General features: G+C 35.1%; 6 protein-coding genes and 2 pseudogenes across 7 annotated transcripts in view; 3 read left to right on the plus strand and 5 right to left on the minus strand.

The window, feature by feature from the left end:
• The window catches only part of LOC143558850 (protein mago nashi homolog), a 3,269-nt gene extending 2,188 nt beyond the window's left edge, over positions 1 to 1,081 (minus strand). The window contains exon 1 of the mRNA XM_077047607.1: positions 812 to 1,081. Coding sequence (XP_076903722.1) covers positions 812 to 1,048 — 237 coding nt within the window. The 5' untranslated portion in view covers positions 1,049 to 1,081. The remainder of the gene's footprint in view (positions 1 to 811) is intronic.
• Positions 1,082 to 2,044: 963 nt separating this feature from the next.
• On the minus strand, positions 2,045 to 2,721 carry LOC143558851 (mavicyanin-like). Its single transcript, XM_077047608.1, has 2 exons — positions 2,553 to 2,721; positions 2,045 to 2,475 (listed from the first exon to the last, which is right to left on the minus strand). The coding sequence occupies exons 1-2, from the start codon at positions 2,713 to 2,715 to the stop codon at positions 2,090 to 2,092; spliced, it is 549 nt and encodes a 182-aa protein (XP_076903723.1). The 5' UTR covers positions 2,716 to 2,721; the 3' UTR covers positions 2,045 to 2,089.
• An 8,430-nt stretch (positions 2,722 to 11,151) lies between these two features.
• On the plus strand, positions 11,152 to 13,569 carry LOC143558852 (flavanone 3-dioxygenase 3-like). The gene is made up of 3 exons (XM_077047609.1): positions 11,152 to 11,558; positions 11,670 to 11,917; positions 12,785 to 13,569. The coding sequence occupies exons 1-3, from the start codon at positions 11,319 to 11,321 to the stop codon at positions 13,356 to 13,358; spliced, it is 1,062 nt and encodes a 353-aa protein (XP_076903724.1). The 5' UTR covers positions 11,152 to 11,318; the 3' UTR covers positions 13,359 to 13,569.
• Positions 13,570 to 16,131: 2,562 nt separating this feature from the next.
• LOC143558853 (GDSL esterase/lipase At4g10955-like) lies at positions 16,132 to 17,461 on the minus strand (annotated as a pseudogene).
• Positions 17,462 to 22,294: 4,833 nt separating this feature from the next.
• Positions 22,295 to 24,785, plus strand: LOC143558855 (protein BOBBER 1-like). The gene is made up of 6 exons (XM_077047610.1): positions 22,295 to 22,751; positions 23,671 to 23,843; positions 23,924 to 23,972; positions 24,064 to 24,230; positions 24,320 to 24,403; positions 24,533 to 24,785. The coding sequence occupies exons 1-6, from the start codon at positions 22,346 to 22,348 to the stop codon at positions 24,569 to 24,571; spliced, it is 918 nt and encodes a 305-aa protein (XP_076903725.1). The 5' UTR covers positions 22,295 to 22,345; the 3' UTR covers positions 24,572 to 24,785.
• Positions 24,786 to 30,076: 5,291 nt separating this feature from the next.
• On the minus strand, positions 30,077 to 38,226 carry LOC143558877 (histone-lysine N-methyltransferase ATX4-like; annotated as a pseudogene). Its single transcript, XR_013139823.1, has 22 exons — positions 37,037 to 38,226; positions 36,868 to 36,923; positions 36,358 to 36,777; positions 36,202 to 36,270; positions 36,044 to 36,112; positions 35,869 to 35,960; positions 35,271 to 35,363; positions 35,021 to 35,156; positions 34,830 to 34,935; positions 34,439 to 34,538; positions 34,226 to 34,350; positions 34,001 to 34,146; positions 32,904 to 33,008; positions 32,719 to 32,783; positions 32,413 to 32,626; positions 32,235 to 32,321; positions 32,067 to 32,123; positions 31,662 to 31,751; positions 31,451 to 31,537; positions 31,289 to 31,363; positions 30,508 to 30,608; positions 30,077 to 30,422 (listed from the first exon to the last, which is right to left on the minus strand). The product of XR_013139823.1 is annotated as a histone-lysine N-methyltransferase ATX4-like (transcript).
• A 3,946-nt stretch (positions 38,227 to 42,172) lies between these two features.
• Positions 42,173 to 47,619, minus strand: LOC143558878 (splicing factor SF3a60 homolog). Its single transcript, XM_077047631.1, has 13 exons — positions 47,394 to 47,619; positions 45,726 to 45,839; positions 45,544 to 45,648; positions 45,192 to 45,370; positions 44,859 to 44,955; positions 43,875 to 44,042; positions 43,696 to 43,767; positions 43,467 to 43,616; positions 43,306 to 43,383; positions 43,097 to 43,222; positions 42,870 to 43,016; positions 42,597 to 42,765; positions 42,173 to 42,337 (listed from the first exon to the last, which is right to left on the minus strand). Exons 1-12 carry the CDS (start codon positions 47,565 to 47,567, stop codon positions 42,619 to 42,621), a joined length of 1,557 nt encoding a protein of 518 aa, XP_076903746.1. The 5' UTR covers positions 47,568 to 47,619; the 3' UTR covers positions 42,173 to 42,337; positions 42,597 to 42,618.
• Positions 47,620 to 61,964: 14,345 nt separating this feature from the next.
• Positions 61,965 to 70,976, plus strand: LOC143558867 (putative serine/threonine-protein kinase PBL28). Its single transcript, XM_077047621.1, has 5 exons — positions 61,965 to 62,079; positions 62,139 to 62,866; positions 62,947 to 63,011; positions 70,290 to 70,549; positions 70,756 to 70,976. Exons 1-5 carry the CDS (start codon positions 61,965 to 61,967, stop codon positions 70,974 to 70,976), a joined length of 1,389 nt encoding a protein of 462 aa, XP_076903736.1.
• Positions 70,977 to 72,089: the final 1,113 nt, after the last annotated feature.

Genomic DNA, 72,089 nt, shown 5'->3' on the forward strand with positions numbered 1-72,089 from the left:
CATAATCCAAAGTTTTTGAAGAATCAAATCATCTGAACTGCATAAAGTCTTCATCTAAACATGATAACCTAAATTGCATATAAGGGTACATCCATAAAATACCTAATTCCTGTATATCTGAAACACTGAAGTGCAAAAGCTGTTGAATCCCTAACAATTGCAAACTAAACAAAAATCCAAAACCAAACCTAATCAAAAGTTTATACAGAATCATTTCATCTCAATTACATAAACTCTGCATCAAAAACAGAACAACCTAAACTACAGAAACAGATACATCCATAAAATACCTCATTTCTGTAAATCTAAAACAGTAAACTTCAAAAAGAGCTTTAGAAACCCTAACAATTACAAACTAGGGCTGGCAATTAGGTACCAGTTTAAGATACAATAAGACCTATTGATAAAAAAAAGTGCGGCATGTGATTGTTTTATTTTCATAAATAGTTGAAACTAGTAGGTTGGTACATGAAACTTAAAACTTTCTTATAGTTATGACATATAAAGTAGTTAGACAAGTCCTATTCATATTTGATATTTGTGTTAATTGCGTCGTTTCTAAGCTGTTAAACCCGTTAAGACACAAATTTCCAGCCCTATTACAAACTAAACAAAAATACCAAAATTAAACCTAACCTAGGGTTTCTAGAAAATCAATTCACCTCAACTACATATAAGTATTCATCAAATCACAATAACCTAAACTACATATAGCAGCACATCCATAAAATACCTAATTCCTGTAAATCTAAACCACAAAACAATATAAAACCCTAACAATTAAAATTAAAACAATAATAATAATAATAACCTCAGAATCGGAGACAATGCGGCGGCACTCCTTGAGAACCGAAGGAGTGAGAAAGAGCTCTTTACGGATCATGGTATCGTTCTTGTAATTGGAGTTATTGGCGTAACGGAGTTTACCGTCTGGCCGGAATTCGAACTCCAGAAACTCGTGGCCGAACTTGCCCTTGTGTCCGACGTAATACCGCAGGTAAAACTCGCCGGCCGCCGCCGCAGCTGCTCCGTTCTCTTCTTCCGCCATCGTAACTTCTGGAACCGTGAGATACAAAGTGAAGTGAATAATTAAACCACTGGGTTAATTGTGTATGGAGTAATATAGTTGAAAGCCCAAGGCCCATGGGTTCTTAGTATCGGCCCATTCATGCTGGATCATCTGACTAGAAACCGGTTCCGGTATGGTTAACAAAAGCCAAAACCGAGTTTTTTGGGGCAGGGTCGGGTTGAATTTTGACCCGGTATTTTCGGTTCCAGCGGGTCTGGGAAGAAATTCTATATCAGGACAGGTGCGGGTACGAACTGGTTCTAGGTTGGGTTCGGAACCAGACATTTTGTGTACCTCTACAATCAATACCATCCGGTTTTCCTAGAGGACAGAGGTGTACAAATCGGGTATTTTCAGAAGCCAGAACTGGGTAAGAACGTGTTCCGGGTATGATCAATGAAGTTTATGAATCGGGTCAAGAAGGAACTGTTTCCGGGCATGATCGGGTTAAGGTGGAACCAGTTTCGGCGGGTTAAGTGTGGGTATGTTTTTTTGAGGAACTGAAGCCTGGTTCGTAGTTTTGAGTCGGGTCGGAACTGGGTTTTTTGCCCACCTCTAAGCATACCACAACAAGACACAAATCAATTAAAATTTAGGAGTGAGTTATGACTTAACCAAACCAAAAATCGACTAAGTGAAACGAAATTTACTGAAAACCGAATAACCAAAAATTGGTTATTGGTTATTTTTTGTAAACTCGATTAACCTAGCTGAACCATTCATATTTTCATATGTTACTAGCCTTTATACCTCAACTACATGTATTTTATGTTTTATACCACAATTTCATGTATTTACACCTTCATTTAATGTATTTCTAAGTAAAAGTTTTGCCCCAGTTTGATTTTGGTTATTAATCGAAATTAACTTAACCACACCAAAACCAATTGACAGATTTGGTTGATGCTAATAACGAAGCTAAACTGTACACACCCTTGGAACAAAAAATTTCTCACAATAATTCAATAACCATGTCAAACGAATAAAACATATTACAATGTGTATTAATTAATTATAAAATTAGACGATAGAGATCAAAACACCCCAAAACCCTAAAAGTCCCATCAAAACTAGATTTGATCCAACATGAGCCGACACAACACCACTAGGTACAATAGTTGAAGGGTTGTTGTTCTTGGAGCCACCGCTCTCTACATCGGGTACACCACTAAGTGGTGCCTCCGATGGAGCTAGAGCTGATTGGTTTCTCTCCACTGTTACATCAAGTTTCATTCCAGAATAGCAGTACAACTTATTACCACAAAGGAAATACCTTTCTCCCGGACTCGTAAGAGGAATTGATGTGTTACCGTTACTATAACATTTTATAACATTTGTCGTGTTGCATGTTCGAAAACTCTCTTGGCCTACCTCGCAAAGACTGTCTGTAGATGCGTACTGGAATACTGAATACAAAAGGAAGAAATATTTATTAATAGCATTATAACAATTAGACATTATGAATGTAGAAAGAAATAGTTACCCAAAACATCACCGACGATGAACTTCTTTCCTTGCTCCCACGTATCAAGATTCGTGCTAATGTCCCAACCAGAGTTGTCCCCAACTATGTATGTGTTAGGGTCCGATGTTATCGCAAACCCAAAGGCTAGACCAAGAACCACAAACACAAGTTGCTTTCTCATGTTAATGTTTCAATATGACCTTTTAAGATTCCTGTGTTGTATATATAGTTAAGGTAGGTTGCTTCGTATTTATAAAAAATCTAGATGACCAAACCAACCACCATGTAACTAATGATTAAAAAGTTATTATTATTATTATTATTATTATTATTATTAGTAGTAGTAGTAGTAGTAGTAGTAGGTTTATTGGATTTTAGTAATCCCTGTTGAATGGTATTTGCTGATAATAATCCCTATTTATTTTATAGCCATTGATGGTCTCAAATTCTAAAAGTTGGCTTCCAATGGTCCCTCGTTAAAAATGACTTAACGGCGGCGTTATACTTTTTTCTGAATTTCAAACTAATGTTTTAGGGTTTTTGATCGGAAAGAGGATACGAGTCGATTGGCGTAAGACTTAGCTCAAAATGTTGATCCAAACGGCTTGATTTTTGTTAACTATTAAGTTCAAATACCCGAATTGAAGCATTGTTTCGTCTTTTTGGAGCACCGTTTCGAACTAAGTTTTGCATTAGTCGAATCATATTCTCGTCCCGATCAAAAGCTCTAAAACATTAGCTTGAAATTCGGAAAAAAGTATAACGACGTTAAGTCATTTTTAACGAGGGGCCATTGAGGGGCAACTTTTTTAAATTTGGGACTGCCGGTGGTGATAAAATGAATAGAGATTATTATCCGCCAATACCATTAAATATGGATTATTAAAATTCAATAAACCATATTATTATTATTATTACCATTAAATATGGATTATTAAAATCCAATAAACCTTATTATTATTATTATTAATTTATGATCCAACGGTGGAGGGGCATACGATTCTGATCATAATGTTCGTTCTTTCATTATGATGTTGTACGGTGCAACTGGCTGAAGCGTCAGTCAACTTATACGTGGGTTGATGAAGTAGAAAGTGAAGTTGAGGTTTGGTGGCTGGAAGCAAGACAATGTTGTGCATGGCAGTTGAACATCTTTTTTTTTGAAGTATTATTATAAGGTTCATAACTATGTCAAATATCAATGTTTTTATAATTGTATTTGAGGTAAAATTGTTTGTAAAAAAACTAAAAAGGTAATTTTGACATGAACAGATTTATTTTATACTAAGGTCTAGTGGTATGGTATTTATCACTCTAAATAAGAGTGATTGGGTTAAATCCTTAATAGGTCGCCACTTAATGTAATTATTAAGAGGCTACCAAACAGAAAAGTTTTAAAACATTGTTTATTTGATGTTGATATTGACTTACAAAAACCGACAAGCTTCATAAGAGATCATTGTGAAATCGAGACGATTCTACACTTATGTTTTCTTCACTTTCACATTTAATCAATAAAATCTAGTTGGAACCTTCATATGTAAGTAGTTGAAGTGTCAGTTGCCGGGGTTGGACTATGAGTTGTGCAACATAAAATAAATCCGTTAGAAGGGGGTGGGAGACCTCGCCCGAGGTATATGGACCACCCTCCGACGGTCAAGTCAGTAACAGTGTAAACGAATGCATAAGAATCATGCATATATGTATACATAGTATAAAGATAGAGATATAAAGTATTAAGAGTGGAATGGTGTGTATAAAATGGGGAAGTGGAAGGGTACCCCGATCGTCGAAGGGTAGCCCTCTTTATATAGCAGGGGTGTAGGCTAGGCTGGTCTTAATGGGTCGAGTTGCGTCCAAACCGAAATCTATTAAAAAGGTCTAGGCTGGATACCCGTCATCAGCCCCCATTATAATATGATGTAGTGCTAGTTATATCATGCAAGACTAAAACATGCCAGCCACCCTCATTGCTTCAAACCATACTTCATTTGGATAGGCCGGATGGCTCATGTTAATAGATTTTTGGTGAGATGGGTATTTATTGTACATGATCTTTATTCTGGTTAAGTTCTTGCCAAGTTATACATCGCCTGTTCGATTATCATGTGATCTGGTTGTTGAGTTATGTGATCCCGATACATTATGGTCTGAAGGAATCAAGGGTCCTACATCTTTGAGGTACATAAAATTGTAGCATAAACATAAGTACAAAATTTTGATGTAAAAGTCATAATAGACTAATCATGAGGTGTGATGGTCGTGATCGATCAATTATAGGAATATATTCCGAGAATGATTGTCAACCTAAAATAAAAATGATGAATTAAAATCTAAAAGGAATTGTTAATATGGTCTAGCGACTTTAACTTGTATAGGGTTGTGATATGATATGAAAAGACTTGTAATATGAATGTTAGGGGTGTTTTTCGGGTTTATTTTTCGGGTTTTGGGTTCTTTGGGTTTCAAAGTTTTAAATCTTGACCTGAAACCCAACCCAAATCTCTCACGGGTTTTTCGGGTTCGGGTAATTCGGATTCGGGTTTTTTCGGGTTGGGTTAATCGAGTTTTGAGTATCCTATAAAAACATAAAACAAAAAAATTTTTAAAACTACAGTGCTAAAATTAAAACAATATATTCTTCGTTGCTCCTAACGCGATAATCAAATAATAAACCAACATAACTTGATAAAACAATTCAAAAGAAGAGTAAAACTAACTCGAACCATAATCGTCTTAAATCGGGCGTGGTTCGGTTGTTTAATTGCGGTTACTATTAGTAATAAATGAAAAACATAAAACATAAATTAACAATAAACGATAAATCCATAATAGTTGAAATGACAACGGTCAAATTAGGGCTAGATTATGATAACTTTAGTTGCTAAAACTTACCCTATTATCCCTAAAAATATATTAAATTTCAAAACTAAAAATTTATTCGGGTTTTTCAGGTTGACCCGAAACTTATAAATCAAACCCGAGAACCAACCCGAATTACTTCGGTTCGGGTTCGGGTTAGTCCTTTCTTGGGTTTGAGTTTTTCGGGTCGGGTTAGTTCGGGTTCGGATACGAGTTTTCTCGGGTTAGGTTTCGGGTGAAAGTGACAGCCCTAATGAATGTTACACAGATTTACTACAAAAATTATAAAACACTACAAAAAAGTTAAAAGTATGTGAAACTCGTTTTAAAGTGATGTCCATCCTTACAACATCGTTAAGTCAAGGAGTTGGACAAAGAGTAAGAAGACAAAATAATATCAATAATATAAGTCTGAAACTGAAACAGTCTAACAAACAATGTTAATGTATACTTTATGCAAATGCAAATGATTCAAATGAAACTTTTAATATATTTATTGGTATCAAACTTGCATATTCGATAAGAACGAAGTACTGGAATCAAGTTGTGAAAGAAAACATGTGAAGTAATCATCCATCGTGCGAATGACACGTTTAAAAGTCAAAGAAAAACCGTAACAAGTTGAGGGGTGTCGTTTGCAATTTACGGAATTTGAGGCAACGTACGTATAACATTTATAGGCCCACGTGCACCCAACCTCATTCCCCCAAACAGAAACATATGCATCGGTTTTTCACTTCAGATCTAACAACATTTTTGTCCAAAGGACAGATCTAACACCATAGTTTGAACATTTTTATTATTTACAATATAATAAAATGAAAAGAATTGTAATTATACATTTATAACAACACAAGATTACAACTACAAGTTGGAAATTACAAGATTGCAACAAGATTACATGTAATTATGTCATGGGCGGACCTGGTGTATAACTGTGGGTGGCATTCGTTACCCTCAACTTTTCATCAGCAGTGCATTTTTTTTTCTTGTATTTCGCTGTTTAAAATTCAACAAAATTAAAAGGTCAAACGAATTAAAGTCCAACCAAAATTTAAAGCCCAAACCAATTAAAACCTGTTACCCTGTTTGTAATATTGTTTGATGTTTGGTTTAGGCCAGACATCAACGTAGGGGTGTTCAGATTTCGATTCGCATTCAAAACATTCGAAATTCGATTCGATTCGAATTCGATTATTAAGATTCGAATTCGGTTTTAAAAAATTCGAATTTGATCCGATTCGTATTCGAGTATATTAATCGAATACAAATCGAATACGAATTTATGATTTATTATTTGATTCGATTCAAAATTCGAATTCAAATTATATACACATATATGTATATATATATAATTATTTTTTTTATTTGTATTAAATCTTTAAATAATAAATGTTCATTATAAATTATTGAACCCAATATGCCATATTATTGTTTCCTAGCCTATACTAATATGGGTGTTATTTACTTCCCATTTTGAATATTTTAAATTTTATACTGTTTGTAGTTTTGTTTTGAATTTTTTATCATGTGGTATTGTTTCTTTTGCAATTACGATTATGGTTTTAGAATTTTTGGCATAGGTAAACTTGAATTAGATTGTATTTATTAGAATTGAAATCAAATTTATTCGAATTCGATTCGAATTCGAGTTTCAAATACGAATTCGAATCAAATTTTGAATTGAGCATATGATATGAATACGAATACGAATCGAATAGTTCAACTTTTAATCGAATATGAATACTGGCAAGAAAAACAATTATCCGGATTATTCGATTCGATTTAACTTGAAAATTCGTTATTCGATTCGAGGAACACCCCTACATCAACGCAACAGCCGCTACTAGCTTCTACGTTGCAGTGTTGCACCAGACACCAGTCACCAGACTCACCCCCTGTTGTCCTACTCCGGTCACTGGCGATCTCCACGCTAGCTGCTTCCGACGATGCTCCCTCTTACACGATTTCAACTTCTACTTGTTCAACTTAGTTGTTCTTCTACTACTATTTAGGGGTGTTCATCGAATCGAATAATAAATTTCAAGTTAAATCAAATCGAATCGAATAATCCTAATAATTATTTTTTTGCTAATATTCGTATTCGTATTATATGCCCGATTCAAAATTCAATTTGAATTCATATTTGATTTCAAATAAATTTGATCTGATTCAAGTTTACCTATGCCAAAAACTTTGAAAACCATAATCATAATTGCAAAACAAACATATAAATTTAAAGTAACTATAATACCACATGATAATAAATTCAAAACTAAAGTACAAAGAGTCTAACACTCAAAATATTCAAAATAAGTAATCAATAAGACTCATAATAGTATGGGCTAGAAACAATAATATGGCCTACTGGGTTTAATTAATATGTAATGGACATTTATTATTTATGAATTTGACACAAATTAAAAAATAATTATATATATATATGTGTGTGTGTGTGTACACATAAATTGAATTCGAATTTTGAATCGAATCGAATAATAAAAAATAAATTCGTATTTGATTTATATACTTGAATATGAATCGGATTAGAGTTTTTTAAAAGCGAATCCAAATCTTAATAATCGAAATCGAATCGAATTTCGCATGTTTCGAATGCGAATCGAAATCTGAACACCCCTACTACTATTTAAATTTGTAACTGTTTATTTGTTTATATGAATTGTTAATTTGGAGCTGTTTATGAACAATTTAATGATTGATTGGTATATTAGATATTTGGATAATGTAAATTTGAAATTGGAAATTGGAGTTGATTATGGACTTAGGGTTTATGCTTAAATTGGAATTGAATAGAGATTTAAAGTTTATGTGTAAATTGGAATTGATGAAGGATTATGGTTTAAATTTTGTTTGTCCTAAAATTAGGAAACTTCAAAGATGAAGCGGCAAAGCCTTATTAGCAATACTTATAAACTAAAATTACGAGAAAATGATGATATCGGTCCAACACCAAGTTAAAAAAATATATATATAATATGAAATACGGTAAAAAACAAAAAAAATACAGTTGTTGTATGAAATACGCTAAAAGAATTTCGTGTACATGGTATGAAATACGATACAAAAATATTTTCTGAACATTACCTGTAACATTCATTAATTTTTAAACCCGAAAACCCAAGCCATTTTAAATTAACAAAAATTAATTATACTTTTCATCTAAAAACTAGCTTTTGTTTTCGTTACTTGAAACCCGATTAATATTATATTATTTTTTTCATTTAGTTAACTTTATAATACGCTAACGTAGTTGGTTTCGAGATAAAATCTTACCATTAAAAAATCCGTGTTCCATAAATATTTTAATTCTCATATTAGTGATAAAGTATTAAATTATATAATATTACAATAATATCAAATCATTAAAATTTCCGTTAAAACCTAAAACTAATATTATAATATAAAATGCCCATAAGATAATAAAATATATCTATTAAAAATTATTTAACTTTTATAATCTCGCTAGTTAGGTTCGATCATTTCGTTTTCTTTAACGTGCTTTCGACTTTTGTTTCTATTACATCTTCAATTTCAAGGTGAGTTACACATTTTGGGGGTAGCATATATATCCTATCAAATCAATTGTTTACTTATTCATTTACAAAACTACATTCATATCATGGACTTGTGTGTTTGTTTGATTACTTGCACAAAACTTACTTGCACATGGAATCCTCAATAAGCATGATCATACATCTCCCTTTGCACTCAGGAGCTTTTATTATGAGTTTAGGGTCTCATTATCCAAGTACGTAACTGGAAAGGACCTTACTTGCGTGATTATCGGAGTACGTTGGTTGTTACCAACTGGAAAGAACCTTAGTTGCTCGATTATCCGAGTACATTGGTTGTTACCAACTAGAAAGGAACTTATTTGCACGCTTACACATGTCTCATGGAATTGTATGGTTTTACTATTACACACACACACACACACACACACACACATATATATATCAAAACTTGTGTGAACTCACCAACTATTCATTTACTTGACCTTTAGTTTATGTATATGCTACAGGGACAATCAGTGGTGGATGATGCTTGGAGAAGACACTAGAACTTAGGTTATAATAATAAATGGATAAGTTATTTAATTGTTCTTATGATAAATGTATTTCTTTGTTTTCAAACTTGTGTGTTTGATGCTTAAATTAATTAATGATAATATTGTCACATAATATTGTCACATGTGTTTTGAGCAATCTGTACGTCACACTCAGGCATTTCTGCTTAAGCCGACGTATTACATTATCCCTGAGATTTTCGTCTAGATCCGCCATTAAATTATGTGTAAGAGTTAATTATTTGGTTGGTCCATGGTTCCAGTGATTTGCAAATATTATACCAGGGGACTTCAACGCTTAATAATTATATGCTGATCCTAATAGTTGTCAATTTATTACTAAGGCGGTTCATAGTTTTGAATTTTGTGACTATGGTGGATCTTACTGGTCAACGGCGATAAATTTTCCAGTCAAGTCTGTGTAAAATGATCAAACCAGCAGCAGCAGCAGCAACAACAACAACAACAACAATAAAAACAACACCACCGTTGAGTTAACAACCACCACCATTACCCACCCCTACACCACTGCATAAGACCATAGACTAAACCCTCCATTTTCATATGAAGAACCACCAGCCACTACCCTCCAACTGGCGCTACCTTCCAATCAAAACTACCAGCCCCTATCGTTCAGCCACAACCACTAGCCAACTGCTACAACATTACTAGCCGCCACCTGACATTCCTAATCCGCAAATTGATTCTACAAATTATCACTTTGACTTTATCAATTGCAATTTAAAGCTCAATCATTGATTAATAATTTAAGTTTTCTCAAATTAAAACATCAATCCTCGATTTTCTAGGGTCTTTACCTATGAAATTCACTCCTAAAAGTGGCCTTAAACTCTGCAATGCCAATTTAGGGTTAGCCAAACGCTGAAACCACTTTTATTACCGTTGTTACAACCAATCCTTCGGCGAATCAACTATCTGTGTTTAGTTGCATTACTTTGAACAAACTTCGTATCAATTACATGTTTTCAGTTATTATTTATTATTATTGAGGTTAGTTTGGTCGTTTAAGATGGACTTAACTAAAATTTTTAACGTCTTTAGCCTATAAGGGCCACCATAGTTACAAAATTAATACACCTGGTCCACTTTAGTAATAAGTTCGCAACTATTATGATCAAGTGTGTAATTATTAATCGTTGGGGACCAGCGATGCAATATCTTTAAAGCCATGGACCAACCAAACAATTAACTCTATGTACAAAGGATGCAAATGACATTTAGCGGTAAAATTACCATGTAATTGTTGATTTTTTTCAAGTTTTCATAGTTGTAAGTTGCGTGATTTTAAATATAAGTTGCATAACTATCATACAAGTTGCGTAGTTATTGCTATATATTGCATGATTATTTAACTTTATGCGTAATTATGACATGACGTCATCTCCACACGCCATGTGTTGCGTTATGTCTTCCGCCTACATGGCGTTTATTTCAACACAATTAGTCAGTTGTATTAAGAGTTCTGATTTCCTAGACACGTGGCACAACAACTTTGCAATAGCTACATAAAAAAAGTTGATGCAAATGTAGAAAAGAGAATAAATTCCTATAGTTGTGGAACAGATTTTGGCAATATATGCTAAACAAACTTAAAATTAAGGTTGTGTCTGAACGCCCTCAACACAACTTGCTTGTGCTTGGCGCCAGAAAAACTCCACTTTTAGCATCTTACCAAAACGAACTTTCCACGTCTGTCACCATCTTTTTTTATGCTTCTATTTATAGTAAGACGATTGTAGAAGAAGTTCATAATGTAACATTAAAATCCCTATAAATAGAAGTTGCAAACTCACTCTATTCATTCACATTTTAACATGGAGGCCGACGACGATCATGATGAGACCAAGCCGTTTCCAATGGGTGAAACGCCACAAGAAACTGGGTCATCGCATGTTCCTAAATGCTATGAAATCCCATCATCGGCTAAACCTAGTTTGACCCCTGACACTGCGGATGTTGTGCTCGTTGACTTTGCTGGATTCAACGACCCTGCTCAACACCCCATGATTATCAAGAGTATTGGAATTGCGTGTCGTGAGAAAGGGTTCTTTCAAGTGAGTTTTTAATTTTTGTAACGTTGTCAATATTAATGTTAGCTCTTAACACGTCTATAAGCTATTACTTTCTTAAATTTAATCGGTTTTTCCATTTAATGTGAGAAATAGATAATCAACCATGGGATACCACAAAAGGTGCTCGATGAAGCACTCGAAGCCGCATTTCGGTTTTTCGACCTGCCAATGTCGGAGAAGGCAAAATTCATGTCGAAAGATGTTCACAAGCCGGTTCGTTACGGGACAAGTATAAAAGATGGAGTGGACAAAATTCAGTTTTGGAGGGTTTTTCTTAAGCAATATGCTCATCCTCTTAATGAATGGATTCAACAATGGCCTGATAATCCACCAGATTACAGGTAATAAGTATCACAGTATTTCATGTACATGTCATTTACTTGTACATGTCATTTAATGAAACATTTTATAAATATCCTACAAAGGTCCTATTTTATAAATCTTTTTATTGTTTGGAAACAGACCCCACTTGAATCCATACATCAACATATCTATTTTTGTCATTGTTTTATAATAATTTTAAATTATTGAGTTTCACTTTTCAAAACAAACCCCACTTGATCATCACACCTGAAACTATGTTTCATTGGTGTCTAGTGTCATCTTTTCACAGGAAGTACGGAACTAGTTGGAGACTAAAAAAAGAAAAAAAAGTACTAATTATATAAGACAAAGGACTCGAAACCATCAACTCGAGTTATTTTTATGCAAGACCAGTTTTGTTGTCAATTCTATTTTGGTGGGGTAGTCATGAGTTTTATCTTAAGTTCATCTAAGGGTTTTTTCTGTTTGACATCATTGGTTTGAATCCCATAAATGTGCCACATTTTTTTGGATTTAAGCCTAGGTGAAACTATGCTAAACTCGAGGTAAGTATTGTGATACTTTGTTTTCAAGGTATATGTATGCAAAAATGTATTTTGTTGTCCATCAAATGAATAACAATAACACATAACTTTTCGCCTAACTATTCCATCTGAACAGGATTTAAAACTACATATATTTTCGCATACATCGGAACTTGTAGCGCACGTGATGAATTATCATAACTAGTTATACATATGGTTTATATGACGCACTTTCTAAGTTATATTTATACGTCATAAAAAAAATTGGACGTTATACGTCATGTCATGACGTTACCAAGTTAATCCTTTTATCATTCTTATTATTTTTTATGCATTGATATTTGCTACATTGTGATGTAGAGAAAAGATGGGGGATTATGCTTTAAAAGCAAGGCTTTTGGCTATTCAAATTATGGGAGCGATAACTGAAAGTCTAGGAATCGGCCCAAAATATATTGAAAAAAAGATGGAAGACGGGATGCAAGTGATGGCGATTAACTGCTATCCACCGTGCCCAGACCCAGCTATGACTCTAGGGCTACCACCTCACTCGGACTATAGTTGCATAACCATAGTTCTTTATAGCTCAAGTGGCCTCGAGATCATGAATCCTTCTACCGGCGCTTGGCAATTGGTTCCCGAGCAACATGGGGCGCTCCAAGTCCTTGTTGGTGACCATGTGGAGGTGCTAAGCAATGGACTATATAAAAGCATGCTACATAGAGTTACAGTCAACAATGAGATAACTAGGATTTCTATTGCAAGCCTCCATAGCTTGGGGATGCATGAGAAGATGGCAACTGCTGAAGAGCTTGTTACCGATGAAAATCCGAAAAACTATAAAGAAAGTACTTTTAAGGATTTCCTTGATTTTCTCACTAAAAACGACATCGCCGAAGGAAAGAGCTTCATTGGATCACTCAAGATCAATTAGAAGTTCAATAGGAATATAATTTAATGAATAAACAAGTTTGCAATAAATCATTAAGATACTGATATGTTTGCTTCAGTTTTTTTTTCTTTTGCTTCAGTTGTACTTGTACTTTGTTTTGAATTTTAGTAAAAGTGTTTGATTATAACCAAATATGTTTCAATAAGCATAAATATTAATACATCTGAACAAATGGATAATAAAAAAAATGAAATTGGCCAAGTTTGTCATTTTTTAGGACAGCAAAGAGCATGCCATGAACTTAAGGGTATTTTATGATACTTTTGTAAAATTAAATGGTCAAAAAGAAATGTCAGGATGATGGAGCTAGGATTCTTATGAGAGTATGAGAATTTATATATAAATATATAAAAAATAAAAATTCAAACACCGCTCCAGATTGTTAATGGGTCCAACCCATGATTCCCCTGACCCATTGACACTATTACTTTGTTAATTGGTCCAGCCCATCAATAGACTGTTATCTAGGTACTCTTTAGACTGCATTATTTTGTTACTAGGATATAGTCCGTATAATACACGGGTGGTTAAAAAAATAAAATAAAATGGAATGTTAAGAATCTATAACAATTAAGAAAAAGAAAAGGCTAACACCAATTCATTCTATTTGAGTTGGTAAGCTATAAGCATTTTAAAAGTAAGGTAATGAGTTCGATTCCCACCAACAACAAATTTTTCCTTTTATCATTCATGAAGAAGAAATTGTAAAAATAGAAACTTGTACACTTGGCAGTCTATGTGGAAGGTCTAATTGAATGACATGTGGGTTCATTGTGTTGCTTTAATAATATAAGGTAGATAGCTAGATTAGCCGGACATGTGGGTTCATTGTGTTGCTTTAATAATATAAGGTAGATAGCTAGATTAGCCGGCAAAGCCGTATCTAAGGACAACGAAATAAAGATGGAGCTTTAGGTCTCATTTTCAAAGGCGTCTAATTTCAAAAACAAAGTTAATAATTATACATTTGTAATTTGGGATTTGGATTAAGGCGTGTGATTTAAGCAGTGCTTAAACTAAATTAGGTCTAAAAATATAAAAGAAACTACATCATTTATGTATCCACAAAACATGATGAAAACATTTGGACTTAGGGATGGCAATGGGTCGGGTTTAGTTATTTCCAAACCCGTACCCGGTTATAAAAGTCTATCCCAAACCCGTCGGGTTTTAATCGGGTAATTACCCGTGGGTTTTCGGGTTTCTTATCGGGTTTTGACAAAATACTCATCGGGTATACCCGGCTCAAAACCCGTCGGGTTTCTACCGGGATTTTGACAAAATATAACTAATCGATTACAAAGATGGTTACCATAAAGGTAAAATATCTCAAATAATTGACATAAACAAGTTTCGACAAATAATATATTTGGAATATAGTATATGTATAATATAATAAGCTATATCGGGTACATCGGGTATATAATCGGGTAAATAGGTCTATGTTATCGGGTAATCGGGTATATTCGAAATCCAACACCCGTCCAAACCCGCGAAAAAATTCAAAACTATTCCCAAACCCGACCCAAACTCTAACGGATCGGGTATTACCCTTCCCATTTATGTCGGGTTTTGGGTTTTCCCATCGAGTTCGGGTTTCATTGCCATCCCTATTTGACTTATTTAGAATAAAATGAAAATAATTTTTTTACAACAATACATTGTTTTTTAAACTAAACAAGGCAGCTCGACTCAGCTCGAGCTCAAGGTTGAAGTTAAACGAGCCTAAGATCGAGCCAACAAACTACCCAAGCTTGCCTCAAGTCGTTTCATATCAAATTTTTTTAATTAGTTTTATTTGAGCTTTTATCGAGCAAGCTACAAGCCGCAGCATACCATTAATTAAACTGATATATTTGCAAATTACAACTTTAACCTTCATGCAAAACAGAAGGGATGTGATCCTCCTACATCACCCCCATATGTCTATACGGCTCGTATAGGCCTATACGCCCGTATAGGTTACGCATTACTGATATGGGGACAAAAAAAACAGCTTTTTTCAACTTATACGACCGTATAGACCTATACGAGCCGTATAGGTATTAAATGGCTCGTGTTGTTATCTGACACACCATAAAACCTATACGGTCGTATAGGGCTATACGACCATATAGAAAACTTTTGCAAAAAAAGTCAGCTTGCCTTTTACCACTGTTAACTGCTGCCGGAAAATGATTATGCGAATATTTAGCCAAGTATATTATGTAACATATTGTAATTTTAAACGAATGTTCTCAGGGTACAACTACAAATTATTTATCCGAGTATATTATGTAAATGCTAATAGACAATTTATTCTATTTTAAAACATCCTATTTAGCCAAGTATGTTATGTACTTGTAATACATTAAAATGTAAGATATTAACGTATTAATATTTAAAATTGTGTCCAAAAAATTTTCTAGACAGCCGTATAACCCTATACGGCCCGTATAGGTCTATACGGCCATTTAACGTATTAATATTTAAAATTTTTAAAAAAATTGTCTATACGCCCCGTATAGGTCTATACGACCCATATAAGGCTATATGAGGCACTACAAACAATGAACGACAAGCTCTGACACAAACTGGCATGATTCGGATGCTATTCGACCGTATAGTCCAACACAAATCGTATAAAAAAAACTGGTGTGTAAAGATCCTAGGTGGTGTGGAAGGATCCTATGCCAAAGAGGATCCACCACTTATTCTTAACTTCCACAAACCAAAATGCATAAAAACGCGGGAAAAACTTCAAACAAACACACACCTATTTAAACTTATACAGCTTCGACTGCCACTGAAAATGCTGTTGCCACCACTGGTGTATCCCGTGCGCTTGCTTAAAACCTTCCGACGGACTCAAATTCACCGTCAAATACGCCGTCGGCTGTATATGCAGCCGCTCCGAATCTCCGCCAAACGCTCCCGCAACCGCACTCGCAATCGTATACCTCGTCGCAATCCGCTCGATCTTCCCGACGCCAATCCGCTCCATCTTATCCCTGTGCTGAAAGTATCCGATAAACTCCGCACATATCGGATCCGAAGGATTCACAAACACGTACGGCGTCCACTCGGACAACACCTCAAACGGATCCGGATCCTTTCGCCGCGGCGGTTATGAAGCTACCGGCGATCCGCACGCCGTGCTTCACCGTTTGGTTTGGTATTAGTTTTTCTATCGGATTCGAAATGTACGGCGGATTGAACAAATACGTTTCGATGCGATACCGAGATTTCGCCATGATCCGTCCTGCGAGCATTGCGATAGACGCGCCTAGCGAGTGTCCAGCTAGCCACACGCTTTCGGATCCTGTAACCGTTACGATATTTGATACGGCTTTGAATGCGGTGCGGAACCTAGGGCTTTGTTCGAGTTTGTCAAAAATGCATTTGAAGTTGAGGTTCATGTCTTCGGATTTGGTGAGAGATCGCGTGATTGTGCCGCGAAATGTGATTACGAATCGCGGAGGGAGCGGTGTGGATTGGTGGAAGAATGGATGCGCGTATTTGAGCTCGTAAATCGCTCCGAAGTAGGATTGATCGGTTTCATCGACGAGGACGTGGTTTAGTTGGAAGTGGAAACGTTCGTACCATGGCGCCGCGTGAGTCTCGTGTTCGTTGCCGATGGTTCGGCGTTGACGGTCTCTTTCTAGTATGTATACGACTTGCACGAGGCTAGCAGCAACTGATCTGCGGTGGAATGTGTTCCTCCTATAAAAAAATATAATTCATAAGCCGTGTACTTTTTATAATAAATTAAATTTAAATTACATGTTAAATGATAGCATGAAACATTACTGAATGATTTACAAATCTGAAAATATTTCTTTGTATAGAAAAATACGTACCAATCTAATGAATTTAGAAGGTGTAGAGGTCCCGAAACGTCAAATACTTCTCGATGGGACACCATTATCGGTCGACTCGAGCTTCTATTTCGGTTTAGTTTATTTTGGGAATTTGTTTACATACATTTATGATGAAGATGAAAGTAAACTAAACATGAAATTGAGTTCAGAGATTGAGATTTCTAGGGATTTAGATTGATGCTTCTTGTATAAACTAAAGAGAGTAAATAATTTGGAGTTGACTTTGACTTTGCATATGCATACTTTCTTACTTTGTTTCTAAAGTGGGCTGTCATTAAGCAAGTAGCAATAGACAAATATATGCACAGATTTGACTTTTGTTAATGTAGCAAAAGAATCATGAACCATGATTTGATTTTGTTATATACTAATAATAATATATATAGTTATTCTATAACTAAGTTATATATACAATAATTATATATTTATATTGCAATTCTCACTCATTTTTAAGGTTTATCAATATATATTAAGTATTAACTAGAGTATATCTATAATATATATAAACGAAGACCCTAAAATCCTATGTGTCGCGATGTGGTCGCTCCTCCCTTTTATGGAAGCCACCAAATTACTTAATTTTTAAATGGAGGCCTCTCATTGATTTAACCCAAATTCATGGGTATGGGTCTTACCAAAACCAGATAGTTCTTAAACGGGTTATAACATCTCATTAAATTAAAAATTAATCTTACAAATTATTTGATGTGAAAATCCTATAAAATAGGAATATACTAAAATTTAATATCCAATTTAAAAAGAAAAATATATTATTTATAATTAATAAACGATTTTATAGTAAAAAACATAAGCGGGTCATGGGTCACCAAATCCAGATAGCTTTTAAACGTGTTATAACATATCATTTATTTATGAAACTCTTTCATCATCAAACCCTAAGTATATTATTAACTTTCTTACAATAAAGAAAATTAAAATCTCAAAAATAAATATTAAAAAATAAAAAATGTAAAACAACCATTTTCTCAAGCCATCAGATTGCTTTATTTGTAAATTAAGGCTTCTCAGGCATTTGACACGAATTCACGGGTAAAGGTCTCACCAAACCCAGATAGCTCTTAAACGGGTTATAACATCTCATTATATTAAAAATTAATCTCATAAAATATTTGATATGAAAATCCTATAAAACAGGGATATACTAAAAATTAATATCCTAATTTATTTAAAAAAAGATATTATTTATAATTAATAAATAATTTTATAATAAAGAAAATAAACGGGTAATGAGTATCACCAAACCCAAATAGCTTTTAAACCAGATTATAACATATCATCTATATGTGAAACCATTTTATCATCAAACCTCAAGTATAATTATTAACTTTCTTACAATAAATAAAATTAAAATCCAAATAGACATATATAAATATTGAAAACGAAAATGTAAAATAACCCCCGTAATACGAGGGATAAAATCTAGTTATATATATATATATATATATATATATATATATATATATATACAATATTCTTCTCAATGTCAAATGTTCTGTTGAGATGTACGGCACCACCTACCAATATCTAATACAATTTCCTATAGCCTTAGGTTGATTGGTGTATTTAAATTCATGTGTTTGCTGTTGGGCCTTCAAATTCATGGATCAATTGTGTTTATGCAGATTAATTAGGGTTATATATTTTGAAATAATAATAAAAAACTGAATAACTCATATTGTTGTGAATTTCAATGAATCATGTCTATAATGCATAAATTTAGCGGCTGACCGGGAATTTTTTTTTTCATGGGAGGCAATCAGAGGGTTTAACTATAATTTTAAGGGGCGCAATCAATATGGTTATCTTTTATAAGCTCTCTTACACTTTAACATAATAATTGAACGAGGAGTCGTATGAGATGAAAATCTCATGTACAGTTCTGTAGAGTCGGCTTGAATGGTTACCATGAGTATTTCATAATTCTTTTTTGAAAAAAACAATCAATAAAAAAAAATCAAAAATAATGCCTAAACCAGCCCTTGACATATGAACAAGAAAACATGTCCTTAACGGGATGGTACTTACTTTCATAAAGGTGCTGCATGTACTACTAGAACTAGGAATTGAGTCAGATAACTCGGAAGACCAACCCAATCGACACGAAAAAAAAAAAAAAAGAATAGCAACTGCATCAACAACCTTGATTCTTAACGTGAGCGGCCGAGCTGGCTTTGAACCAGCGTAGACATATTGTCAACGAATTTACAGTCCGTCCCCATTAACCACTCGGGCATCGACCAACGCCTAATTCATTTTAGACGTTCCATAACCAACTTCCTTTCATCTCCCAAAAATGCTTGAAACTACTCACTTAGCTGCCAATCTTGTGTTTCTTCAACACCTAACACATCTTGAGATAGATTTTTTCATTTGAGATATGGTCATGTTAGTATCACCATTTAGCTTGGGGGAATGTTAAAATATATCGTCACATGTTGATATATTAAGTCAAAGTTAGCCGGTTAGTAAAAGTCAACTTATTTTTCTGCTTTAACTTTATAGGTTATAGATAGGCATTTCATTTTCACATTTGAGAAAATCGGTTCATACATTATTGCTTGTATATAAAAGTATCCAATAAAATAAATACATGTATGCATATAAATAAAAAAACACTCCGTAACATGTTGCCACAAAACCCACGGGTCAGGCTAAAGGCTGTACATAAAACACAAAAAACTATTCAAAGGTCTGCATGGTGGGTGCCCCGCCAACACTCATACACTACTCGTATGCGGAAGTACTAGAGACTTCTCGTGCATCCTAAATCTATATAAACGAACCTTTAAAAACTTTCTGATTGCTTCTTACATTTTCTCAAGCTATCAGATTGTTTTATTTGTAAATAGAGACTTCTCGTGCATTTGACCCGATATCACGGGTATGATATGAGTCTCACAAAACTCAGATAGCCTTTAAACGGGTTATAAATATCATAAATTAAAAATCAATATCACCAAATATTTGATATGAAAATCTTATAAAATAGGTATATATTAAAATTAATATATGATTTTTTTAAAAAACGATATATTTATAATTAAGAAACAAATTTATAGTAAAAAAAAATAAGCGGGTCATTGGATCTCACCAAACCTATATAGCTTTTAAACCAGGTTATAACATCTCATTTATTTGTAAACCCTTTCATTATCAAATCTAAGTATATTATTAACTTCCTTACAAAAAATAAAATTAAAATCCAAAAAAATATATAAATATTATAAACGAATAACGTAAAACAACTCCGTACAACCCCGCAATACGGGGGATAAAAGCTGGTGATTGTATATATGTGAACAATGTGTATGCATGTGTATAGAGACAAAGTTCGAGTTAGAGGTGCACAAATCGGGTTTTTTCAACTACCCGAGTTTGGGTATGACCGGGTATTGGAAATACCCGGTTCGGGTTTGGGTCCTGGTATTGTATCTAAAAGCCATACACTATGCATCGTGTTTGGGTCGGGTATAGAACTGGGTATTCTAAAATCGGGTATTTGAATACCCTATTTCCGGGGATTGAATAACCATATTTTTGGGTTTTTTCCGAGGGTTTTTCGGGTACAGATTGGATTGTTTAAGGGGTTACAATTTTTATGGGTATTTTCGGTATTTGAAAAACCCAGTTTCAGGTATTGGAAAAACCCGGTTCCGGGTATGGGTTTTAGTATTAAAATGCATACCCTATCCGTACCCTACGGGTAGGGTCGGGTACGGGTATTAAAAACTGGGTATAACAAAAACCGGTTCCGGGTATTTTTTTCGGCTCCGGTTTCGGGTTCGGGTTTTTTGTGCACCTCTAGTTCGAGTTGAGGGAAAACCGGAGAGACCCAAGTTCCCAAAGTCCAAAGGAGAGGTTGGAAAGGATCCTCAATATGGTGGGCTAGCTGGTTAAGTCCTTCTGTGTGCAGCAGACTAATGGGCTTTACGAGTGTGGGTTATAGCCCACTGGGCCCAAAAGTTGGGACATTCTAGAATCTACACAATAAGATTAAAAAAACAAAGAAAATAAACCTACATATTAAGATTCATAAAAAACTAAAAATAAATCGTACTGTTTATTAAATCTTACAATATAAGTTATTTTATAATTAATCCATTATATAATTTCACAAAATAATCTAATTACAATAGAGAGGCAGATAAGTAGGCAACAGGCTGCGTCGCAACTCTCTTTTAAATATATGAATATTATGATATCCGATACCATAATTAAAAAAATGATCTAAATTGATAATTATTTTTATCTACCTAAACTAGTTCTTTTCTTTTTCTAAGTATATGAATCTTGTGGTATCCAATACCATAATTAAAAAAAAAGTAAATCGATAATTATTCAATAAATTAATGTTTTCAGCATGCGGATTATTATCGACTTACTTTTTTTTAATTAAGATATCCGATGCCATAATTAAAAAAAATGATTTAAATTGATAATTGTTTTTATCTACCTAAACTAGTTCTTTTCTTTTTCTAAGTATATGAATATTATGGTATCCAATACCATAATTTAAAAAAAAAGTAAGTCGATAATTATTCAATAAATTGATGTTTTCAGTGTGCGGATTACACTTAGCTAGTACATTATATGAGTAGCGGACCTATCTCTTCGGTTTCTGACCATCTTAAAACATAAAAGACCAACCAAGCCCACCTAAACTGGCTATCCCCTTAAAATTTTTATAAACAAAGCCAAAAGTACAATTATTTTACTAACTCTTATATGGATTGCAAATAATATTAACATACATGATGATAATAATAATGTATTTTAAATATACCGTAATCAACAAAACAGATGCACATTAATCAAAACTTAATATTTTGGCACACGAAAATCGCAAATTTATCTTTGGTATTATGATACCATATCTTCACAATAATAGATACAAAATAATAAAATTAATATATAACAATAACAAATAACAAATACAAATAACAATAAACAAATCTCTTCCGAGTAATTCTGGAGCCTTCTATTATATAAATCCCTTCACATCTCCCTTCAACTACATAATAATAATAACATCACAACAAAACCCCCAAACTCATCTTCTTCAATCAAACTCAAACCCTAACCCTAACAATGGCGATTCTCTCCGATTACGAAGAAGAACCTCAATCCGTCACGAAGCCGTTCACGGCCGTGCTCGACACCGCCGATCCGCTTCGGTTTCTTCAAACGGCGTTCGAATTTGTGGCTCGTGAGACCGATCTGTTCACGAAGGAGTCGGTGATTAAGGACGTGAATGGTTTGGTTCGGTCGGTGAAGGAGAAAGTGGATGCGGATGAGAGGAAGAGGAAGGAGAAAGATGTAGCTGCTGTTGGTGGTAGTAATAATAATAATAATGGTGTGAAGAGTGATAATAATATTAGTAATAGTAATAGGAAGAGTGTGAAGGAGGAGTCTTCGGCGTCTGGAAGTGATGGTAAGGAGGTTGTGGATCAGAAGATGGAGGAGTCAAAGGATGATGATAAGAAAGGATTGAGAGGTATATATATATATATGTATATGTTTATAAATTATAGTTATGTTAATAATTGTTTGCTGTTGTTTTGTTTATTAGCCTTTTCTGCTTTTGTTGTTGATCCAATGCTGTATTTAGGGTTTTTTTTAAAGTATACTGTGTAGATTAGATAATTGCTAGTGGTAGAAAATATAAAGTTAATTGCTTGACTGGTAGAATATATGAAAGATAATTGCTTGATTGGTAGAATATATGGAAGATGATTGCTTGGAATTTATCTTGATTTTCTTTTTTGAGATATATAATGAATATAGTTTGAATGTATTCTGTGTTTGCAAATAGGACAAGTAATGGGCTTATGATTAAGCTTTAGAGTTGTTGAAAGCATTCTTTTAGTATTTTTACTTCATATAGGAGACATGTTTAGTGTATTTGTGTTAGGATATGTTGCAAAAGGTTTGGCTTTTGAATGTAATGTTCGGTAGCCCTGTGAAGGTGATCACTAGGTTTTTTGGAATATAAAATTTGGAACCGGACTTTAATTATGTACATATCTTTTTACCAAATACCAATGTTAGAAGCTAGGGAAGGGTTATGCTTATTTTTTGAGTGCCATCTTGCTTGTATTGTAAGGTGTTTTGGCTTGTTAGTTAGCTATGCAAATATTTTTGAACAAGGGTCACAATTTTCTGCAGTTTTTGTTTACCTAGTGAACAAACATAAAATATATAATCATAATCATATCGATGGTTCTTTGCAATTCTTAATGTTCAGAAAGGATTACAAATACGAGGGATGTTTTTAGACTACTTGTTGATATAAGCATACATCAATGAGCTGTTTTTAGCACATATAGATTATTAATTTTTAATGATTCGTCTTGGATTATTTAACTAGTTTTTGTCAATAACCGTTCTAATCTTTTCTTTTAATTTACTTGCAGTTCCCAACAAAGGGAATGGACTAGATATGGAGAACTATTCATGGGTACAGTCTTTGCAAGAGGTCAATGTTACCATTCCTGTTCCTCCTGGAACCAAGTCAAGGTTTATAGTATGTGAAATTAAGAAAAACCATATTAAAGTCGGACTCAAGGGTCAGCCTCCCATACTTGAAGTAAGCATGTTACTTGACATCTAACCATTCCATTGCAAGATTTTATTTATTTAAATACTAGGCCTTTAATTGATTTACAGGGTGACTTGTACAAGTCTGTCAAGGTTGATGATTGTTTCTGGAGCTTAGGTATACCCTTTTGTATCTTAGTCATTTAGTTTGTTTTACAACAGTTTCTTCTTCGGCTTTTTTACTTACATGGCCGTTTTTATTTTTTCAGAGGATCAGAAGGCTATTGCTCTACTTTTAACTAAACAGGATCAGATGGAATGGTGGAAGTTTATGGTCAAGGGTGAGCCTGAAATCGACACTCAGAAAGTTGAACCCGAGAACAGTAAGCTAGCTGATCTGGACCCAGAAACACGATCTACTGTCGAGAAGATGATGGTAAGGAAGATGCTTCATCACAATAATTTAATATTATTTCAAAGAAACATTAATTTTTCACTAATAATTTAAAATTTTGCTGTTTTTAGTTTGATCAGAGGCAGAAGCAGATGGGAAAACCCACAAGTGATGAGATGCAGAAACAAGACATTCTCAAAAAGTTCATGGCTGAGGTAAAAATCTTGTTTTATTATTTATACACAAAGTTATTTATACAATTTTTAAGTAAATTGATCAAAGTTGCCACTTTTATTAGTTTTCTGTGGCGGGTTGACTTAAAAATTTGACTCTGAATTGTGCAGCATCCGGAGATGGACTTTTCAAGGGCTAAGATTAACTGAGGGTCTTATCGGTGAGCAACTATTTCGAAGACAAGGCGTCATGTTTTTTGTTGGGTTCTGCAATAGGAGATTTTGTGAGATGGAACTGGGATTCTCCTTTTGAGAAGTAGTAGCTATTCTGATGAAATCTGTCCATATGAACTTGGTTATTGTTTTTTGCGTTATAGTTTTCTATTAAGTTATGAATGTTTTAAACTTAGTTTTTATGTTTTCATGTTTGATTTGTCTTTCAACGATCGTATTCTTCTATTCGCTTAACCTGCCGGCTATTGTGGTTTGTGCTGTGTTATTGCCTCTTGTAGTTTTGCTGTGCCATCGTCTTTTAGCTAGTATATTATTGTTTTATTTATTCAAGTTTTTTGGTTGATGTCTTGATGATAGAACTAGGTTATTATTATTATTTTAATTAAAATAAAAGAACACACGGTTTTTCTAGGAATATGGACATGGTTTATTGTGGATATGGTTGGGGAGTTAGAAGAGTTTAATATTGTTTAAAAACACTCAAAAAGATAAATAACAATTTAAAATATAATTCTAAGTTATGTCATATTTCTAACTTATAACATGAAATAAAAAAAGACAAACTTTATCATCTGCTGAAGTCATATGTTGTAAAATACGAAGCATAAATAAGTAGATGTTGTAGCATAAGCTGTGTGTTATACCATGAAACAAAAAAGACAAACTTTACATTTACTGATGTCATATGTTGTAAACTACAAAGCGTAAACAAGTAGATGTTGTAGATAAGTTGTGTGTTATAAAAATTATTTTTATTGAAATTACAAAACATTTAAGTACACAACATAAAAAATACTAAAAATATGTATATAACAATGAGATATAATTATAATTTTTATTAAACCGCGCGTTTAATAAAGCAACAATATAATCCAAACCTCGTGACTTAAACCACCATTGCAAATCAAACATCCAGTCCAAACGTTCATAGGTAACTGGCTTTTGAACCCGTGTATTACACGGGTTTTGTCAAATGATAGAGATAAATAAGGTCTGTTATTTCAGTTGTGATTATCAAAATACTTGTGAATTAATTTAATGTAGACTTAATGGAAAAAACAAACAGGGTTAACGAAAAGTACTAAAATAGCATGATTTTAGAAACACCATGTGTTGATTTGCAAGAAATTTCAAAAAAAGTACTAAAATTGTGTAGTTGGTCAAACCTTAGTATGAAAATGACATTTGATTCAATAATGAATATAATCCACACTATGTTATAACCCATTTGACAAAATGGTTTTGACCCATGACCCATGAATAGCTAGAATGAATGAGATGAGAGATTAGAAATTAGATGAAATGTGGGTTTGACAAATAAGCTTTAACATTTTCTTTTATTAGAATTGTAAGATAAGATTTCCCAAAATCCAAAAAATAAAATAAAATAACAAAGTCTCAAAATTTATAAAAATAACAATGAAAACAATTAATTTTCTTTATTACTCAATAAATGTGATTATAACAGTTTATTTTGAAACTTTTTTCAACTTACGAGTTAATGCTTAAAATTAATGGTCAAATTAACATTTGAAAATTATATAAATGGAAAATTGATAAGCTGGAAGCCTATGTAAACATGCTAGTTGAATACCATGTGAAAACCTTGTATTGCTTTAATAGTATATTAAGATGAAATCGATAGTTTGTTCAAATTTAGTTGACGATATAATGAAATCGATAGGTAAATTTGCATTTGTTGATTACCAAAATGACGGTTCTAATTGCATAATGAAATCGATAGGTAAATTTGTATCTGTTGATTACCAGAATGACGATTCTACTTGCATGAAGTTAGTTGGGTGGTTTGATATACAAACGGTTTGTTGGTTCTGTGAACTTGCTGGTTTGGTCGATCTTGAAACTGGTTGTTTAGGCTAAACTGGGTGAAATAGGCATCGTTCTATGTTCATAAATGTTTGTAGTTCGGCATAGATATTTTTGTCCAAAATCGTTAAAACTTTTCGATCATTGCTTCTTTGGTCAAGTCATATAATCCAAATGTTACGAGTCTAACAACTGAATTTAATCTGAACAAGCATATAACTTGCAACAATTTTTCATCAAATTTTCAAGCTTCTTAGCATCATACGGAGGTGATAGTACTCAATAATGTTAACAAGAAACAGTGATTCCTACGAGATTAAAAGGTTATATAATTAGATCAAGATGGTTATACTAGAAGATAGATACTAGAGTTTGTTTTCTAGTTATGACGGTAAGAATGGTAATGCGTCGATGACAAATGGCAGATGACGGCGGTGGGCAGTCACTTATTGAAAGATGGGTTATGATCACCACCAATAAATGTAATGTAATGTAAAGCATATGTCCTAACTCTTAACACTAGGGCTGCCACTTTTACCCGAAACTCGAAACCCAATCCAGGAAAACCCGCCGAACTAACCTAACACGACAAACCCAAACCCGAGAAAAGACAAACCCGAACCGAAGTAATTCAGGTTGGTTCTTGGGTCTAAATTCTGAGTTTGGGGTCAACCCGAATAAACTTTTAGTTTTATAACCAGATAATAACATGCCCGTATCGAATGTTCTCATTCCACCTATGATGGATATACTATTTACATTTTATTAATGTTTTCGATTTATGACTAAAAGCAACGGTAATCATACATCCTAATCATGGCATATCGAAGACGATTAAATTTGTATTGTTTATTATGACTATACTTTGTAAAATATAGTAGCAAAGGAGACTCTCGGGGTCACAACAGGAAAGTCAAGTGGGCATAAGGAGTCTTGGTGGTGGAATGACGCAGTGCAAGACAAAGATCATCCAAGTAGCAAAGGAGACTCTCGGGGTCACAACAGGAAAGTCAAGTGGGCATAAGGAGTCTTGGTGGTGGAATGACGCAGTGCAAGACAAGATAAGGGACAAACAAGGATGTTTTAGGGAGCTAATGAGGTGCACGAATGAGGAGGAGCGAGTGGATTTGAGGGACAACTACAAAACGGCCAAGATAGAGGCAAAGAAGGCAGTGGCGGAAGCAAAGAAGGCGGCCTTTAAACGGATGTATGAAAGTCTAGAAACAAAAGAGGGGGAACATGCTATGTTTAAGATTGCCAAAGCCAGGGAGCGTAGAAGGCAAGATCTAGGACCGGTGAAGTTCATAAAGGATACAGATGGGCATGTACTGGTCAAGGAGCAGGACATCAAGCTAAGATGGCAAACCTACTTCCACAATCTTTTTAACAATGGGAGAGCTTACCAAGAAGAACATGACAACACAAACTTTCATCGACAACAATCGAATAACTGCTACTGCCGACGGATCACACGAGAAGAGGTGAAGGACGCACTTAAGAGGATGGGAAGGTCTAAGGTGGTGGGCCCAGACAACATACCCATCGAGGTGTGGAAGTGTCTGGGGGAGGAAGGAGTCATGTGGTTAACTACTTTGTTCAATAGTATTCTCAAATCAGGTAAGATGCCAGACCAGTGGAGGAGCAGCGTTGTAGTTCCTATCTATAAGAACAAAGGAGACGCCCAATGTTGTGGTAACTACCGAGGAATCAAACTACTAAGTCATACTATGAAGCTATGGGAAAGAGTGATTGAGGTTAGACTTAGACGAGAAACTCAGGTTACGGTCAATCAATTTGGCTTCATGCCGGGGCGTTCCACCACAGAGGCAATACACCTTATAAGAAGATTAATGGAAAAGTATAGGGAGAAGAAGCGTGATCTACATATGGTGTTTATTGACCTAGAAAAGGCCTACGACAGTGTGCCACGACAGGTGCTCTGGGAGTGCTTGGAGGGTAGAAGAGTGCCCAGGAAATACATAGAGATAATTATGGATATGTATACCAGGAGTGAAACAAGTGTCCGTGCGCCAGTGGGGGATACTGATTTCTTTCCTGTAGAGGTAGGTCTTCACCAGGGGTCAGCGTTGAGCCCGTTTCTTTTTGCAGTAGTCTTGGATGAGTTGTCAAAGTCGATTCAGGGGACTCTCCCGTGGTGCATGATGTTCGCAGACGATATTGTGTTACTTGCTGAGAAAAAACAAGATCTAAACATGAGGCTTGAGGAGTGGCGAACAACCTTAGAGACAAAAGGTTTAAAGATTAGCCGATCTAAGACGGAGTACCTACACTGTGATTTTGGTGAGATAAACGACAGTGAAGACGCACACATCACAATTGAAGGGCAGGTGGTCCCGCAGGTAACGAAGTTCAAGTATTTAGGATCATTTGTACAGAGCGATGGGGAATTAGACAGTGATGTGACCCACCGAGTTCAGGTAGGATGGTGTAGATGGAAAGCAGCCACAGGTATATTATGCGACAAGAGTTTCCCGACTAATCTGAAGGGAAAATTCTATAGGGTGGCAGTTAGACCTGCAATGCTATATGGAACAGATTGTTGGGCCATCAAGAAGGCACAAGTGCGGAAGATGGAGGTAGCAGAAATGAGAATGCTACGTTGGATGTGTGGGCACACAAGGCTAGACAGAATAAGAAACGTTGTGCTTCGCGAGAGATTAGGGGTGGCGAACATAGCAGACAAGATAAGAGAGTGGAGATTGAGATGGTTTGGACATGTAAAGAGAAGACAGACGACGAATCCTGTTAGATCCGTAGAAAACATTACTATAGAGGGGAGGAGGGGTAGAGGACGACCGAAATTGATTTGGGATGAGAGGATTAGGCATGATTTGATAGACCTAAACCTCTCCGAGGACATGGTTGAGGATAGGAATTCGTGGAGAAGTAGAATTAAAGTTAAGGATTTTTAGAGAGAATTGAATACCTTATGGCTTAGACTTAACTTATTTAGGTCACATACCATAATGGTATTTCCCTTACATATTTTATTATTATTATTATTAGCTTTATATTGCGGTTAAACTGTGACCTTTTTATTAATATTATTATAATTAGTAGTAGTTTTTTATATAACTGTTAAACTTTGATTTCCTTTTTTTGCTTCATACACATGTTCTTAGAGCCGAGGGTCTCTCTGGAAGCCACCTCTTTATTCCTTTGGATAGAGGTACGGTGTGCCTACATCCCACCCTCCCCAGACCCTACCTATAGCTCTACTGTCGGTGGGATTTTACTGGGTATGATTGATTGATTGATTGATTTTGTAAAATATACTGTTTTTTAGTTTGTTTTACCATGTTATTTTTGTTTTCTTATTTGTTATTTACGTTACGAGCGAGAACATATTAGCTTTTGTTTTAGTGTTGTAGTTTTTTTAATCTTTCTTTGTTTTTTAGGATACTCAAAACCCGATTAACCTAACCCGAAAAAACCAAGAGAGATTTGGGCTGGGTTTCGGGTCTAGAATTTGAACATTGAAACCCGAATAACCCGACCCAAAAAACCCTAAACCCGAAAAACTAACCCGAAGAACACACCTACCTAACACCATCCAGTTCACACATATACCTGAAAGGCTGAAACACAGTCCATTTCAATCCTGTCTAGTTTTTAAACATTTGTAGCTTTAAACTGGATCTTAATCATATAAACTTACCAAATTGGCTTCCCTTTAAAATTCCATAAAAATAAAAACAGACCACCATAGCTATCAATGTGCTCTCTCTCAAACTCCCTACAAAGCCTGCTACCTGCTGGTCTCTACATCTAAAACATATATTATTACCCAAAAAAAAAAGTTTTTAAAAATTACAAGTTAGTTGAAGAGCTCCTCTTCCTTTATGGGAGACACCATTTCTGTACCCTTTTTCCGCTACCGCTACCTCTCTAATTCATAAACTTCCTGCAATTCGGCGCCTTACATAAACATGGGACTTTGCAGTCATCACTCTCATCCAGATCAAACAAGTAATCGTAACTGAAACCACAAAAAAGAAAAAAAACCGCACGAGGGTTGGTTATTGGTTGGTTATAAACGTATAATTCGGTTCTTGGTTACTCACGTTAACTCGTCACCGGTGGTCACGTTGGTTCTTGCGATAAGTACTATTCGGCTTTCATCACCGCCCACACTCATAATCCTTGCATAGCAGTTTGGCATGCACTAGAAACAGAATAAATTATGTCACAAAATGGTGGAGGTGGCACGCAGGGATGTCAACGAGCTGAGCTGCTCGGTAACAACATGAATCGAGCTGAGCTTAAACGATCTCGAGCTTAAGTAGACTCGCGAGGTTAAACAAGCTTTTATTTATATAATTTCTAGTTAATGTATTAATTATATAATTATATATTAAGTTATATACAGATTATAATAAAAACAATTAAATAATAAATACTTATATGTAAGCATTATACTTATATATGTAAACATGATTATAAAAATATATAAATGAAATAAGTAAAAAATTAGATAATCCATAAATAATAAACGAGCCAAGCTCGAGCATAGAAATAACTCATTAGCCAATATCAGGCTTTAGAAAAGAGCTCTAAACGAGCTGAGCACGAGCTCTATTAATGTTAAACAGGCCGAGCTTAGGACAAAATGGGTTCTTGTCAAAACAATAGATCTTTGTACCAGCTCAAATGGGTCAGGTAAGGTTGACCCACTTGGCATGCTTGATCCATTTTATCCATTATTACTAGTTTTAGCCCATTTTAAAAAATATAATTTTACCCATTTGACCCGTTAGAGATAAACATAACCCAAACAGATCAAAATTGCCACAACTAGAAAATACATATTATAATGTGCAGGCAAAAGGGTATTTAGGGACATACAGAGTGGTTAATAAGGCGGGCTACGTTTCCTTTATCTGTCGCATCTACAACAACTTCTTCACTGATTTTAAACAGCTGCAAAAGAACAAAATTTTAGTCAACTCGGTTTTATTATACTTGGTTTAAAGTTATAAAATATATATAAAGATATGAGAAACACACGTAGCAATCTTTTCCTTCTCTTCGATAACGCGCTTCCCTTAAATCAGCAACACTACGCCTCACTTGTTCACCACGGTATTCCAAAACCTAGAAAAATATGAGCGTTAATAAATTTAATCAAAGTAAATGTCTAAAATACCCTTCAATGATGACAAAACCGAAGAAAGCCCAAAACTTTCATAGATTTCACAAATTAACTATTTGCATTTACCATTTCGCCCTCCATGATATTTCGACGTGCAAAAAGACCCCATCCGTGAATTCCCGATTTCCCAAAGCAAACGCGATCATTTTCAGTTCTCTGCATTGCAATTAAAAAAATCTTATAAGCTTGTTTAAAAATGATATATCTATTATATGCATCTATGTGAAATTTTACTATTAACCATTAAACACAATTATAGAAACGAATTTACTTCTAAATGAATAGATTCAGTTTTTGTCTTATTTCTAACGAAGTAACGAGTCGAATGGGTCAATTGATAAAGTTTAGCTAAAAAGAAAAAAAGTCAAACAGGTCAAAAGCCACCCAATATTCTGAAGCCTGTGCAATATACTAAATTGCATTATTTAAAACATGTGTATGTTAAAAAAGGAATATAAATTATAAACTTGCCTGTAAATGACGTAGTCTTTCTCTAAAAGTAGAAAAACTTCGAGGTTCTTGCATCTCCTGTAAAAAGACAATAAATGTGTGAACTTTAAGGTATTTGCTAAAAAAATTAAAGAAAATAGACTAAAAACTTTATTATAATAAATGACAAGGGTATTAAATATTAATTACCCTAAGGCTGTTCAACCGTTGTATTGTGGTTATCGAGTGACGACATGGCCGAGTAACTCGGTGCACAATCAGCCCCTCTCCATTCTTCTACAAACATAAAATCAAAACAAAACGTCGGTCACATTTTTGAAATTCCAAATATAATACAGATGCTACTTTATAATCAAATAATCCCTACCTTGTGTGATCTCCGATGTTCCCGACACCTTGCTGAAGAAAATGGCTCGGTTTCTGTCACAGTTTCGGGGACTGGAGCTTCTAGAAGCTGCGATCTTCTAGACGAAATCAATCTTGAACCGTTTTTGTTATTGTTACTGTTTAGTAGCAAGCTCTTAGCAGAAATCACCCCTCCTGGTGTCTGTATTATGAGGACCGTATCTGGATTCGGAGCCCTGAAAAAACAAACATAAAAAAATAAATAAATCAAAATTTGAAATATTTTTGTAAAAAAAGGTAAAAACTTAGAGGTTTTATGAACAAATACCGGTGATAAGCGCAATAAGACACCATTCTTGTGATCTGCTTCCCGTTCTTTTCCAGGGAATGCAGCTGTGAAAAAAGAATCATTTTTTTTTAAAATTTTCAGGTAAAGAAAGAATGATGTTATTTTTGTTAAAAGAACTAATAATCATGCCATGAAGTGATAAATGGTGAAATAAGGAACGTCACCTCCATTCGATAGCCAGCCCTTGCTGCACATGTTGCATGATAATAAGTGGAACACTTTGAGCACTGTGTGCAAGATCCATGAATTTGCTTACACACAACACATATCTGAAAGAAGACCCATAAATTGCTACCATTGATTAATATGATAATAGTAAAATAAAGAAATTCAACAAGAAAAAGATACAGATTTTAAAACATCCAAGAAAATAAATTGTAGCTCAACGGAAAACTGCAACGTTTATTTTAAATTGAAATTATTTATTTATCCATTATTGTTGTAAAAAAAATGGTGAATACTAAATTATGCGTAACATAATATAAGGAAAACAAAGACAAGTTGAAATTGTCATGCCATAGCACACGCCCGCCCGCGCACAACACACATTGCGTAGCATCAAGAAAAGGGAATATTGTGGACCAAATCAATATCACAATTTCAAATTTCTGTAAAAGTAAAAATTGAAAAAGCATTGAAACTTTTGATCCACAGCAATCCCTTTTCCGGTCATTACTCGAGTCGGTGTTGCATTTGACTAATAAAACAAGTTCCCGAAAACATGTCAAGTCAAACATCACAATTTTATTAAAATTGGGGGAGTAATTGTTCTTTCTTTCTCTGTATATTAAAAACAGAGTTAAATACTCGGATGCTCCCAGTGGTATATATGTTTGATCACCACTTTTCCAAAATTACAAGAACGATCCCCAACTTGTTGCCGTCAAAACTAGTGCTCCCCAGCGTGGATGGCCGTTAAAATTTCTAGTTAAGTGGGTGTAAAATTACTATTATACCCTTAATTGAAAAAATAAATAACTATTAAAATAAGCTATTGGGGACTTCCACTTGATTTCATTTATTGTTTTATGTATTTATTTTTATAATAGTAAGAGTATTTTAGTCCTTTCACACACGCTTAACCAAAAATACTAACGCCCCATCCATTCCAAGAAGCATCCGTGCTACGATTTGGAAAATCTGGGTATACTCCAGGGAGCATCCGAGTAATTAGCTTTAAAAAAAATAGGTCACAATTTTATTGAAATGGAGTATTGATTCTTTCTTCCGTTGTATAACAATATTAAAAAAATATTTTTACCTTTACAAATGAGTTTGATGGGATACTTAAAATTCCAAGCGCAGGCTCCATTTTCTCATCACTTGCAAAACAAACTTCAGGTCTAAACCAAGCACAGGTAACATGAACCCACAGGGGCGCCACGTCAGTGGGCTTCAAAGCACCCCCTAAACCCAAACAAATCACATTTTAATACTCAAAACTAAAAATTACCAACAAATATAAACTAATGTGTAATATTCATGCCTTTTACAGGACAGAGGCAGCACTCTCGTTCAATATCCGGTGTCTCACATGACCGACAAACCCAAGAAGTAAAATCTTGAACATTTCTCGCACCATAGCATTCTTGGTGCACGGCTATTTGACACCTGTCAAGATACATTGAATTATTTTTTTAATGATATTCAAGTGGGCCCACGAGGTGAAAATGCTAAATTATTAAATGAATAGGATGACCTTATGCATATGATGATTTTGTTATAGTCCCAGTCTTCAATCCAACGACATACAGCACAACGTTCGGTCGTCCACTTGGCATATACTGGCTTGTATTTTTCTATTAAATTAAAAAAAAACATATCAGAATATATGTAGTCCCAATTTTATATATAAATATTGTTTAAATCATTTAGATGATTATACACGTTTTAAATACAGTTTGGGCAAAAGTCCTACCTGCATGTTATAAAATTATTTTTTCTTATTTTACTCATTTAACCAGTTAAGAAATAAACCATAACTGAATCAACCCATTTGTAAGTCAACGGGTCAAAGTTTTCACCCGTGAGAAGCATAAATGTCTTTTAAATTCAAACCCACATCATGGAAACTGGAAACCATAGCATACCTTGTAGAAAACTAAGCAATTTTTGCTTTCGTGCTTTTAACGAAGGGCGTTTTAGAGAATTCGCAGACACAACAGCACGAGCATGATACTCAGCTACCTGCAGCATCTGCAAAATACCATTTTTTGGACACTTTTATCAAAACCTGCATAATAATCCATACACTAAGAAATATTCAGTTTCGTGTACGAACCCATTGTTCTAGTGGCAACATCGAACCCTTCACTTTGACACTTGTTTTCCAATTTTTCATTTTTGACCCTGTATGTTTCTCCCATTCACTAAGTGCCACCTTTTGAGTCCCGCAAGATCCACACTTGCACACAACCCTTAAAAAATTTTAAAACAAACTTCAGAATCAAAATTTATTAAACTTTTCTTTTAAATAAAGAATGACAAGATTCATCTTTCGTCTAAAAGAATATATATTTTTATATGCTTACAAATGCAGGCTCGGATAATATATCCCTTCCACCCCTGTGCAAACAACCGTCACCTTATCGGGCAACACCATTGACTCCTGCTTTTTATTATGTCTGAAACATAAAACTTGCCATTATTAACATTATCCTATTTATAGATTTGTTTCATTATTAAAATAATATCATTATCTGTTAACTATATAAAAGTGCCCTGCTTGCGGTGCGCGCATATAATGTATATATGTGTGAACCCTCGGGTGGGCAAAAGTAAAATTGCACTAATTTTGACGTTATTTTACTAATTTTGTGAAAATAACGTTAAAAGTGATGGAAGGTTAATCAGGCATCATGTGGTGGCGTTGATAGCCGAAAGACAAGGGTACATGCACCAATCAGCCGGCGTCCCGATGATTGAGTGCTATGTGCCTTATGTAATATGTCCAAGGCTTGATGCAAAACTACTATCGAGCCGGGGGTCTCACCGGAAGCAGCCTCTCTATCCCCATGGGGTAGAGGTAAGGCTGTCTACATCTTACCCTCCTCAGACCCTACCATGCTTTGCTATTGGTGGGATATACTGAGTACGATGATGATGATGATGTTAACTATATATAAGTACCTATTTTTAGGCTGGTAAGTTTCTGAATCCGATAACTCAAAATTAAACTTCGTCTTGCAATCCGGGCAGTAGTAATCGCTCGTCCCAAGATTCTACAAATGAATTCGACTTATAAAACCGTAACAAATGTCATAAACACAAACAAAAAAAATCAAAATTCAAAAGTAAATAGAACCTTGAAACGATGACCGGATATTTTATCACATTCTGCATGAACCCACACTTTACACCCATCGCAACGCACCTGATATAAACACAACCGTCCAAAATTAGTTAAAATTAGTTCTTAAATGAAAATTACTAAAAATAGAAAGTTTCACGTAGCTTTCTCACCCAACTAACAGTTTCTGCACGATTCCATATTTTTTTGCATATGCCACACACATGTTTTAATTTTGTCGACTGCAATACACAAGCATATCATCATCACCAAATATATAACTAAAGTCAAGAAAGTCAACACTATAAAACCAGGCGTATTACACGAACCCTAGCACATGAATTACAGAGAAGACGGTTATTAGAAGATGTATCATTCATTTTCCGCAACATTCTAAGTGAGATGGTTGACCCGCAGCCTTCACATGACTGTGTGTGTCGCCTTTTAATTATTGCCTACAAAAAAAAACACAAATTACTTTAAACTTTAAAGAGCTTAAAACTTTCAAACATGTGAGTCACAACTGATCCAAACTTGCCTGTTTCTTAGCATGTTCATGTTCTGGATTTGATCCTCGGGTCTCGTAATTCCCTTTAGAAATAGAATCAAGATAATCCAAATTACCAGCTGCTGCGTTAATTTCAACCATTAACATTTCTGTAAACCCGTGTTCGGCTAGAAACGCTTCCTCTATTGCTGACCGAAGAACACTCGGTTCACTATCGTTTAAGTCGGTTTGACCCTGAAACCTGTAAAGCGAAAACAAAAAAATTATCATCATCATTACCATATTGATTTTGTTTTTTCAAATTTAAAGCATATAGAGAATTACAACAAACCTGTCAACATTTTCCACAAATGAATATATCATCCCACTTTTAATCCACGCATAATCCTAAACAAACAACAAACAAGCGTATACAGTAAAATATCGGCATATCATAACATTGTGATTGCATCAATATATATATTATAAATTATTCCAAATAAAAAGTATAACTAACTTACCCTTTGTGTACCATTTCCAGAATATCCAAAAAACATGACACAATAAGCACCACCAACCCGAAAACCAAGAACCTGTTGTGGAGCATGAATTTCCGGGTCAAGTACGATGGCGGGCCAAGCTGGATAATGCTTCCCGGATTTGGCCCATACGATATCACCTGGTGAAAACTCATCCAGTTCTTTAACTTTCTCACTCGGTTTCGTAACCCCTTCTCTTTTCCCCCTAACCAAAATTGCATTAACATTAACATCATCATCCGTATCATCATCCGTATCATCATCTTCTTCAGCAAACCTTGAATACTTCCTCGTCTCAAAACTCGGGTACTCATACTCCTCATCCTCAAACTCCTCATATTTCGATAAAGATTTACGATACTTGAACCCAACTTTAACCCCATTCTGCTTCTTGGGCTGCACATGATTCTGAGCCTTTGAAATCCTTAAACTCGATCTCGGAGCAAACTCCGGGTCAAACCTCGCATCTTGATCAATACCAACATCAAGTTTCGATTTTTCCTTCTTCCAATTATCAAGAACCGAATCGTTAAACCGAGACGGAAGTACCTGCACACGCCCTCGAGACGTCCTCACTAAAGGTGGCCGTGGCCGCGGCCGTGACCGGACCGAATCAATATTAATAACATTACCATTACTAATATCATTACTAATATTATTATTATTATTACTCCTATCACTAACATTATTATTACTATCTTCTTCTTCAGGTTTTGACCTATTCGGGTTCGAGTCAACGATGACCACGGCACCCGTTTCGCTACAAAACCCGGGGATTACACCGGCGGCAAAGTGAAACCCCAATTCACTCAAAGTAATCATCCCAGCAGCAACTTCACCGAGCAGATGCAGAGGGTAAAACCCACGGCTGCCGTTATTATTATTATTATTATTACTATTATTATTATTATTATTAATATTATTATTACTCCTTCGTTTTTTCCGGCGAGTCGACTCGTCGTCATCGGACTCAGTAACCCGACACCGCTTCAAACTCGGCATTGCCGATTTCAACTTCCGCTTGATTATCATCCCGAAACCCTAATTTCGGAAAACCTAATTGGGAAATTGAGGAGTCAAACAGCTTTAAATCGAAATGGGTGTTGGATTAATCGATCGAATGGTCGGAAAGCAACAATCTTGGAAAAAAATTTGAAGGAATTTGGTGTTAATTTGATTGAATTTGACGAAATCGAAGAAATTGGGGGATCTTGTATTGTATTGTATTGTTTTTCTCTCTCTGCTTCTGGAAGAACTGATGAAGAGATTAAAATAAGAAGAAGATGAGTTGTTTAATTTATTAAGAATTAAGAAAGATTAGAAACAAATACAATCTTTATTTGTATTGGGTTTCCTGAGATTATATAATAGGAAGGAAGAATTATTTACTGTAAATATATATGTATAATATATATATTATCTTTTTGAACATATAGATACAATGTGGTGTATGTATAGATTTAGATAGACTGAAAGATCCAACAGGTGAGAGAAAGTGAGTTTATTTAGCTAACTTGAGCCGGATTGGGTTGAAGCTCATTAACAAAGCCCATTGTCAACTAAAGTTTATGACTTTTTGTTGTTCAAGATCAAGATTCAAGAAACATGAAAAGATTTGATTTTTTTTATGTGGTTTTTGTGAAGATTTGTGTAAAAGAAGTGGATTTTGATGGGTTTGTAATGGGTTCACTTTTTGTTGAAGATCAAGAATGATGAAAAGATTTGATTTTTTTTTGGGTGTGTTTTTGTAAAGATTTATATTGTAACAGGTGGATTTTGATGAGTTTGAAATGGGTTTTCTTGGGTTTTTGTTGTTCAAGAACAAGGATGATGAAAAATTTTGATTTTTATTATGTAGCTTTTGTAAAGATTGACGTTATAGCAGGTGGATTTTGATGAGTTTGAAATGGGTTTTGTTAGGTTTTTGTTGTTCAAGAACAAGAATGATGAAAAGATTTGATTTTTATTGTGTAAAGATTTGTATAAAGAGGTGAGTTTTGATAAATCTTGTTACTTGGTTAGATTGTTTGTTCACTTTATTAAATTTTCAAGAATCTTTTTAGCCTTCGTACGTTATTATCCCGCCAAGCTATGTTACAGAGTTTTATTTTCAATTTAAACCAATAATTCAATAATGTTTATTTATTTTTATAAAAAAAACATTTTCAACTCCAACTCTTTGACTTTCTGTTGTAAACGTCTTCAAGAACAAGAAAGATGAAAAGATTTGATTTCTTTTTTCTGTAAGGTTTTATATAAAACAGGTGAATTTTGATGTATTTGTAATGTTATGGTTTGGTTGGTTTGATTGGTCACTTTTAACTTATTAAAATTCAAGATTCCCTTTAACCTTCGTACATCATCCCGCTAAAGCTATGTTACAGAGTTAGAGTTTTGTTTTGTGTTCAAGTTGAAGCAATAATTCACTTTTATAGTGTTTTTTTAATTAAATAAAAATAAAATATATAAATATTATGATGGGAAAATTTGGGATTTGGAAATTGGAACATAAAAATAAACAAGGTCAAGTATCAAACACAGTGTTGCCGACTTGCCGGAGGTGACTTGTCAAATGTCGGACGTTTTCTTTTTGCATAAAAATATATTTTTTTTGTTTATGCCAATGTTTTGAAGAACATTTTTAGTTTCTTTTCGGAGTTTTGATGTGAAAATGGTCATCTGACCGTTGCCGGAAGGTCTCGGAAGTTGCTCTGGTTTGGATTAAAATGGAGAATGTTATGCTGGTATATGGTTGGTTGGTCAACAAGATGGGTTGTTGGTTATGTCATAAGGTGTAACTTTTTGAATAGATGGGTCATGGAAAGCTATATATATATATAAGGTGTAACTTTTTGAATAGATGGGTCATGGAAAGCTATATATATATATATATATATATATATATATATATATATAGGCTAAATATAAAATGAAAACCCACTTGAGTTGTGAAAATTCCAGAAACATATTCTCAACAACAACCATATGTTTTTAATTAATGTTTAAATCTTGTGTTCTACAATTAAAGTGAATAAAAAATGTAAATATAAATATAACTTTTTCTCTCACCTGAAAACATATGTAAAAATTAGTAAAAAAATGTTAAAAATAGCAAAACATTTTTTCTGATGTTTCGATGTTTTGTATTAAATGTTACAACATATATTACATGTAACAAAAAAAAAACGATGTTACATAGGGTTTTCACAACTCAAATGGGTTTTCATTTTAACCTTACCTTATATATATATATATTTAAAAGAATAAAGAGCCTGAGAACTGAGAAGCCGACGATGGGAAATTATGAAACCCCAAACCGATATGTAAATGACAGGTGTTGGGTATGAGACTAGGTATTTGATTTGTTTTAAAAAAAATACAAGTTGTTTATGACATTAGATGATACCCAGTCAATTATTGAGAATTAATTAGTTGTAGGGTTATTAATCGAGTCAACTCGTTCGGGTTTTGGTTAATAGGGTCGGGTTAGACGGGTTTAAAAAAAACTCACTCGCAACCCGACCCTATAAAGGTTCGGGTTTGTCGGATTGATCGAGTTCCAAGATTTATGATTCAAATTCATCATCAAAGAACTATTTACTTTTTGTGATTGCAATATCGATTGTTTGCATGCACAAATTCTTTTATATAATAACTAATTATATACCTTTTGTAACTAGATTTATATTTTGTTTTAAGATTTAGTATGTAGCATAATTCTTTTAGGTACATGAAAAACAAACGAAGTATTACAAAGACAGCCCCAATTATTTTCAATACATTTTTATAACTATATAAATAAAGCCCTTATTTTATTTAATAATTTTAACTTCTAATTATAAACATATACAATATGAAATTATTAGTTAATTACATTATTGTATCATTATAATGTATTTCGGGTTAACCCGAAAATCTTTTTTACAAAAATAAACCCGAAACCCAACCCTAATTATAATTCGGGTTGTCGGGTTAACCCAATTACCCTATTAAGAATTTTTTTTGACCCTACTTAACCCGACCCTAATTAGCTCATTTGGGTTCGGGTTGGGTCAGGTTAATCAGGTTCAAATATTTTAGACACCCATATATAGTTGTAATAAAATCCAATATGCTAACACATTTATGTAGTTAGATATTTTATATTTCAAGTTGGTTAAGTGACTTTAAAATCGTTAGTAGGTGTTCAATGGTTTACTTTTAACCAAATAAGACCTTAAACATGCATACCAACAAACCTAAGGAGTGTTGACTGTTGAGTAGTGCGTATCCAACATATATGAAACCAAATATGAGATGTAATTTAATAGTCATGTATGAGGGTAAAAAGTGATTTTGTTTGATCTTTCATAAACCGTATATAGGGAAAATATACAAAGAACGGGCCAACCATAAAGCACGGCAATAAACATAAATACATAAAGATATCGAGCCTAACATATATTATTTTAATCGCTCTCAGTTCGAGCAAGAGTTGGACGGATGCGCAGACCGGATTTAAAGTCTTAAAATGTCATGGAAATTTGGTGAAGATATCATACACAAGAAACAAAATAAATCTAAAAATAAGAGAAGATATAGAAAACTAATCACTATTTAGTGAATAAAATTTTTTCTTGTAATATTTTTTCAAGCCAACAATTATTATACCTGATAACAATATAATAAATTTGTTTTATTATTATTATTATTATTGTTGTTGTTATTTTAAAACATATTCCATTTATTTTTTAAGTCCTTAACACTTACAAAAAAGTTGCATAGACTTCACTTGATCAAAACCAAGGTACTTAAAAAAAAACAAAACAAAAAACTGAACTTTGGTTAAAAAAAATAATAAATAAATAAAGTTGGGTTGCAAAATGTTTCCAGTATGAGCCCGCATGAGCGAGCATGAAAATGACCCGCATCAACTGATCAAACCGAGTATAAATCAACTTGTTTTGACAAGTTAGCAGATTCGATCAAGCCTACACATTTTGTCAGGCCTAGATACATCTATTATAGATGATCTATATAAAACAGAACTCATTTACAAAGCTAACCCGACAAAAAAAAAGTTTCATTCAGATGTTGGATCCATAAAGAAACTCGGATAATAGATTGTGTTGTAGCGATAGGTTGCCGAAGATGAATTTAAGCACTTAACAAAGCCAACCAACTAATTTGCATCGATGCCCTGAACATTACAATACTAGTACAACCAAGTACAAAGCCGTAAGTAGATTAACGAATCAACCAAAAATAACTTGCTTCCTGCTTGTGATTTCACGCAGAATGCCCCTGTCAGCAAACGATATCAACATATCATTAACAAATATTATAATCAGTGTGTCAAATATGATTAATTGGTCAGCAAGTCAAAACAGTATATTTTGGTACTGTTCAGATCGTGTTGACCCAAAACGCTCTGTCAAAAACTTAAATGTTTTATAATCAGTGTCAAATATGATTACAAATATAATATTACTTCAATCATAATCTAATTATTTTCAACATAATGAAGTCATTACGTTTAATGTGTTCAAATGATAAAACTTACTTGCAGTAACCGACAGCATCTCTCATATCAAGCCTTGGCGTTGAAGATCAGTGTACGTCTTTTTGTTGTAAATATTACCCTCTCGGTCTTCATACTCTTCCTCTAAATCCGGACGCCACTTGTTCACCCCTTGCTTCTCTTTAATTCTCTCCCATAGTTGTTGGGCTTCCTGTGAGTAGTTAAACATAATTATAACATTAATAACTACAATACGTAACGCCACAAATGAAAATAATATTATTAAGAGGTTATATATAAACAAGACATTATTACCTCAATCGATGTAATTTCATTGAAGTTTTTGGTATTTGGAATACCAAGGCGACGCATGCCATACTGATGCCGAAACTCCTTGAAATGACGCTCGTAAGCTCTTCGTCCCCAGTAACTATAATTTCCACATATCTCACATTTGAACTCCTGAAAAATAATTATTTGCATGAATAATTGATCAATTTTATATGAAAAAAAACATGTTGCCGTAATAAAATATACATTACCTGACCAAGACCATGAAGCTTATAGAGCCAGTATGGTATAGGCTTTCCATCCCAACCCATTGGCAACTTCAAAGGATTATATATTTGCTGGTCTTCATCATCACTCTCGATATCAGGTACTTCCTCCTAAAATTAAAAAAATAATTAATAATGTGTATTTTAATATGCTTTATAACTTTGTCACATATAATGATTAAAACCAAACTTACATCCTCCCTTTCAGCGTCTATTTCCTCGTATATCTGAGCTTGTTTCTTCTCAACATTTTCTTTTGTTCGCATTATTTTCTGCACAAAAAAACACAGGGTCACTTTCACCCTGAAAGATTCATGATAGAAATATATAGAAAATCTTTTTTTAACAAATTTACCTCTGACAAAATCTCGCAAAGCTTCTCTATCTTGACCTCCATGAGGGCAATCTGTTTTAACTCATCATCTTGATCTTTAGCACCATTCTGTTCGGGCCTTCGTGCACCTTTTGCAAAATGCTTTTTGTCCAACTTTTCAAGGGGAGTATGCTGCAGGGGCCAGAAAAAGAAATATGAGATTTGTTTCAAACACGTGACAGTAAATATAAAAGGGAAAATATATAGATACCTTTGTAAGGAAAAGCCTTTCTGCACGTTGTTGAACAGTACCTCCTGTTTTTAAGCCCAGTGCACCCAATGCCTACAAAGCAAGGAGATGGTAAATTAGTTGAACTTAGCAAGGCATTGACACGCCTTTATGAACATTTTTAACAAATGATAAAACAGAATTAGGTATCATGCACTTACTTCCTTTAACATCTCAGGACTAACTGCAGCGACCAGTTCATCGACTGTATTATAATTATCTAGATCAATTGGTGTGCTTTGTTCAGATGTGTGTCCATTTTCTTGAGGCTCGTCCTTCCAACCATCTATTTTGCCATTAGCCCATTGCTCTTCAAACTCTGCAGTCACCTGTTTTCAAATCGATAAATCAGATACGGATCGTGAACAATTTAAAAATAGTTTCTGCATTTTTCTGTTCTCACTAATTATTAGATGCACATAACTCCATTAAAAACAAATAACAAACTCGCTATCTTACTGTTTTTATTAGCCCCTTATAAAGGTTAAAAGTGACTGATGAAACCAAAATTGTTCTAAGTCCTATTTCTCAAAATTGCATTTAGATCAGGTTATCATGGGATTGGGTTGAAACATGTCATTATAAGGTGGGTTGAGTCAGGTGGGTTTGGCTTGAGCTGCATACATTTCTTTGTTCATTTTTAGATTTCTTGTACATACTACATACTAACATGAAAATAATCAAAATATTGATTACAAAAACAATACTAAAATATTAATACAATTGTAAGCTAAATCTTTGAATAGAAACAATTAAAAGGTTGTATGCATTAAAAATTATACTTTGGGATACTTCAGCTTATTTGGCCCACTAGACCCATTGGCCCATTCGTTTTTAGCTAAAATTCTTTTAATTTTGAGCAAACATAACCCAAACCAACACATTCAGAAGGTGAGTGGGCAAACTGAAGACAAATTACTAAAACTTGTTTTTCAAAATTAAAGTTCAACAAAGCTAATACTGAATGTTCTATAGAACATAGTAGTATCTTAAATGCAATGCTAAAAAACACTAAAAAAGCAGAGCTGAATAGTAACTTTCAGATATGGACTGATCAAAAATTACCACTAAGGGCCAGCTCCATATTCAAAGTATTAAATAATTAAGAGAAGAAAAAGAGACACAAAAGAGTTACATTCAAGTACCTTTGAGAATAATCTATCAAGATCTTGCAGGGGCTCTGTGCGCTCAAGAAAATACACTAGATATTCTGTCATTTTGCTCAAATACTCTTTGTACTGCCTGGAAAAACAAAAGAAAGTCAGGAATAAACGATTATAAACACTAATAGGTTTATAAGTTAAGCCTCTAATCTTTAAAAAATCATTAAACAGAGTATAGAACTACTAAGGTTATGTGTAGCATGTAAGATGATGAATACACATAGAGCTAAAATGAGGATAAAGAATACATGGTAAGCTTGGATAAAGATAATGCATATAAATGCAAATACAGGAATAGTCAGAATTAATTATTACCCTGTGATTTTCAGTTTTCGAGGAATAAGGTGTGGTTGTGAAAACACTTCAAGATAAGCAGTGTAATCAATTTGCTTATCACTTTCTTTGCCAGGTTTCTTATCAGTTGGTTTGCCAAACTTAGAATTGATGTAAACATTGTACAATTCATGCAAATCTAGATACCGCCCATACGCTTCCTGTAAATAACCAACAAAAAAGAACTCTTGTTTAAAATGCAAAAGTCATCTATGCAACAGTAAAGATAAAATTAATAACCAAAACATGTATCATGCAGTTCTGAGCATGTATTAGAAAGCAAGTATAGAGAGTTGATATATAAACAATTAAACATATAGATTGACTGACTAACCTCTCCACTGAACTCAATTTGTGGTTCTTCTTCAAGTAGTTGCTCAAAATCATCGGTGGTGTCAAGAACTCGTGCTGATGGATGCCGCCTATGATACTCCCGAGTCTGTATAAACATAATGTATTAAGATTATGCAATAACAACATTACAGAACAAGAACCAACCATTAATGAAAATCTCACCTCTTTCAATCTGTCATAGAATGCACTGAAAACATTAGTCCCTGTTGCAGTTTGTCCACCAAGGGCTGCAATTTCATCCTTCCTTGCATTATCTTTATCTTCATATATTTCAACCTAACAGAAACACATCAAACAAAAGCACTATTAAAATAACCCTAATTAATTCTAGGGGTGTAAACAAGCTGAGCCGCTTGTGAGCAACCCAAGATCGACTCGTTAAAAACTCAAATCAACCCGTGCTTCACATATCAAGCTCGATCTCACGAGCCTAAACGAGAATCTTATTTATAAAATGTATTTTTAATATACATAATAAACAAGCTGAGCTCAAGCTTGACAAACTACTCACAAGACGAGCTCGAGCTGTTGAGTAAACGGACCAAGCATTTGCCGAACTGTTCAGCAGGAAGTTCGTTTATGTTTGTTCGTTTAATAGCTGAATGAACATGAATTTCGTACGATTAACTAAATGAATGAACACAAACATAGGCCATGCTTGTTCAATGATGTTCATGAACATTCGATAATGTGTTTGTTGTTTACTCATTAAAGGTTTTTAATACTTTTTAGTGACTTCTCTAATCTTATCACATAGATTTAAGCAGAAATATTAACACACTTACACAAACATCTTAGCTGGACCAAACGGTTGACACTCATTCTCGATTAGCCAAATCAAATAAAACATTGTTTGTGTTCGTTTGTTCGCTTTCATGAACCGTTCTCAAACAAGTTCGTTTCCTTAATGAACAACATGAACAAGGCCTTGTTCGGTTAGGTTCGTTTACAACCCTTGTTGGAGATAATTCCCGATTGGTGAGTTGTGCCGAATAATCTCGGTGTTTAATTCGTGTTCTATTAATCAATTGCCAATTTTCTAGTTAATTCTACTAATTTGCCCTAGTGCCATTCAAAATAACTCGCGGCCCGTAGCTCGACTTGTAGCTCACTCAATAAAAGCTCAAATAAATCTAGCTAAAAAAAATTATTTCAAACGACCTGAGCCAGCTATCTCAGCTCGTGGCTTGATTTTAAGCTCGTTTGGTTTCGAGCTCGAGCCGAGCTGCCTTGTTTAATTTTGAGTTCAAGCTCAAACTCAGGCCGGCTCAACTCGTTTACAGCCCTAATTTGCCCTAGAAAACAATAAAAACCCGTTCAATCTCAAACTACACAAATGTCTTATCAAACTCGTAACATACTGCATACATAACAATCAAATATCCGACTCGCAAACCTAAACGAGCTCTTTATTCATATAGTTTAAATTTAATATAATATTTTTATATAATAACAATAAGTATATATAAACATATGATAAAAATTAATAAATATAATTAATTAAATAATATATAAAAATTATAATTATCAACATATACATAAAAATAATTAAATAATCCTTACATAATAAACGAGCTGAGCTCGAGCTTTGACAAACTGCTCACGAGCCAAGCTCTAGCTTTAGAAATACAAATCTAAACGAGTCGACTCGGCTCAGCTCGTTTGCACTCCTAATTAAGTAAACTCCTAATTAACTCGATTAATTTGCCCTAGAAAACAACAACCGTGTTGAATCTCAACCTAAACCTACAAATTACACTAATGTCTTATCAAACTCGTAACATATTGCATACATAACAATCAAATATCATAACAGAAACATATAATTACCAGCTTATGAGTAGTGGACGTGATTTGGTCGATCATATGGCGCACACGGTGACTCTGAGCCAGACGGTCCTTGTTCGTAGCCGGTTCGTTCTGCAGGTCCTTGACGATGAGCCGCTCGAGCCGCTCGACGTCTTCGTGAGCCGCTCGAGTGAGCTCTAACAGCGTTGAAGACATGGCTTAATTCAGTCTGATTGAATTGAATTGAATCGAATCTAGGGTTTTCGATAACAAGGAGGTTTTAGAATTCGGGTAACGAATGGGTTTGGAAATGAGTTTATGGGGCGCGATTTGACCCGGCCACATATTATTGTTTTTGTTCAACGGTGATGGCCATTCGGGCTTAGTGGGGGTTGACGGCTTGGTTTTCACGGTTTTTGGGTTAAACTAAACGGTTTTAAATTTTTATAAACAAAACCACACCAACGATTTGGTCTGGTTTGGTTTTACGGTTTAAGCTTGTTGGGTTTTTATATTAGATATCCCAATTAATGTATGATACGTATATTTATAGTAAAACTGTCAAGAATATGTAAAATTTTAGAAGTATAAATGCAAGTCAGCAAAATAAACAAAATACAAATTTAGCCACAAAGTTTGTCTAGTAAAATGTTTGTGTGCATTTGCTATTTAATCATTTTCTTAACTGTTAGTATTTACTATTTAATAATATTAATATACATTGGGCGGTTTCATGGTTTCAAACCGAACCGTGAACACTCAGTGGCATACCTCATACGAGATTTCAATTGTTCATTGTTAGTTTGATGCTCGAGAATGACGCCAACCTATTCCAGGCTGAAACCGATAACTCGTGGTACCTCCTAACTTGTCTATTCCTAATAGCTCACTGGATCCCTTGAAATGGTAGAAGAATTCTATGTTGAAATGGTAGAAGAATTCTATGTTGAAAGTGCGGTTCGAACTTGTGACCACAAGTTTTTTATATCTTTTAATTAATAGCTTTATTAGTTTCTAGATTTTATTATAATTTATTTTATGTATATTTAAATATTCTAATTATGGTATGATAGATTTATCTTTCTTATATCATCGGGAACTCAGTCAGTATTATTTTAGTTCGTTACGGTATTGGTTCATATTGTTAAAAACTTGTGAGGTTGTTTGTGTATAATTAGTGGAACTTAAGGGTTACCAAATTAAATTAAACAGTAGTTAATTGTGTAGTTAGTTAGAACTTGAGGGTAGAATTTGTAAGTGTTTTGACACATATACACGGTTTTCAAAACTAAGCTTTTAATATATGTTATGATTATAATATAATTTTTTTATCAAAGATGAAGCCGTATTAGCTATTATGAATTTTTCCTATAATAGTACCTTTTATATACTTTTTAATGTACTACAAACATAAAAGACTGTGAGAAAAGTCTTGAAATATAGATAGCCAACAACATGGTGACAATAAAGGTAACGATGATTCGCCTAATCTTCTAACGGAAGCAAATTACCAACAAATGATGGAGAATGCTTATGAAAGAATGATATCGAGATCTTCAAATGAGAAGCTAGTATATTCTTCAACAAAGTTCATTTATAGCCAAATTTCTTTAGGACAGGGAGGAGGTCAACAACTAATACCACAGTATGTTGAAAGTTGATAATCGGGACTTTATCTGTCCGTCCAAGTGCGTAACCTTGCAGTAATTGATTAATTAGGAAAGGGAACGGGAAATTAAAATGAAGAAGCAAGTGGATAGAGGTGTTAAGAGGCAACTAGAGAAAATAATGAGTTCGTCGAAGAAAGTAGTTATTTGGTTAGCAGCGAAAGTTTAGTTCATATAAGGTTGCGGCCATTTTGAATTATGTGGACAAAACCATCAAGAAGAATGTTGTATAAAGAAGGAATGTGTTACAAGTGTGGTAAGACGGGACATTAGCATATTCAATGTTCAAGTCCCGTCAACCTATACTATAATACTATGGAAACGAGACACGTGAGAGAGACAAGTTTTAGGGGGTTATCTTAATAAGCTCCTTTCAGTATGATATGGTTTCGGTAAGTTATAACTAATGCTCTATTGGTATTAGGCTTGAATAAATATGGAGGGTTAATACTTAATAACGTTGAAGTTCATAAATGGTTTCGAAATTTCATTATGCTTTAGGTTGAATTTACGCTACTTGGTATATTTCAACCTGAAATCAAAATAAAAACATATCTAGTGCAAAAATTATTAAGCCAAAAAATTTAACCTAAACCTTTCAGTTAAATCAAAACAAAAGATAATATTCGATTTAAAAACAAGGTTCATCGTTGTAACTTTTGATCTCGTCACGAGAACCATTTAATAGCAACATCTGTCCGATCAAGTCTTGGCGTTTAAGTTCCTCGTATGTCTTTTTATCATACATATCACCCTCTTCATTTTCATATTCTTCCTCTATATCGGGACGCCACTTGTCCTGCAAGTTGTAGGCCAGGTAGTTATAAATATTATTAGAAAGTTTAAAAAGGCATTGATCAATACCTCAATAGATGTTATTTCGGGATGCTTTTGGTGTTAGGAATATCAAGTCGGCGCATACCATTCGTCGAAACTCCTTAAAATGTAACTCAAAAGCTCTTCGTCCCCAGTAACCATAGCTTCCACATATCTGACGCTTGAACTCCACAAAATGTTTAACCATGGTAACTATTCTTGTTCGATTACGTGAATAAAATTAGTGGGTTGCAAACGGGTGGAAATCAAGTTGTAAACAGGTTACCGGTTTGTAAAAAATGTTTTAAACGGGTCGTAAAGTAAACGGGTTAAACATATCAACCTGAACACATGTATATTAAACGTGTTAGACATGACAACCAAAAACGTGATTGCTATCATATCCTGTTGTATTTCAAGTCGTGTCGTGAATTGATACCTCTAGAAAATGTGACTTTGTCTTAAAAGATTGCCAAACATGCTAAAGAAATTTGAACAGCGTGTAGCATGGGCATGCTTTTATCTATGCCTCGCCACGATAGCCCATTTTCTTTATATGTCTAAAGTGGTCAGTACATTGGTCTTGCTTTCTTACATTTCGGTTGCGCTCGGATTCGTGATCCACGCAGTCATAGTCCAAAGAAGAGGTCCAAGGGCTCCATGGCTATCTAATGCAATGGACCTTAGTTGCAAATTTCTATTGGTGGGGATTATATTAGTGTTTGTGGCTACCAGCTTTGCATATCGCTGGTAGCCACAAACACTAATATAATCCCCACCAACAGCAATTTGCAACTAAGGTCCATGGCATCAGGTAGCCATGGAGCCATTGGACCTCTTCTTTGGACTATGACTGCATGGATCACGAATCCGAGCGCAACCAAAATGTAAGAAAGGAAGACCATACCGATCGCTTTAGACATGTAGAGATAATGAGCAATCGTGACTAGACATATCTAAACGCCAGCCCATGCTAAGGCAGGTGACTGTCAGGAATCTTTTCCTTCTCTCCAATAAGGCGCCTCCCTTAAAGCAGCAACGCGACACCTCAAATGTTCACCAAGGTATTCCAAAACCTATAAAATATAGGTGTAAATGTCTAAAACACCCTTCAATAATGCCAAAATCAAAGAAAGCCTAAAACTTCTCTCAAATTTCACATATTAACTATTTGAATTTACCATTTCGCCCTCGATATTTCGAGGTGCAAAAAGACCCCATCCATGAAATCCTGATTTCCCAAAGCAGTTATTTGGTTAGTAACAGAAGTTTAAATTATGTAAGGGTCGCAACCATTTTGAACTATGTGGACGAAACCATCAAAGAGCAGATAGGGTGCTACAAGTGTGGTAAGACAGGACCTTCACATGTTCAGGTCCCGTCAACCTATGATATTGTTTGGGTGTTATAAGTTATAACTAATGCTCTATTGGTATTGAGCTTGAATAGATGCGGAGGGTCAATAACGCTGAAGTTTAGAAGAGGCCCAAAGGTTTGCATTTAGGATTACAAAAAGTTATCGTTGTGATCCTAAGCCCATATGAGGAAGCGAGTTTACAACCTTTCAGTTAAATCTAAATAAAAAGATAATATCCGGCTTAAAAATAGGGTTCATCTTTGTAACTTTTGATCTCGTCACGAGAACCATTTACCTACAGTAAATGACAGCATCTATCATATCAAGCCTTGGCGTTTAAGTTCCCTCGTATGTCTTTTTATCATAAATATTACCCTCTTCGTCTTCATATTCTTCCTCTATATCGGGACGCCACTTGTTTGCCTCTTTCTTTTCTTTTATTATCTCCCATAGTTGTTGTGCATCCTGCAAGTTGTAAGCCAAGTAGTTACTATTAACGTATGAAAATATCACCAGTAAAAAAGAAATAATAAATAAAATATATTATTAGCGAATAAATAAACGCATTTTTTAACAACGTTACCTCCGAAAAAATCTCACAAAGCTTTTCTATCTTGACCTCCATGAGGGCAATCTATTTTAACTCGTCATTTTGCTATTGAGCACCATTCTGTTCGGGCCTTCGTGCATCTTTAACAAAATGTTTCTTATCTAGCTTTTCAATGGGAGTGTGCTGCACGGGTTAAAAAATAAGTATGAGACTCGGTTCAAACACTAATACAAGTAATAGAGCAGTAAATTAAGAGATACTTTGGTAAGAAAAAGCCTTTCTGCACGTTGTTGAACACCACCTCCTACTTTTAAGCCCAGTGAACCTAATGCCTAACATATAAATTAGCAACTGATAATGTGCAAAAGTATTTGAATTTAGTTGAAATAACAAAGCATTGATACTTCTTTATAACCATTTAACAGAAGTTACTAAAGAATATAAACTAATATGTTGTTACCTCCTTCAACTTATTGGGACCAAGTTCAACCAGTTTATCGACCGTGCTATAGTTGTCTAGGTTAACTAATATGCTTTCTTGTGCCTCGTCTACTTTGCCATAAACCCATTGCTTTTCAAACTCTGCTGTCACCTGTTTAAAATCAATAAAATGTATTAAATTTATGGAAGGTTTCTGTAACTTTCATGTTTTCACTTATACAAGCGCACATTTCCATTATAAAATAAAAATAAAGAAATAAATAAACTTCACCTTTTTGTCCATTTCTAGATTTCCTATACATAATACAATGATAATAGTTATTACAAAAGCTAAGGTTCTAATGACTACCCAAGTAACTAAAAAAGCGCTTGAGAAATACACTAGAAGGCTCTGTACGCTCGAGAAAATACACTAGATATTCTGTCATTTTGCTCAGATACTTCATGTACTGCCTGAAAAACAAAACAAAGTCAGTTATAATACACTGATAATTGTATAACTTAGGCTTCAAATCTTTAAAAATATATCAATAATCAATTACCTTGACATTTAAAGTTCTCGGATATGTGTTGTGGTTGTGAAAAGACTTCCAAGGTAAGCAGTGTAATCGAGCTACTTATTATTTTTCTTATCAGTTGGTTTGTCAAAGTTAGAATTGATGTAAACATTGTACAATTCATGCAAATCCAGATACTGTTAGGATCAGACGGGTCACACGAACACAAATCACACACACACACACTCTGCTCACAATCAATAACACAAAGATTTAACGTGGTTCGGTCCAACTCTGACCTACGTCCACGGTGGATAACTAGAAATGTTTTATTTCTTTTTTCTTATGATACATTCATTTCAATACAGATGAATCTCTTATATAGAGATCTCTATATTGAATAAGATTTTGTCAAACAAAGAAATTAATGCAGCAAAAGAAATGGTCAGCTCATATCTGTCTTCCGCCACTTATTTTTGACAGGCTGCAAAACATGGTTGCAGGTTTCACACACACATTTTCTGCTGCTACTTTTGACAAACCACAAGAGTGGCTTCACACTAGTTGCAGGTTTCACACACAACAATCTCCCACTTGAAGCCACAGAACAATCTTCACCTGTGCTTCAACTGTGCATCTGTATTTTTGTAAGAACTCTTGATCTTAGCGCATTCCTAGTTACCCGTCCTTCTCTTCAATTATCCTGAATGCCAGTTGAAGCTATGCAAAGCTTCAATTTCTCTAGGGTGACAACCTTAGTCAACATATCAGATGGATTTTCACTTCCTTTGATCTTCTTCAATTTTAGAGTTCCTTTACTAACTTGCTCTCTGATGAAGTGATATCTCAGCTGTATGTGTTTCGTCTTCGAATGGAAGACAGGATTCTTTGCAAGATGAATTGCACTTTGATTGTCACAGAATAGCACATAATCATCTTATTCTTTGCCAAGTTCGTTGAGAAAATTCTTCAACCATATAAGTTCTTTGCTTGCTTCAGCAACTGCCATATACTCTGCTTCTGTGGTTGAAAGAGCAACACTTTTCTGTAGTTTGGACATCCAACTTACTGCAGTGTCTCCCACTGTAAAGACATACCCTGTGGTGCTTTTGAATGACTCTTTACACCCACCAAGGTCTGCATCTGCAAAACCTTTCCAATAGCATTTTTTTTTCTTAAAATGCAATGCCATCTTTGAAGTTCCCTTCAAGTATCTCAGCAACCATTTAACTGCTTCCCAATTTCTCTTCCCGGATTGGACATAAACCGACTAACAACTCCCACTGCATGAGCAATATCTGGTCTCGTGCATAACATTGCATACATGAGGCTACCAACTGCAGATGCATAAGGAACTTTAGCCATTTCTTTCTTGTCTTCATCTGATTTGGGTGACTGATCTTTAGAAAGCTTAAAGTGACTTCCCAAAGGTGTGCTTCTGATCTTGGCATCTTTAAGGCTGAATTTCTCTTAACACTTTCTCAATGTACTTTTCCTGAGAGAGTGTCAAAGAGCCGTCTTTATTTTTGAGAATACTCATCCCGAGTATTTGGTTTGCAGCTCCCAAGTCTTTCATCTCAAATTCTTCAGACATTTGATTCTTTAATTTCTTGATTTCTGACAAATCTGAACCTGCAATTAACATATCATCTACATAAAGTAGTAGAATGATATAAGAACCCTTGAACTTCTTAATGTAACAACAAGGATCATTGTCACATCTCTTGTAACCAACTCTTCCCATGAAGTTATCAAACTTCAAGTACCATTGTTTTGGCGCTTGTTTCAGACCATACAAACTCTTCTTCAGTTTACACACTAGGTTTCCTTTATCTTTAACCTGAAAACCCTCTGGTTGTGTCATGTAGATGTCTTCTTCTAGGTCACCATGTAGAAAGGCTGTTTTGACATCTAGCTGCTCTAGATGCAAGCCTTCTGCGGCTACAATACTGAGAATGAGCCGGATGGTAGACATCTTCACTACTAGAGAGAATATTTCATTGAAATCTATTCCCTCTTTCTGTTGAAAACCCTTGACTACTAATCTTGCTTTGTACCGTTTGGTACCATCATGTTCTTCCTTGACCCTGAAGACCCATTTGTTGTGAAGAGCCTTCTTCCCAGATGAAAGTTTTGTCAAGTGCCAGGTCTTGTTCTTCTCAAGCGACTTCATTTCATCTTTCATTGCTAGCTCCCACTGCAATGAATCTTTCAACCCCATAGCTTCAGAGTAACACTGGGGTTCACCATTATCTGTCAAGAGTATGTAGTTGACTGATGGTGAGTACCTTTCTGGTGGTCTAGTGACTCTAGACGACCTCCTTGGTTGATTTTGAGGTGTTTCTGGAGTTTGAGGAGCAACTTCTTCTTCCTCAAAATCATTACTAGAATCATTCCCTAAGCTCCCACTGTCGCTTGACTCATTCCTATTTTCTGGAATGTCGACTGAAGCTTCTTTTCTTTTTTCACCACTTTCAAACTTAACACTTTCTTTCTGAACTTCTTGTATCTTGGTTTTTCTGTCTTTGTACAATTCGTTTTCATTGAAGACGACATTCTTACTTCTGATTAATTTTCTGCCTTCATTATCCCAAAGTCTGTAACCCATTTCTTTTGACCCATAGCCAATGAATGTACACTTCTTGGCCTTGGAGTCCAGCTTATCTATGTCACTGCTTTCCAACAAGTCATAAGCACTACAATCAAAGACTTTAAGATGTTTAAGACTTACTTTCTTCCCTTGCCACATTTCTTCTGGCAGTTTGAAATCTAAGGGAACAGATGGGGAATGGTTAATCAAGTAGGCTGCAGTGTTAACCGCATCTGCCCAGAATGTCTTAGGCATCCCGGCATTCAACCTCATGCTTCTAGCCCTCTCATTTAAAGTTCTATTCATTCTCTCAGCAACACCATTATGCTGAGGAGTTCTCGGAACTGTCTTGATCATCTTTATCCCTTCCCTTGCACAATAATCTACAAACGTCTTGCTTGTGTATCCGCCACCATTATCTGACTTTAGGCACTTTACCTTCAAATTAGTTTCATTTTCAACCGCAGATTTCCATGTCTTAAAAGCATCAAATACATCATATTTAAGTTTAAGAAAATAGACCCACACCTTGCGCGTTGAATCATTGATGAAGGTTACATAGTATCTTGCGCCTCCTAGAGATGAAACTGATGTTGGTCCATATACATCTGAGTGAACAAGCTCTAACTTCTGAGCTTTCGGTGTCCTCCATGTCTTCACAAAAGTAACCCTCTTTTGTTTTCCAAGAACACAAGGTTCACAAAATTCAGTTTCCACTTTCTTCAAGTCTGGAAACTTTCAACATCTTCAATCCTTTCTCGCTCATATGTCCGAGTCGGTTGTGCCGTAAATTTGATGAACTCGGACCGGTGGTCATTGCATGAACACCTTCAACAGAAACTTCTGTCATGTATAGAGTGCCTTTCTTTTTTCCTTTGGCAATCACTAAATTGCCTTTGATCACTTTCCATTGTCCACCCCCAAAGTGAACATTAAACCCTTCATCATCCAATTTTCCAACTTAAATCAACTTTCTCCTCAAGTTAGGAATAACCATGACATTTTTCAATGTCCATATAGTTCCTAATGAGGTCTTCAAGTCTACATCTCCAATACCTATAATATCAAGCATTTGATCATCTGCTAAACGAACTTTACCAAAGTTACCCGTTCGTAGATTCTTGACTATATCTGGGCATGAGATAGCATGGAAAGAAGCACCCGAATCCATAATCCAAGATTAACTTAATCTTCAACAGAACAAATAAGAGCATCACCTAATTCTTCCGAGGATACGCTGTTTACTTCTTTTTTTGCAGCTGGGTTTGTACATTGGCTTCTAAAGTGACCTTTTTCTTTGTAATTCCAACATTCAATATATTTTCTATTCTTTGATTGCCCCATTTTTCTGGACTTAGACCTGCCTCGACTACATCCTCTTTCGTTTCTTCTTCCTCTACTTTTTGTATGCAATAAAGAACTAGAATTTGAAGTTTCACCATTGCTTCTCCGTCTAATATCTTCATTCACTATCAAGTCACGAATACTCTCGAAAGTGAGTTTGATAGTGCCGGATGCACTACTAACAGCTGTGACTGTGCCTGACCAATTTTCGGGCAACGATGATAAAAGGAGTAGCGCTTGTACTTCATCTTCAAACTTTATTCCAACAGAGGCTAAATGAGAGATAATCGAGTTGAACTCATTTATGTGAGCGGTAACCGACATGCCTTCCTTCATCTTGGTGTTAACCAATTGTCGGATGAGGAATACTTTGTTTGAAGCGGATGGTTTTTCTTACATGTTGGACAAAGCTTTCAATACACCATATGTGGTTGTTTCGTTGACAATGTTATATGCAACACTCTTTGCCAAAGAAAGCCTAACCACACCCAAAGCTTGTCTATCCAACAACTTCCATTCTTCATCATACATCTCATCCGGTTGTTCACCCAACATAGGCAAATTCAAACTTTTCTGATATAACAAATCTTCAATTTGCATTCTCCAAAATCCATAATCGCTCCCATCAAACTTATCAATCTTAATTTTACCATCCTCTGCCATTAAAAAATTACCAAATTTCTACTAACCAAATGAGTTCGTAGTGCTGAGTGGTAATTTATACGAGCGAAAGCAATAATCAGAAACGAAAAAATAACTTTTGTTTCAAGCTTTAATTGATAAGGAACAAGTTATGATGAATAATGAGATCTTGTTCAAACTTGAGGGGCCTTGTGGTAAATATGAAAATTATTTTCTTTTTAAACCTTTCTTCTAGTTTCTTCTTAAGCATTCAACAAAAAAAAGAGCAGACAACAAAGAAAGCTCCTTCTGGCGATCTCCCAAGAAAACGAGCGGTTATGGTGGGGTGCACGATTTCCGGCGAGGGGAGCGGGCGACGGGTTCGTCGAAACCCTAAACAGTCGCGACGGCGGTGGCGGTGCTGGCAGTGGAGCCGGCGGTGGCGGTGCTAGCAGCGGCGATGGCTGTGCTAGCAGTGGAGACGGCTGTGCTAGCGAGTAGCGGCAACGACGGGCGGTGGAAGTGCTAGCGGCGGCGAAGGCGGCGGCGGCGGTTCAGAACATTGGTTCCGAGTCCCTCATGTATGTATCCTTTTTCTTCACCTTCTCCTCCTACCTGGTTCGTGTGATTCAAATAGCCTACGCTCTGATACCAGTTGTTAGGATCAGACGGGTCACACAAACACAAATCACACACACACACACACACTCTGCTCACAATCAAGAACACAAAGATTTAACGTGGTTCGGTCCAACTCTAACCTACGTCCACGGTGGATAACTAGAAATGTTTTATTTCTTTTTTCTTATGATACATTCATTTCAATACAGATGAATCTCTTATATAGAGATCTCTATATTGAATAAGATTTTGTCAAACAAAGAAATTAATGCAGCAGAAGAAATGGTCAGCTCATATCTGTCTTCCGCCACTTATTTTTGACAGGCTGCAAAACATGGTTGCAGGTTTCACACACACATTTTCTGCTGCTACTTTTGACAAACCACAAGAGTGGCTTCACACTAGTTGCATGTTTCACACACAACAGATACTGCCCATATGCTTCCTGCAAACAACCAACAAAAGAACTTTGTTTATTAAGCATACCCAGTGATAATGATTAACAAATATTTCAATCAATATATTAAGAAACTAAAACCAAAATTTAAACAAAAACATGCAAGTAAGGAGACATTAGCTAATCTCTCCACTGAACTCAATTTGTGGTATCAAGAACTAGTGCCGATGGATACCGGCTATTGTACTCCCGAATCTGCATAAAATATTACGGAATTAACTAATATTCATTAAAATATTTATAGAACCAGGTAGGGTGCAAACAAGCCAAGCTGCTCGTGAGATACTTGAGCAATGCTTGTTAAATTTAAAAGCTCGAATCCACCGGAGCTTAAACGAGCCCCGGCTTGAGCTTAAAAACCAGCTTGTTTAATAAATCATCCCAAGCCCAAGCTCCAGTTGTCAAGCTAGAGCCTATACTTATATAAATTTTATAATGTATTGAATATATTTTCTTATATGAAAACAAGTAACTAATTTATATCATGTTATATGAAAATTATAACTAAAATATATACAAAATATGAGTATAAATATAAGTAAAATAATAATAATAATAATAATAATAATAATAAACAAGTCAAGCCCGAGCCTGAGCCCTAACTTGAAAAACTACTCATGAATCTAGACAAGCACCGAGCTCGGCTCATGTACATCCGTAGATACACGAAACAACCAACCATAAACCGAAGCACTCACCTCTTTCAAACGGTCATAGAAAGCACTATAAACATTAATCCCTGTTACATATTCAATCTCATCCTTCGTTACATCATCCTTATCTTCATATAACTCAACCTGAATCCAAAACAATAACAATAAGTCATTAATAAAGCACTAATTTAACTCCATTACCAACATTATTACAATATTATTAACGTGTGTAATAATAATAATAATAATAGCTTACAAGTTTGTGAACAGTGGAGATGATTTGATCGATCTAATAATGCACACGGTGGCTCTGATACAAACGGACCTTGTACGAACCCGGTTCGTGCTGCAGAACGTTTATGATCAGTTGCTCGAACCGAAGGACGTCTTAGTGAGCTGCATGGATTGCCTGTAATGATGTAGATGACATTGTAGTATTGTATTAGCTCAGGTTGGAATTTATAGGGGAAATAGAATCCTGATTTATCGGCTGTAAATCAAATTAGAAGAATCTAATGCAGCGTCTGGTTAATCAATCTAGCGTTTGGTATGTGGAGAATATAATGAGTGATTATGGGGAATGAAATAATGGTTGGGTGGTTGGTAATAGGGGTGTGTTTTTTAACCGTACCCGAATAACAAACCCAAACCGAAGCGACCCGAGACCCAATAACCCAACCCGAATTCACCCGAACCGATTAAACTCCTAACCCAAACCCGAGATAAAATATTCGGGTCGGTATTTAGGTTGAAATACCCAGATTCGGGTTGACCCGAATAACCTGAAGTATAATACATCAATGCACGTATCCCTAATTTTATTGGGTAGTTTAGCGGTGAAGTAGCACAGCGACCTTATGTATTCTTGTTCGATTGTTCTCAAGACTCCAATTAATATCGGATCTATCATATCCCAATATATTAATGACCATAAAGCATGCGGAGAATGTATCTTCAAACTTAAATAGTGTAGTATTTAAACCAATATTTATTGAGTATGTTTCTTCAATCTATACAAGTATAATCCACATGCTACAACACCCCTTCATCTAGTCTACTGCATACTTGTATGATAAATTTCATGTTTTGCTAAATAATATATGCTATTGTTGAATATGGTTGTATATTATCGTTTTATAATGGCTTGGAATATGGTTTTTAATTTATAATATTGTTAAAGGTGGATTTTTTTTAATTTGTTAAACCTGAAACCCAACCCGAATTCACCCGAACCGTATAACCCGAAACCCGAACAAACCAAACTTATTTGGGTCGGTTATTGGGTCAATTTATTTTGAGCTCAAACCCGAACACCCCGACCCAAACAACCCGAAACCCGAATAAATAACCCGAAGAACACCCCTAGTTGGTAATCGAATGGAATCATCAAATACACGATAAATTTTATTAGGAAAATTCTTAAACTGGAACGGGTTTTACATATTATGTGAGTCATGGAATCAACGAATATAGAATAAAGTTTAGGAATATTGGTTTTAAATAATCCCAACTATGTCTTATTGGCAAATAACAGTCTCAATCTTAAACTTGGCTGGTGGCGGTTCCAACTAAAGGGGTATTTGTAATTAACGGAGCGCAACTAACGGATGTTAACTCTGTTAGTGATTTGCTGACGTGGACCTTCTTCTTCGGCTGCATCACGCCGGAAACCTGCAACTCGCCTCCATTCTCCCTAATATCGTTACACGACTAACGGTTCGAAGCAGCGTATTGATCACTTGCCTGAAACAAATTAGCAGTCTCAAACTAGCAGATCTCATACATCAAATCAACCAACACAAACGCCGGTTCGAAGAAGTGTATTGATCACTGGCTTGAAACGAATTAGCCCGGGTTTTCGTGTCCACGAGACGTATGGTAAAACACATCATAAAGCTCCATTTACTTATTTACATTTAAGACATTCATTTACAGTTATACCCAAAACTTCTAATAGCAAAGTGGGAGAACCTCCCGTCAAGTAGAATTACAAAATTGTTTTAACGTCACAAAAGCACATATCAATGGACAAATTCAACAAGTTGGTATAGTTGAAAAGAACTCCTTATATATATATATATATATATATATATATATATATCGAAAAAGCATAAATTTTGCAATTTGGCATTTTTAAAGTAATTGATTGACTTTGCATTTCAAAAATTTGGATAAAAGTCTTGACCATACGTGCTTAAAGCTATATGATAAACTTTTGAAATGGAATTGATCACTAAGAAAGTTAGAAACCTTAATAAACTTTTCAACAAAGTTGTTAATATCCCGTTTTAACCTATGACCAATATGAGCTCGAAGGTTCCTTTGTTATCTAATAATTTACCTAACTAATGAAAAAAATATAAAATTACGTTTGTTACGGTACCGGAACTAAAACAAAAATGGGGTGAGTCTACGCGAATTTGGTAGGTTTTCGTCACGTTTATTACAATACTGGAACAAAAAAAAACAAAACAGCATTGGCATCCGCTCAATTTTCGTTACGGTATCCGTAAAAAAGCCAAACACCATGGACCAACATGGTGCCGTCAAGTAACCCAACGGGGGCTTAGCGAACCAGTTCCGTTATGTATGCTACTGTACCAAAAGCAAACTAAAAAAATATATTAAAAAAAAAACAAAAGAAAAAACAAAATGTCAACGATCAATATGGTGCCACCGTGCCGCCAAGTGGTCCAATTAAGATTTGACGGCACCAAACTTCTCAATTGTTAAGATAATAGTTAGGAGTCTTAGAAACAAAACAGGGTTCATGTTTAAATAAATAATAATAAATTAATAATTAATAACACTATAAAATAGTTGTGGAAGTCGAATCCAAAGCACGTTCGATTATTTTAATAAGTGTTGACATTAATTAACAATACTACTAGTTGGTCATATGTCTATACAAAACGCGTCCATCTCTTTTTATTTATCAATCGGATTCAAACATCATAAGCTTTTAATTGCAATAAAACTATTAGCCAAATCAAACTTCTATGTCTTCCATTGAAGAAGTGAAGCACTTGCATATTCCTCTCCAAGAATTATCCGATGCAACTAACGCGTTTTCGAGACAGAATCTCATTGCAAAGGGTGGATTTGGGGATGTGTGTAAAGGAATATCCGTAAAACATGGCGACGTCGCCATAAAGATGTTGGATCCTGGGCAGGCCAAGGAGATCATGAATTTAAAACCGAGATTTCTTTATTGTCGGTTTATCAACATGAAAACATTGTTTCACTTGTCGGGTTTTGCAACGAAGACGGGCATAAGATACTTGTGTATGAGTACGAAAGCAACGGCAGTCTTGACAGGCATTTAAAGAGTGCGGATTTAACGTGGATCCAACGACTTAATATTTGCATAGACGCAGCCCGTGGGTTAGAGTATCTTCATGATGCAGTTGGATCTCAACATAGAATTCTCCATCGTGACATCAAGAGTCCAAACATTCTTTTGGATGGGAACTGGAAAGCTAAAATTGCCGATTTTGGGTTGTCTAGATTGGGCCCTGCAAATACGTCGTCTACCTTTCTTATATCCAATGTTTGCGGCACAATTGGATATATTGATCCAGACTACTTCAATACTGGCTACCTAACACAAAAATCTGACGTTTACTCTTTTGGAGTTGTATTATTTGAAGTATTATGTGGACGGCCCTCACATATTAGAAAGTACAAGGACGAGCGGCAATTTTTAACTAATTTGATCAAAATACATTGGAGAAGGAAAACATTAGATGAGATCATTCATCCCGAAATACAGAAACAGATAAAGACTGCTTCCTTACTTACGTTTTCGAGCATCGCCTACCAATGTTTGATGAGCGGAAATGAACGTCCAACAATGAAGAAGGTTGTGGATCAGCTGCAGAAAGCTCTTGATAATCAACTAGTAAATTGCTGCACTCGCATAAGGGTTTCATTTTTCTTTTGCCTGATCTTGGAATCCCTTTGTTTGGTTGTTTGTCATAGGCACCAAGCGGTCCATGGTCGGATGTCGATGACATTGCTGCTCATCACCAAGGAAAGCCTGCAGGGTATTTTCTAATTGATCTATTTCCCACCATACTTAAAATATTTACTAAAATGCGGATTTACAAAGATCTGGCTTACAAATAGGGGTGGCAAATGGGTTGGGTTGGGTCGAAACAGGTTATGGGTTGGAACATGTTAGGGTTGGAATGGGGGTCAATTAAAAAAAGGGTTGTTAAGGTTCGGGTCGGAACGGGTTAGGGTCAACAGGTTCGGCATGTGAACTTTTGCTAATTTATAAGTTACAAAGTATAAATAGAATTACTGATTTGCTTAATAGGGGTGTGAACTTTTGCACGTGCGCGAAACTAACACAAGATGTATTGGTTTGTGTTTGGTCTAAACATGTTTGGGTCAGTTTTGGATCGAACAGGTTTAGCTAAACGGGTCGTGTCTGGTTGACATGGAAGGTTTGCATGTTTTTTCGTTTATTTTATAAATTTATGTTTTATGTCTTAAATTTGGCTTAGCTAACGAAAAAAAGGGAATAGGGGAACTCTCATTTAGTTGTATTTACTAAATACGAGGGTTATTATTAGTGTAATTTTTTATTTTTTTTTATCATTTCTTGTTTTTGAATCATACACAAGATGGCTTACTCAAATGTTCAAACGACTTAATCAAGTAAATAGGATATGAACCGGTGTGGGGTTCAACCATTGTGTCGATTCATCAGACTTAGTTTCGCATAACTGAACCAACGACAATGTTTTAACCCTAATTCACTAACAAGACCAACGAGGGATTAATCTGCCTATTGGTAGGCCTACGGCCCAAACCGACTAATTAGAGCATTCACATCTCATTCTTTACAATCATCCATATCTTTAAAATATATAGTAAACAAACCAAAAAAAAAAACTCACTTCATTCCGTTCTTTTTACTTTTGATTATCCATAAATTATATAGATAATATATAAAGAAAATCCCAAACTAGCCTACTTTGACCAAGAATTTTCAGAAATAGCCCAAAGACCAACCAAAATCCCCAAACTAGCCTAAAAATCCCGTTGGATCTGGTGTAAACCGTCTCTAATCCGACGGATTAATGACCTTATCAGGACGCGCCACGAAACATACTATTCCGTCAGATCCGACGGTTTACCATTTTGTCCGACGGATTAATAAAACAAACCGACGTAATAATAAACAGTCAGATCTGATATTTCAGTTCATGCTTTCGTCGGATCCGACTGTTTAATTTGTCCGGCAAACCCTAGATTTTTCAATTTGGGGGTTTTTGATTTTGACTTCTAGAGTGACTTGAAGTATGAACACTATGGTTGTGTTCTTCTAGAAAAACTAAGCGATTTACACTATTGATTTGCTTGATTTGTGGAGAAATAAGAAATATTAAGATGGAGGTTGGTTGTGGAGGTTTTGGGGTTGAGAGGTAGAAGATGATGAATTCCGTCAGATCCATTAATACGTTGACACATGGCGTGATTTTAACGGTCCAGAAATTCCGTCGGACAATGTTGAAATTCCGTTGGATCCGACGAAAAAACTGGCTATACGTAGGCTATTCTAGGGATTTTTTTTTGTAAACTAAGCTATTTTTAGAAAAATTTTGATCAAACTAAGCTATTTTTGGGATTTTCCCTAATATGTATTGGTTGAATATTGTCATAGGTAGCATTTGTATAAAGTAATGGAAGATGAAATAAAATGAATCAATTCTAAGTGAATGAAATAAACAATGTTTGATTGTTTTGAAGTAATGGAATTGTTCATTCCATATTTTATGAAATTCCTTCTATTTCAGAATTTTCATTCATTTAGAAAGTGATTTTTTTTTCATTCAATGAAAAACTCCACAATTATTATTATATCATATTATTATATTATTATTGTTTGTATATTATAATTATTTTATTATTAGAATTATTATTATGATACATTATATTTTTAATTTTTATTTTAGATTTGACGAGTTAACACTTTACAATACGCATACATGATTCAATGTTTTATGATTATTTTTTATTTAGCTTAACGAGTTCGCTATAACCTTCGTTTCCTAAAAACCAGTTATTATGAATATTCTTATTACCAATAATATTATTTATTATTACTATAATAATATTATTTATTATTACTATAATAATATTATTAATAATAAAATGATGGTCATTCCATTCCTATATGTATCCAAACACGACAATGGAATGGTAATGATCTATTTCATTCTTTTGTTTATTTCATTTCCTCATCAATTCCATTACCACATACTAAGCATACCCTTATATTTACCAACTCACTATCCACTCTAAGAGCATTCTCACCACTTCACCTATATTTTCAAAAATCCAAAATTACACTAAAAATCCCTACATTTTCCTTCTCATGTTCAATGAAATTATACTTTTTTTGTATCTTTAGCATTACATTTTTCCCTACTCGATTCACAACCACTTTCAAAAAATAAAATCACTACATTTTCCTTCTCATGTTCAATGAAATTATACTTTTTTGTACCTTTAGCATTACAGTTTTACTCTACTATACTCACAACCATTTTCAAAAAAATATTAAAAAATTTATAGGATGCTACAATAACTTTTTAAATATACCATTAATATCATAACATTTTCTCTCTCATTCACTTACAACAGTCTAAACCACTTCCTAATTAATTATAAGAAGCTCACTCACACAATATGATGGATGGTAAAGAAAGCTATATTATTAACTAATAACATCTCGTTTACATGAATTGCTTCTATACTAATTCCAAAAAACTCAATAGGTTTTTGGCATCGTCTTCATCTTCATCTTCTTCTCAGTCATGGATGTTAGATGTATTTATTAGTTTTAGTGGAGATGATATGTGCAACACATTTGTAGATAATCTCTACTCGGCACTTGTACATAGACAAGTCATCGTTTACGTGGAAGATGTCGAGCTTCCTCGGGAAGAAGAAATTAAGAGTGCACCCCTAATTAAACAAACACGCATAGCCATCATCATATTCTCTCCAAATTATACTAGTTCTTCTAGGTGCTTGAAAGAATTTGCACTTATTATGAAAAATAGGAATGCGAGAGGGCAAATCGTTATACCTGTATTCTATGGCGTGGAACCGTCGGAAATGAGATCACCAAACAAGGTCCATGCATAACTTGAACAGCAACAACAACAACAACAACAAGGAAGTTGAATCTTGGAGAGAAGCACTTCTGAAGGCAGCTGACCTTTCTGGATCATGGCACGTGGCCAATGGGTAATTTTATTCTTTCATTTTTGTAAGACCCCGAATCCCGGGAATCCTACAGTTGGTAATCAGGTCCACAAATTCACAAAAATTTAAAACCAATCGATTCGTTTTATTTAAAACAAGTTCAGAGTAAATAACAGCGGAAAAAGTGTAAGTATTTAAATATCCCAAACACGGGTACAGGTGTCCAAAATCATATGTAAATAAAATATTTGTTTTATTTGAATTCCTCGACCAGAAATGCCTTCAACCTCCCGAGTAGCATCCAGCACGTCCAAGCGGTAGCATCCACTTCTTAACCTGAAAGTCAATCTAACATACACACAAAGTCAGCTTGAGCTGAGTGAGTTCAAGTTTTCATAAACGACATTCATTAAAAATTTAAATTCCATAAGTATGAAATGTAGTGGAAAATCATGAGACCATAAAATCATAAATAGCCTTTCTTAACCAAATCATAAGTGAATAAAACATTAAACATCTTTTCACACAGCACGGGCCTCCTCACCCCGGGTCTTCCCCGAGTAATATATTTAACCCGGCCGCGGTTTAACAAAACCGTTAAAATCATGCAACGCGAGCCTCCTCACCCCGGGTCATCCCCAAGTAATATATTTGACTCGGTCACAGTTTAATAAAACAAAATCACGCAACACGAGCCTCCTCACCCCGGGTCATCCCCAAGTAATATATTTGACTCGGTCATAGTTTAATAAAACAAAATCATGCAACACGAGCCTCCTCACCCCGGGTCATCCCCAAGTAATATATTTGACTCGGTCATAGTTTAATGAAACAAAATCACGCAACACGAGCCTCCTCACCCCGGGTCATCCCCAAGTAATATATTTGACTCGGTCGCGGTTTAACATCCAAACACGTGATACGGGCCTCCTCACCCCGGGTCTTCCCCAAGTAATATATTTGACCCGACCACGGTTCATACATCCAAGCACGTGATACGGGCCTCCTCACCCCGGGTCTTCCCCAAGTAATATATTTGACCCGATCACGGCTCAACATCAACGGGCCTCTTCACCACGGGATTTTAAAACCCATGTAATATATTTGACCCGCCAAAATGATGGTCACGTCACACGGGCCTCTCCACCCCGGGTACAACCCGAGTAATATATTTGACCCGGCCATGAATCACCATGCACACACACATCAATAAGCCTACATACATCATTCTTAGTCACGAGGAACTAAATATCATTACACAATCGTAGGCTATAAGGTAACACATCCTCATACGTACATACATACCTCCATACATACATATATATTCCTACATAAATATATATATATATATATATATATATATATATATATATATATATATCATCCCATACGGGAACTAAGTAGATAGGTCTACTCATATTCAATTACTACCAAGTCTGCTAACATCCTCGAGTCTAGACCATCAATATTGTATGTAATCTTAAGGACACAAGACCATGAACGAGTCTAAAATATCCAAAGGCATATAAAATAATTCAAATATAGCTTTCAAAATGCACCATCACGAGTGAGACCATGTAAAACTATTTAAATCATTGTAACAAGTAAAATCGTTTAAAATTGTATTTCGGTGTGTATGCTAGCCCAAAACGTAAAATAGTAAAAAGGGCATCATGAACTCACCTGAATCAACCGAACACCTGCAACGAGCTAGGAAATCCCTAAGTGCACAATCACAAGCAAGGGCCTGTAAATTATACACAACGCGTTACTAAACTAGACTTTAAGAACACTCTAGCCTAATGGGCCGTTCAAGCCCAACAACTTGGCCCAAGGCCCAACACTTTGGCCCAAGGCCCAACAACTTGGCCCAAGGCCCAACACTTTGGCCCAAGGCCCAACAACTTGGCCCAAGGCCCAACACTTTGGCCCAAGGTCCAACAACTTAGCCCAAGGCCCAATACTTGGCCCAAGGCCCAACTTGGCCCAAGGCCCAACACTTTGGCCCAAGGCCCAATAACTTGGCCCAAGGCCCAACACTTTGGCCCAAGGTCCAACACCTTGGCCCAAGGCCCAACGATAATCAAATCGGGTCGAATGCGCACGAAATAAACCTTAAAACCATTTGTTAAACGAATCAGCCCCGAATTGACCAAATTCCATTTTAAATCTTTTCATTCATCAAGATTATGTCACCCGAGTTGATAGGGTTGACGGTTCCTTTTTACAACTCTTACTTTAACGTTTAAACGAAAATTCACGCACCGCCGACTCGATTGACGAAGCACTAACCCCAACAGCCCCGTGCATCAAAAATATAATTTTCCCACAGCCCTTAAACCCCCCTAGGGCTGTACAAACTGATTCGGTCGGTCATCCGATCGTTTAACGCATCAAACTCAACAATTGCCAATCCTACACCCGATAAACCCTAGTTTTCGAACTAAAATCGATTGACCGACCTAAACACCTCCATTGGCCATGAAATTTTAGTATATTGTAAGTGACATACCTAAGAATATGACGGAGTATGAACTTCAATTATAACAGCCCCGAAAGATGCGAGAAAGGGCAGCCACCGGTTAAGCCTAAAACGAACTTATTGATCAATACGAATATAACATGCAGATTTTAGCATGAAAAGATGTATTTTATTACATAGGAAAACCATGGAATTAAATTATTAAATTTTTACCAGTGTTACATAAATATCTTAAGTTTATAAAAATATTTTTATTATACTTTTCTAGTGGACACAAAAATCATAAAAATTCTTCACAGAAAGGTATGTGCAGCTATTTCAGTTGCGCAACAAAATGGTTTTATTTTTATAAAATTCATTACCCAGCCAAATTAAACGATTCCAATTGGGTTTGGTTCCTAACTCAAAATATTAACTTCCAGAAGTGGAACCAACCAATTTAGACTTGTCAAAAAAAGGTTATGATGTCGGTAAGACAGATCAGAATCCGTCGTCCCGCATCAGGTTTGACACTCGATTTTATAAAATCATAAAAACTATTCAAATCTCGTCCAAAAATTACGTATTATACCTTTCTGGAAACTAGACTCAAAGTAGAACATCATGGAATCAAGAATCGATCAAAAACAGTGGATTAACATCGTGTTACAGACCCTACAATAAACGTATACGAATCTATCAGCAAGCTGTTATCATCAAAACTCAATCTTAACGACCAATAAGCGCGTTCATATGATCAATTAAGGTGTAAAAAACATGGGGAATCATAAAACCGACCTTGAATTGAAGTTTTCACGGCTGAAACTTGGCTGGGCAGAAGAAAAACGAGCAGAGGGGGGGTCCAGGTCCGACGGCTGCAAATAGGTTTAGGGTTTGAGTTTTCTTTTGTTTTATGATATAAAATAGTTACATCCAAGTCCCTCCAAATTGAAGTATGTAGCAACTTGGGTGGAAAGTTAAGTAAGAACGTTTACGAGGTTTGCAAGGAGCTCCCGGGAGAATGCCGGGTCAAGCCCGAAAGGTGTACATAACACTACAAGATTAAACATTTTGTCGGAAATTAACGGGCGTTACAATTTTTTTCAAATACTTATAACTACGATGTTTATAACTAGTGGCGAAGCTTGAACAAGAACGTCGAGGGGGGGGGGAGATTCAAACTTTTGGTAAAAAACGGGTAAATTTACACTACGTATAAAAATCTTGGGTGAAAAATTAACAAGTAAATTAAGACTACTGCCAAAAAAACAAGGCTCATTATGCTTCGCCCATGTTTATAACTACAAACCATCTATATTTACCTACACTGGTGACTAGTCTACAACAATCTCATCTTTCCTTCATAATTAATCATAGAAACTATTACATGCTATTATTATTTTTCTTTTCACAACAATCATTTACTTCACAAAATCATAAAGCTCAAAGAATATTAACTTGTTTTCGTCAAGTTCTGTTCTAATGAAAATTTAGGATGCACTTTGTGTTGAAGGAAATTATGGTACTTTATACGTTTAAGTAATGGCGAAGAACTGATATTTACATATACTTCATGACATATATATATGCCACTTTATGTGTGAATATGAGCTGATTGTCCAATTTATGCAATTTGCAGAAATGAATCCGAAATTATCCAAAAAATGGTTGGCAGGATTTCAAATGAATTGTATAGCTTGACGCAACATTCCGAAACAAAGGCTAAACGAAGTGCCGATATGAATCTAGTTGGCATAGAGGCTCGCTCTCAAGAGTTGAAATCACTTCTAAAAGTTGGTACTGGCGGTGTTCACAAGGTTGGAATATGTGGGATGTGGGGTATTGGTAAATCTACCATTGCATATTCTATTTATGATGAAATAAGACACGAGTTCGAAGGTTGCTGCTTTATCAAGAAAGTTAGAGCCAGATCAAGAATACACTTAGAGCCAGATCAAGAATACACGGCTTAAAAACATTACAAGAGGAGATTTTGTCAAACATTTTGAAATTAAACGTGAAGTTAACGAGCCTTGAAGAAGGAATATACATGATGAAGAGAAGATTATGTCAAAACAGTGTTCTAATTGTCCTTGATGATGTAGACCATGCTAACCACCTTGATATGTTAGTTGGATCAGACAGCTGGTTTGGTGATGGGAGTCGAATAATATTCATCACTAAAAACCAATATCTTGCGAAGGCTCGCAGTTCAGTAACGCTTAATGTCAGGATGTTTGATATTAACGAGGTTATATTGAACTATTTAGTAGACGTGCATTTGGGAAAAGTAAGCCCGCACAAGGTTTTGAGGAGGTTTCACTAAGTATGGTTTCTAAACTTGGTGGGCATCCGTCAGCACTTATACGTTTAAGCTCTTTTCTACATGGCAAAGACATGCGCGAGTGGATGAGTATCTTGGATAGGCTAGAAGCTATCCCAGCTGATGAAATTGTGAAAAGTTCAAATTACGTACTGATGGAGTAGCTACATATATCTCTGATAGGTTACTTACATGATCGAGCTGAAGGGTGCTAAATTAGGCAGATGCTGTCGTTTTTTTCAATGTGGGTGTATGCGTTAGTTGTGTTTTGGGAACATATTGTGGTGTTTTGGGATGGACTAATCAATCAGGCCAATTATATTCTTCAAAATGCTCACGTCGTGGTCTAATCAAAAATAAAAATAAATCAATGTCTTGTTCACAAGTTAGGGGTAAGTACAATGTTGAAGCACGAGAAGTACAACTAATTCCTAATATTATGAAGTTCTTATCAATGGTCAGCATAAAGTACAACTAATTCCTAATATTATGAAGTTCTTATCACACCAGCAATTTTGTATATTTGAATTAAATAAATCACTTGACAAGTTGTAAAAAATTAACAAGAAACAAATCACATCCGGGGTTCAAGTATGTAACTAGCAACAATCTTATATCATTTAACAAATTAATTATTAACTAACGAATTTGATTAGCTGACTAGTCAAATCTTAGGCATCAACAAATGTAAACGCACGACACTGGTAACCAAAGGTTCTTTGCTAGTGTGACTCAATTAAGGACAAACGTATGCTTTATCACACTCAAGCATCCAGGGTATGATCCGAGGAGACTGACTCATCTTCATCAATAAACCTTCAATTCTGATTATAAACATTATTAGGAATGATCTCTAAGTGATTGGAAGGGTTAGAAATCGTCTTTTTGCTAATGGAAATGGCTGTAGAGCGTGATAAATAAATAGGGCGCGTAAATGGAAGTTATAAACAAAACCTTAATTTTCCAGTCTTCAGAGATCTTCGCGTATCGCGCTGGCTTCTCCATGGGTCCATCGTGTATCGCGATGGACCATTTCGCGTAGCGCAACAGGTCTCTTCATCGGCAATTTTTACATCTTGCATCGTTTTGCGTGCCGATCATCCCGGGGCTTCATTT

The sequence above is a fragment of the Bidens hawaiensis genome, unplaced genomic scaffold, assembly GCF_021521415.1.
Source record: "Bidens hawaiensis isolate Kalapana, Puna unplaced genomic scaffold, B.hawaiensis_p1.1 tig00019661_1, whole genome shotgun sequence".
Lineage (NCBI taxonomy): Eukaryota > Viridiplantae > Streptophyta > Magnoliopsida > Asterales > Asteraceae > Bidens > Bidens hawaiensis.

Excerpts from the sequence above, each read along its gene's own strand:
- LOC143558851 (XM_077047608.1), bottom strand. The coding sequence starts at position 2,715 with ATGAGAAAGCAACTTGTGTTTGTGGTTCTTGGTCTAGCCTTTGGGTTT. Across the intron at positions 2,476-2,552 it reads CATCGTCGGTGATGTTTTGG|TATTCCAGTACGCATCTACA; the intron begins GTAACTATTTCT and ends TTTTGTATTCAG.
- LOC143558852 (XM_077047609.1), top strand. The coding sequence starts at position 11,319 with ATGGAGGCCGACGACGATCATGATGAGACCAAGCCGTTTCCAATGGGT. Across the intron at positions 11,559-11,669 it reads GTGAGAAAGGGTTCTTTCAA|ATAATCAACCATGGGATACC; the intron begins GTGAGTTTTTAA and ends TGTGAGAAATAG. Across the intron at positions 11,918-12,784 it reads GATAATCCACCAGATTACAG|AGAAAAGATGGGGGATTATG; the intron begins GTAATAAGTATC and ends ATTGTGATGTAG.
- LOC143558855 (XM_077047610.1), top strand. The coding sequence starts at position 22,346 with ATGGCGATTCTCTCCGATTACGAAGAAGAACCTCAATCCGTCACGAAG. Across the intron at positions 24,231-24,319 it reads CTACTGTCGAGAAGATGATG|TTTGATCAGAGGCAGAAGCA; the intron begins GTAAGGAAGATG and ends TGCTGTTTTTAG. Across the intron at positions 24,404-24,532 it reads TCAAAAAGTTCATGGCTGAG|CATCCGGAGATGGACTTTTC; the intron begins GTAAAAATCTTG and ends TGAATTGTGCAG.
- LOC143558878 (XM_077047631.1), bottom strand. The coding sequence starts at position 47,567 with ATGTCTTCAACGCTGTTAGAGCTCACTCGAGCGGCTCACGAAGACGTC. Across the intron at positions 43,768-43,874 it reads GTCCTGAGATGTTAAAGGAA|GCATTGGGTGCACTGGGCTT; the intron begins GTAAGTGCATGA and ends CTTGCTTTGTAG. Across the intron at positions 43,017-43,096 it reads AGCTTCATGGTCTTGGTCAG|GAGTTCAAATGTGAGATATG; the intron begins GTAATGTATATT and ends ATTATTTTTCAG.
- LOC143558867 (XM_077047621.1), top strand. The coding sequence starts at position 61,965 with ATGTCTTCCATTGAAGAAGTGAAGCACTTGCATATTCCTCTCCAAGAA. Across the intron at positions 62,867-62,946 it reads AAGCTCTTGATAATCAACTA|GCACCAAGCGGTCCATGGTC; the intron begins GTAAATTGCTGC and ends TGTTTGTCATAG. Across the intron at positions 63,012-70,289 it reads CACCAAGGAAAGCCTGCAGG|AAATGAATCCGAAATTATCC; the intron begins GTATTTTCTAAT and ends TGCAATTTGCAG.